General features: G+C 30.4%; 1 protein-coding gene across 1 annotated transcript; it reads left to right on the forward strand.

Moving 5' to 3' along the window:
- The first annotated feature begins 27,269 nt into the window (after positions 1 to 27,269).
- LOC135958540 (chondroadherin) lies at positions 27,270 to 37,616 on the forward strand. Its single transcript, XM_065509441.1, has 2 exons — positions 27,270 to 27,392; positions 36,456 to 37,616. Exons 1-2 carry the CDS (start codon positions 27,270 to 27,272, stop codon positions 37,614 to 37,616), a joined length of 1,284 nt encoding a protein of 427 aa, XP_065365513.1.
- The last annotated feature ends 34,473 nt before the right edge of the window (positions 37,617 to 72,089 follow it).

The following is a 72,089-nucleotide window of genomic DNA, read 5'->3' on the forward strand; positions in this document are numbered from 1 at the left end:
TGGTGTAGGGTATAAATAAATAGGCGAGATCGGAAAGAACATTTTAATTTCGAGAGTCTTTAAGCTTTGTCTGAATCACTTTCTTATATTTTTACCATATTTGGTTGCGATCGGTTTAGTGGGAAATACCCTACTTATATAAAGAAAATATTTATAATTGAATATATGTGGAATTATAATAGTCAATGAATATCTGCCGATTTATAAAATCTTTTTATTCAATTTTCTGCTTTTATCTTTTTATTGTGTTGGATCGAAATTTACGATTTATATGAACCTAACCCTGAATTGATTTGTAAGGCGAAGGTGTTAGCCTAATTTTTTATGAACTTGGTACAAACTTTCTTATTGATAAGAGGATTAACACCACCAAATCGGATTATGTAAGGTATATACGATATTGGGTTAAATTATTAATTATGGTTAAAACTTTAACCGATTTTTGGCTAAAAGTATAGTATATTAGATAGGGTGTGTCAATTTTTTTCACGAAATATCGTATAGCAGAAACGCATTTTACGAAAAATTCTAAGAAGTTTTACCCAAGAAACCATAGGTCTAAAATCAAATCCTATCTTGCGCATTTCGTCTTTTATCCAATCATATTTCAGTATTTATTTTTTTTTAATAATTTTTTTGATTTAGTTATGATAGATAGAATTTAATTTTAGAAATATGGTTTCTTGAGGAAACTTTCTTAGAATTTTCCGATTTTTTAAAAATCAACACAACTAAGTTTCATATATACGCAAATCATGTCAAAAAATTTTGTAACTTTAAAAGAAAACCATTTATAATCATCTTCTCGGTGTTGGATATTATAAGGTCGGGCTTGACCGACTATACTTTCTTAAATATTTTTTTTTGTAGATATGCTTTAACACTGAATTAAGAAACACATTTTTCCAGAATTATTCCCCGAAAATTCGTTATATGAACTTTTACCCTATTTTGTATGGAACATATTTGGGTAATTTTTCATTTATTTTTATGCCGTTAAAAACATTTATTCGCTTATAGTTGTAAAATTAACAACTGATTCTGATAGACCATAAGTAAATTTGTCCTCAATAATTTTATATGGTAATTGCTTTTAAAATCAAATGTTTGCTAAAAATATTCTACAAAAACCAAATGCCCATTTGTTTTTCTATACTTGAACATTCGTTTGACTTCAATACGCCAGGCGCTTAATCACAAACAAATAATTTGACACACACATACATAGCCAAACAAAAAGTACAATATTTGGAGTTCATACATCCATGAACATAATTCATTGCCAAAAAACCCCTACAACTTTGTTGGTCAACTTTAAAATTTAGCTAGTATGTTTGAAGTTATTGCATTTTAAATACTGTTCAGGTTTTGGGGCCAAAACATACTGCTTTCAAACATGTTGAACTATTTCTACACTCAAACATTCAAACTCGTACAAACATATGTATGTAAGTAGTATATACAAACACACATAAATATTTAAATTTCGATAACTTTACTTTTCTAATTTTACTCTTATTTAATGCATCCAACCAACCATTTGTCCATCCACACAAACCAACATTCATTCGAGAATAAGTTGGAACGAAGAAGAAACCTAAAAGACAATGTATGATAAAGTAAATAGTCTGGGACGAGTATACGAATAAGAAGTGAAGGGTTTTTGTTCGTTTTTTTTTTCTTTTGCTGGTAGTTACTAACATTTGTAGTCGTACCCCTAAAGACTAGTCTAGCATGAAATTTCAAAGAGTTATTAGCAACTAATATAAACTTTGACTTTGCCAAAACGCCCCTTAACACTGAACCACATAAAATTCCAAACATTAAAACATACACACACATGCACATCTTTTCTTTTCCGCATCCTCTGTATTTAAGTCCGTAACGATTTTCAAATGATTTATAAACATACAAAAGAAAAAAAACTAGTTTTAAAGTAAGCAAATAACAGTGTTATCATTCGAATTGAAATTATCGAATAATCGAGGATAAAATATATTTTTCGAACGAATAACATTTTTCAATTTTCAGACTATGGTAGGAAAAAACTTGAAATTTTAATTTATAAAATTTGTCATAATTTTTAGTTTGAGGCCTTGAGGCTCCGCCAAAATCCAAACTTAAACTCAGCTACACCTCCTTCTTCATAGCCGTGGGAAATTTTATTAACATCGGATTATTGATTTAGAAGATTTATTTATTTCCACTTTAGTTTACATTTCCCCACCGTGAATCGGTTGTAGAACACTTTAAATATTTATAATTATTTTTATATTTATGGAGTGATAAAATCGTTTCCTTTTTGCAGTTCCTTTGTTTTTTAAATAAAGTAAAAAGGAATCAAATTTATTCGAGTTTTTTATGTAATTCACAATAACAATATTAGAATCAGTTATTTTCACCGAAATCAATTTTTCACTGGGATGGGAGTACAGCTATGGTTTCATTACCCGATTCCCGGGATTTTTAGTTGGGAATCCCGGGAATTAAAATCTGAGGAAAATACAAAGAAAACTAAAAAACGTGAAATGTGTTTTTTACAGTTTTTTGCTTATATCTCGGCAATAATAGACCGCTTATTATAATTATTTATTTGGGGTTTTTCGTATGAAAATTTAAAAAGAGAATTCATTATTTATAGAATGTATTTCGTATTGAATCATTCTAAATTCTTCAAACTTCTTCTTCAAATCCATAACAAAATAGCTTCAAAAATGTATTAAATGATTAAATTTTTCTTCAATTCAAAGGTTTAATACAATTTGTATACCCTATACCACCATAGTGGGGAGGGTATAATGCGTTTGTGCAGATGTTTGTAACGTCCAAAAATATTAGTCTAACCCACCTCAAAGTATACCGATCGACTTAGAATCACTTTCTGAGTCGATTAAACGATGTCCGTCCGTCCATCTGGCTGGCTGGTCGGCTGGCTGGCTGTCTATGTAAACCTTGTGCGCAGAGTACAGGTCGCAATTTTGAAGATATTTCGATCAAATTTGGAACATATTATTTTTTCGGTGCAAGGACGAAGCCTATTAAAACAGGCTGAAATCGGTCCAATATTTCAACTAGCCCCCATACAAATAAGTTTTATATACACTGAGGATTTTTATAGAAAAATCTCTCAATACTTGAATGATAATAAAAGGAATTTTTATACCTATCAACTGAAAAGTAGTAAAGGGTTGACAGTTCTCATTAAGGGCATAGAGTCCAGTGTTGAGACTAATGATATCAAGGAGGCCATGCAAGAATTGGGCTACGAAGTAAGAGCCGTAGTTAATATATTTAACAAAGATAAAATTCCTCAGCCAATGTTTAGAGTCGAGTTGGAGCCAGAAAAAAATAAATTGAGGGGAAATGAAACTCACCCAATTTACTCAACACGATATCTGTTAAATCGTAGAATAACCATTGAGGAGCCTCTTAAAAGAAATCGTCCTGTCCAATGTGGCAATTGTCAAGAGTTTGGACATACTAAAAATTATTGTACCTTGCGAACAGTGTGTGTGGCATGCGGAGACCTTCATTTTTCATCACAATGTGATATCCTAAAGAATGGTCTCAGAAGAAAATGTGGTAACTGTGGTGGCGATCATTCAGCCAACTACCGCGGGTGCCCAGTTTATAAGGAGTTATTGAACAGATTGAGAGAGAGGCAAAAGCTAATAAGAGGGAAAACATCTGAAGTACCAGCCTACAAATTTGAAAACACCTATCCACCAGTCAATTCTGAGGTTCCGCTATTGAACAAGCAAGCAGCCTCAATAAAATTAAATTCACAATCCATTCAAATTGATCAGCCTAAGAATGTAGCAGGTTCTTATGCCAATGTTTTGAGAACGGGTTATCAGCAGCCTGGTGTTCCCCAAAATACGGGAGGGTTGGAAGCACTTATGCAAGCGCTTACCCAGAATATTACCTCTCTTAATCAAAATATGACAAATTTTATGTCATCCATGCAAAACACAATACAAGAGCTTTTAAGAGCGCAGAACCAAATGATACAAATCCTCTTAACAAAAAAATGAGTTATTTGAGACTATGTTTCTGGAATGCAAACGGTTTAAACCAACACAAATCAGAGATATCCCACTTCATGCAGAATAAAAACATCGACGTGCTATTGGTTTCGGAAACTCATCTTACCAATAGGTATAACTTTTATATTTCGGGTTATACATTCTACTGTACAAATCATCCTGATGGTAAGGCACATGGCGGCACTGGTATTTTAATTAGAAATCGTTTAAAACATTATCCCCTAGATGAATTCTCAAAAGACTATATGCAGGCAACATCCATTCATTTGGAAAGCTTTGCTGGAGATTTAAATATAAGCGCGATCTATTGCCCACCACGCTTTTCAATGACCAAGGAGAAGTTTGAAGAATTCTTTAGCACGCTAGGAGGTCGCTTTCTGGCATGTGGCGACTATAATGCCAAACACACTTACTGGGGCTCTCGACTAATGAATCCCAGAGGTAGACAGCTTTATAAAGCATTAGTTGATCGCAACAATGGCCTGGATATTGTGTCCCCTGGACAACCAACATACTGGCCTGCTGATCCTAAAAAAATTCCTGATCTCATAGACTTTGCCATAACAAAAAATATTAATCGAAATTCAATATCTACAGAAATGTCATATGATTTATCTTCTGATCATTCCCCAATTATAGTTTCTTATTACGGGAGGACTAACATTTCAAAATTTCATACTGAAACATATTACTTTAAAACAAATTGGCTTAAATATAAGAAATATATAAGCAGTCATATCCACACAGATCTTTGTATTCAGTGTGAGGAAGATGTAGATAAAAGTGTCAATGACTTTACGTCATTAATTGTATCGGCTCTAAATCATTCAAAGAGTCAAATATTTCCTAAAACTGATATGCACATTTCCAACTCAGATATTGAACGACTTCTTTTAGAAAAGAGAAAACTCAGAAGAGAACGGCAACAAAGTAGATCACCTGCTGCAAAGCAGAGGCTGTCTGCTGCTAGTAAAAATCTGAAAAAAGCCCTTCAATTAGAGGAGGATCGCAGAAATAGAAATTACATTCAAAGTTTAACAAATACCAAACACACAAATTTTTTTCTTTGGAAGGCAACGAAAAATATCAAGCCACCGGTAGAGGGGCAAAGCCCTTTAAGGAAAGCTGACGGCTCCTGGGCTCGCAGCACGGAGGAAAAGGCTAAAATATTTGCCGATCACTTAAGTACAGTCTTTCAACCATACTCGCCAACTACTGTTTTTGAACTTGTAGAGCCACCTGTGTCAACATTATCTAATGAAGACATTAACGAAGTAATCAAGGATAATATAATATTAAAAAAATCACCTGGAAATGATTCTGTTACACCTACTATGATTAAAAACCTACCGAGTGTGGCAATAATTGTGCTGTCTACAATATTTAATGCGATCTTTAAACATGGAGTTTTTCCGACAAATTGGAAAACTTCTCAGATAATAATGATACCAAAGCCAGGTAAGGACTTGACCGTACCATCCTCCTATAGACCAATAAGCTTGCTTCCTTGCTTATCGAAACTGTTCGAAAAAGTGTTCCAAAAGAAAATCATACCATTATTACATGAGAAAAATATAATCCCAGTTCATCAATTTGGTTTCCGGGAACGCCACGGAACAATAGAACAAGTTAATCGTATAACCGGAGAGATAAGAAAATCCTTTGAATTAAAGAAATATTGTTCAGCTATATTTTTGGATGTCGCTCAAGCCTTCGACAAAGTATGGCACAAAGGACTGGTATATAAAATAAAATGTTTGCTGCCACCATCTACTCATAAACTATTGGAATCTTATCTATCGGACCGTATATTTACAGTTAAGTACAATGATTACGTGACAAGAGAATATAGGATTGGAGCAGGAGTACCACAAGGAAGTGTTCTTGGACCTACCCTCTATTTGATTTACACCTCTGATTTGCCTACGAGCGATGAATTGACTATTTCTACATTTGCTGATGACACCGCAATTATTAGCTCGCATGAAAACCCATATATAGCATCTAGTGTACTAGATGGCTACTTAAGATGTGTTGAAACATGGTTAAACAAATGGAGAATACGTGTAAATGAGTTAAAAAGCAAACATGTTACGTTCACACTGAGGAGGGGATGCTGTCCACCTATCACACTTAACAATGTTAATATACCTCAGTCCGATTATGTTACATACCTTGGTATTCACTTAGATAGAAGACTTACATGGCGCCGTCATATAGAAACCAAGAGACTTCACATGAAGTTAAAAGCATCTAGCCTTCACTGGTTAATAAGTGACCAATCAAAGTTAAGCCTGGACTATAAAGTCACCCTGTATAAAATCCTTTTAAAACCAATTTGGACATATGGAATCCAATTGTGGGGAACGGCCAGTAATTCCAGTATTGAGCTTATACAGAGGGCCCAGTCGAAAATTCTTAGGACCATGACGGGTGCACCATGGTACATAAGAAATGAAAACATCCACAGGGACTTGGAAGTGCCACTAGTGAAGGATGAGTTTAAGAAAGTCCGCGATAAATATATACTGAAACTGCAATCACACCCAAATCCGCTTGCTCGGCTTCTCGCACAGAGCCAAACCAGATCAAGGCTTTGTAGAGGAGATCTACCACCCCGCTAAGATGTGGTCCATCCATCAAACAATGCTCTCTTTAGAGAGCAATTAGTTTTAATTTTAGTTATAAGATTTAATCACTTATTGTTAGGCCTAATGATATAGGCAGATTCAATAAATAAATAAAAAGTTAAAAAAAAAAAAAAAAAATATACACAAAATTCATGTCACCATATTTTGTTACGATCGGTCCATAATTAGTCATAGCTCCCATATAGACCCGCTTCCGAAAATCACTTTAACGTGCATAAATCGCTTAAAAATGTTGGTATACACACAAAATTCAACATAGTTAACTTTAATATAGACAAATCACACGACCTAATTTCATGGTGATCGGTCCATAATTGGTCATAGCTCCCATATAACCAACTAACCGAAAATCACTCAAAAATATAAATTATTGAAATTTTAAAACAAAAATGTTTTTGCTCTTTTACTAAGTGTAGGGTATTATATGGTCGGGCTTGGCCGATCATACTTTCTTACTTGTTTTAAGTTAATTTTGTAAATGATAAAAACAAAACTGAATCAAGAAACAAAAATGTTAACTCAATTTGAATTAACAAAAATTTAATCATTCAAAGTTTGAATAAATTCTATTATTAATTAACTTCAAAATTAATTCAGTTTAAACAAAAGCTTTTGAATGAATCTAAAAAATTAAATATTGGGAATGGATTTATGGAATGGAAAACTGACATTTTTTAACTGCGGATTAAGATTTTAGGGAATTAATCTCAAATTGTATTAATTAATTCGAAGCTGTGATATATAATAATTATAACACTAAGTTTTTATATGAAATTTTGCTATAATATTCCTAATTTACAGCATCATATTTCGGGAATCGCCGGGTACCCGGGAATGTAGAAACAAATTTCCCGATTCCCGGGAATCAAAAAAGGTGGAGAAATTAAAAACCCTAAGTACAGCTTACCTACTTGTTAACTCAACCGAATAGTACTTGGAACCGACAGAATTCGATTTTCGACAAATGCGGTTGTTAGAGTCATATTTCGGGAAAAAATTGTATTGGGGCTAGGAGAAAAAATACACATTTTTGCCATTTTCTACAAGATTTTTTATTTTATTATGTATAAGTTATATATATTATAACTTGTGCAATATTTCATGGAATTGTCAGTAATATATTAAAACACAATAGCAAAAGAATTGTGAATAATTTTAACTTTTTCATCCTCCGAAAAATTTTCAAAACGAAACTTCTAAGGGAAATTTTATTTATTTTAGTTATGTATTTTAAACGTGTATTTGTGTATTTTTACATAGACAGACGGACATAACTCAATCGACTTAGAATATCATTTGGAAAGCTTGATGAAAAATTCAATAAATTCAAAAAAAGACAAATACAGTACAAACGCAAACTACACCATTCCAAGTTTTTAGTAATAAACTGTAAAACTGTTATCTATTATGAACAAATTGTCTGTGATATTTTTATTAAAATAAAACTCGAATAATTTACAACTCTAGTAAATACACAAATTATTCGGTTATTCAATGAACAATTATTTTTTTTCAAACGAAAAAAACCTTGGAAAACGACAAAAGCGTGGGTTATAGGTCTTACTGAGTACATTACAAATTGTGTCTAAAAATTTCAGAAATAACCTCAAATTCAGAAGTTATTCTAAAAAACCCCGTTTTTAGTGACGTGCGTCAACTTATCGACATGTAACTCACCCAGTTGTTGTCCGACTTTAAATTCTTTAACAGGTTTGGAAAGAAAACTGATTACGCTTTAAAATGACGTACATTTTTTGATACATTTGTAAGTTATAAGTAGGGGGCGGATTTATATGCAAATGCATGTTTTTTCTCGAACGTCCAAATACAATGTAGACTAATTATCTATCCGAATCGCACATTTTGCTGCAAAATGGCATCGATTTGTTAGTGCATTGATAATGCATATTTTGTTATATTTTACTTCAAAATGCATATTTATATGCATATTATGCCAATTTTTAATAAAAATATATTTTTTTGTCGTTAATGGGCAATACATTGTTTCGACAAACATTTTTTTGTCGAATTTGTTATAGAAATAGCAGTAAATTTTATCGACTAACTTCGTTCGACTTCGAAAAACTACTGATAGAGAAATGAAGAACTTAATCTATATCAGTAATTGAAAATTATCATTTCAAAAAAAATTTTTTTAAAAAAAAGTTTAGTTTAACCGCTCCTGACAGTCATTTCCAAGCCGTTCTATGAGACTGTCGTAAACTAGTGAATTTGGATAACTTAGAGACAAATGCACTACACAATTAACGTTTAAAGTCCCTACACTATAGATTACATAGACACTTAGGTGACAGTTGTCTTTATGCTAGATTACATGCGATGTATAAAGTAACCAATTGACTTCTCTCTGCATTACAAATAGCTCGTCAAATGACCCAAAATATATAAATTGTAGTCAGCCAAGTGATCAGACATTATCAACAATTTCCGTCTATAAGGGATACATTTACTAATTGCTTAATTTCTGGGTTATTACAAGATAAAAATTAAGGGTGGATGCTACTTTACAGCACGATCAAAATACTGATGATTTTAAAAGGAAAGTCACAATATAGAACCTCTACGACTTTAAACAAGTATTCATACCAAGATATTACATCGTTTTTTCAGAAGAAAAGTTATGTTAAAAATAGTTTTAGAACTTTAATTGTTTAATTCCTGGTATAATTTAAAGAGTTCTAACTGCTGGCACAAAAATATAAGTGCATATTTTTTAAAATTTTAGGTTATATTTTGATTTTTTTGAAGCATATTTTAGGCGCATATTTTCCAATAATAAATGTCGTAAACTAGTGAATTTGGATAACTTAGAGACAAATGCACTACACAATTAACGTTTAAAGTCCCTACACTATAGATTACATAGACACTTAGGTGACAGTTGTCTTTATGCTAGATTACATGCGATGTATAAAGTAACCAATTGACTTCTCTCTGCATTACAAATAGCTCGTCAAATGACCCAAAATATATAAATTGTAGTCAGCCAAGTGATCAGACATTATCAACAATTTCCGTCTATAAGGGATACATTTACTAATTGCTTAATTTCTGGGTTATTACAAGATAAAAATTAAGGGTGGATGCTACTTTACAGCACGATCAAAATACTGATGATTTTAAAAGGAAAGTCACAATATAGAACCTCTACGACTTTAAACAAGTATTCATACCAAGATATTACATCGTTTTTTCAGAAGAAAAGTTATGTTAAAAATAGTTTTAGAACTTTAATTGTTTAATTCCTGGTATAATTTAAAGAGTTCTAACTGCTGGCACAAAAATATAAGTGCATATTTTTTAAAATTTTAGGTTATATTTTGATTTTTTTGAAGCATATTTTAGGCGCATATTTTCCAATAATAAATGCATTAAAATCCGCCCCCTAGTTATAAGTATTGTTTTTGTTAAAAATATCTAACAAAAAACCCAAAATTTATAATTGTTAAAAATTTTTAAATCGGTCTAAAAATGTGTGAGTTAGATGTACTAAAGTAATACGACCTACCCTAAAACAGTTTTTTTTTCTTCAAAATAACTCAAAATCATTGAAAACGGTTTTGGTATGTCCTCACCTAGGCCTACAATCCCTATTAGGTCGCTTTTCAGGTTCTGACAAAAAGTGTTATTTTGTAGCAGTGTGTTATTTTGAGTTTATAAATTATTGTAGTAAATTTGTCGATTAATTGAAAACGGTTGTAAAAATTTGATTTTATATGTACATTAGGGATATAACTTTTGACAATTTTTGCAAATATGCAAATTGGCATAGCATAGTCGAATAGAGCATTTAAAAATATGAAAAACCACGGTATTATTTTTTCGCGGTTGTTAAAAAAGTTCACGCACTAAACGCAATAAAGTTTTCATTAAATTTTTTCAATTATTTTGAAAAACAGTATATTTTATTTTAATAATAACTGCGGACATACTTCAAAATATAATTTTTAAATAAGGGAAGTATCCCTCACATTTGCAAAAAAAAAATTTTTGGTTTATTTTAGAAATTGGTGTTGGTGCGTGATGTTTTTGATTCCAAATGACCTAAAAAATTGATTTTCATTACTAATGCAACATTGGCCATCACGTGGTGGTATGCCAAAAATTTCGCCAAAATTAGTTATATACCTAATGTACATATAAGAACGATATAGAATAAAGGGTGTTCAAATAGGGACATCCGAACTTTGCCAGTTGATAGTTGCGATATTGTTGAAGGTCATATGTCGAATTTGCTGCACTTATTCAGTTTGTTTTACAAAATCACCATTATCTTCAGCTCTTTGGACCATTTCTGGATGAAGTCAATAAACAAAATTGTCGAATTTGGCACGATTAAAATCCACATGCAATCCAATAGGGTCCAATGCATCCCAAAAAAGTCACCGTTAGGTGTGGATTTTGGAGCTGCCAGCACCATTGGTCCATACTTTTTTAAAAAAAGACATTGACCAAGCCATCACCCGCGAGCGCTACAGTGCGATGATTACTAATTTCTTTCGACCTGAATTACATTATATAGACACCAATGATATGTGGTATCAACGGTACGGACATTTGCACGATTTTATATTCGATATACATATAATGACAACGATAGGACTTTCAAACGAATAAACTATTTCTATGATATCTTACACACACTTTGCTTTATTTAAATTTAAAGGTAGGAAGCGCTTAATGAAATACACTTTACAAATAAAAATTTAATTCATGACAATGAACAAAGATGTTTATTACTGAATTTTAAAATTCACTACTTTTTCAAAACATTTTGGATTAATACTTTTAACCTCCATATTCATAAACATATTTGAATTTCTCAAGCCTTTTATAAATTAAACAAATAAGACAGTACACTGATTAAAAAAAATCTATTTATCTTAAAATCTAAATAATTTTCGGAAGTGGGCCTTATATGGGAGCTATGACCAATTATGTACCGATCGTCATCAAATTAGGTCGTATAATTTATTTACATAAATACATATTAAACTTATTTTTCTGGATACCAGAATTTTTAAAAATTTCATGGTCGTTATAAGGATAAAAGAGCTTTTGTAAAGATGGTAAATTCTGGCACTTCATTCATTAGTTTTACATGGTAATGTAATTGCAGGCAAGTACGTACCACAATGCTTATAAATATGTCATTACTAAAACTAGTTACAAGTAATGACTTAAATAATTCATTGATAGTTAGGTCTCACAGAAGCCGTTAGCAGTAAAAACTGAATTTACTCTGGCAAATTTCTAGAAAATAATTATAATAATCATGATAAGACTAGTTCTAAGTAATGCAGATAAATCAAATTATGAATTTCTATTCGATTAAAGTAAAACTCGGATAATTGCCTGTCCTTTTTTATATTAAATACATGGTACATATGTATTAATTCGTATTCCTTTTATTCATATACAATCGCAGCGGCAATAAATGCTAGGTCTTCACTTTGTAGGCCTTCTAAAATAGCTGTTCAAGAGAGGATTTTCTTATTCTTCTAAAAATAGTCATGCACATTCAAAATTGCATTTGAAAGCAATGGGTAATAAACCTTTTTTAAAATTTAAACGTGATTCGTTTTGCAATTATTCCTGTTATATGTATCTTGTAACAAAAGTAGAAGGAACCAAATATTCTAAAAAAAATTTTTCTTTTATAACATTTCTTGTTGTGAAGTTCGCATGAAATAGTTTCAGGACTTTTAATAGAAATTCTTATGTAAACTTTCAATGAGGCATTACGCGATAGGTCTCCTTACAGGCCTTCGACGGAAGGCCTTCTAATATTGTTTCTTAAGTATGTATTCTATCAGCGCTCTGCAAAATAAGGCCTTTTTGGAAGGCCTCTCTTTACTGCATCATTTTCCCGCTTGGATCATATGTACATTCGTTTCTAATAGTACACACACATATATTCATTTACTTATATGTCTGAATGGCTGTGCTTCAATTGGGTTCACTTTTGCATACTGAATTTGAAAAGGAAAAAAGCATGCTTCGATTTGTTTTGGTTTTTGTGACTTTTTTCTAAACATCCATGCAGTTCCTTTAAGAATGTATTAATCCATGAGAATAACTAATCATCGAAGTAATAATTTCTTTAAAATGTATGTATGTATGTATATTAGAGTTTGTTTGTGACCAGGTCACTTCATTTGTTTTTCGGGTATATAAAAATAATGGCGTCCTTTTTTTTGAAAATTTTTACTCCTTGTGTTGGTTCAACGCAAGACGCGGATTTTGAACACATTTTTTCGTAGAGCTAAAACGGTTGAATATATTGCAAATCTGATTTCACCAATGGATTCTGTATAAAAAATTCATGTTTTTTGAATCCTTAAAAATAGTTCCACTAACAACAAGGGGCGCAAATCTCATAAAAAGCTTAGCAATATTTCCTTTCTATCACTAACCATTAAAAAGTTATGATATCGTTTAATCGACTCAGAAGTGATTCTGACCTTAAATCTTTTCATAGGTCGACTATTAAATTCAGCTAATGTTTTATATAAACTGAAATCATGGTAGCGATCACTTAATGTTAGCAATAGTTTTCATAAAATCGATACTAGCAAAAATCTTTATCACTTTAATTTGTTTTAAAAAACCAAAGTCTACTTTCATTTTCTTTAAGTAAAAAATTTTATTCTAACTAAAGAAAGATTTTTTTGTCAAGATGTTGATCTAATGAGTGGCCTGCTCAATTAATTACTTTATGAGATCCAAATGTAAAATAAATTTATGTTGACTACCATGTGTGGAATAAATTCTTTTAGATTCTATAAAAAGATACAAATATTAATACTGTTGTGTAGGTTCAATTAGTAACAACCCTGCCAACAATTTTTTTCATCGAATATGATATCGCTTTCTTATCGATATGATACATACAAGATGAGAATATTTCGATTTAATTTTTAATGTATTATTATTAGGGTGCAAATACAATGTAGACTAATGGTGTTTTCTTTTCTGGCATAAATGCTGCATTTATTCTGCCTTTTACCCTTCTTTGTGTTATTTTCTGAAAAAATGTAGTTTGGTCGTGTTCTTTTCTAATAATGTTACCCTAAAACCCTGAATATATGCTACATGTTTCACCCTCAATTTTATCAAAGGGTTAGAAATGCAGCACTTTTTTGTAAGCAATATTAATATTAATTAATTAATATTAATATTTAGTAGCTACATAAAAGAAAATTGCATAAATGGTAATGATTTTGTTCTATTGTGATCGTTAAAAATGCAACACATTATGAGGGTATGGGTAACATTTAATAAATGGTACACAATATATAGGCAACATTTTGTGTAAGAAAAGAAAACACCATAATTGTCTATCCGAATCACACATTTTGCTGTAAAATGGCATCGATTTGTTAGGGCATATTTTTGCATATTTTATTATATGATAAAACATATTTATATGCATATTATCCCAATTTTTAACAAAAATATCATTATTTGTCGTCAAAGGAAAATAAATTGTCTCAACAAAAAGATTTTTAGCGAATTTGTTGTAGAAATATCATCAAATGTTATCGACTATCATCTTTCGGCATCGAGAAACTGTCTTCTCTATCAACAATTAAAATTTACATATTGTTTTTTAAAATGTTTTTAAACATTTAAAATTCATTTTAAAATATTCATGTTTGTTTTTATTGAATAGTATGTTGCTATATCAGGCTGTAAAAAAGTTTTTTAACGCTAAATTTAACATAATTCTATTTCTGTCACACAAATCAAATTTCTTTACAAAAAAGTTCTGGAAAAATTCGGGTTAATTGGAATTCGTATTTAACTTTTTTTTAATTTCTATAACACTGTGCTATTTGAATCCAGTGGTGCTCACCGTGTTTTATATTAGCTCTTGTTTTCGGAGGTTGCACAATATATATTACCGTTACTCAAAAACATTTCAGTTTATCAAATAAGCTTAAAAAAACGAAATTAAATTACCTTTAAAAAATACTAAAACAGTTTTCATCTGCGCAGTCGCTTTAGAAATATAATATTTTTTTGGCAAAGAAAAATATTTGTGTAGCAAAATTTTGATTTTTTTTTTAAACTTTATGAAAAATTGGAAAAACAAGCCCTAAATGATTAAAATCTGTCCACAACTTTTGATTTTATTTACAAAAGATTAAACAAATATATAATATTTTAACAAAATATGTACATAACTCGCAGTAATTAGCTTCATCTTGGCAATGCAGTACACAAAAATATATTACAAAACGGCAAGATTCTATAAATTTTCTGTTTGTTGTTGATTTTGAGTCCATAAATTTGACTAGTGGAAAGTATATATTATATACATATCAATGTGTAGGATATTCTATCTTCTTTTCAAAAATATATAAATTTTTTAAGAATTGGGAAAAAATATTGAAATGGTATTAGGGAATATTTGTTTTTTCTTTTGTGTATAAAAGTTGTGAACAGACTCGGAGGAATTTTAAATATTGAAGTTCTTGCCTAGTGTGCAAAGCTTCGAGCAAAACTCTCCACCCATTTTGTGCCATTTTAAAAACAAGCGAACCTATTTGTGGTATTTTTCGATTTTTCACAAGGTGAACCGAGCTGGATGTATGATAGCAATGTGAATAGATCATATCAATTGAAAAATCATTATAAAGCTCTAAGGGCCTTTGGTGTTAAGTATCCCGTTCTAGTATTCATCCACCAGATATCTGTTCCTACCAACCGAATGTACCCCCTTAATATCAGAAAATTAAAGTTCGCTAGATGATTTTCGGGTTAGGTTATTTCAGCCAGGTTATTCCAATTGGATAGTAGTTTATACAAAATTATTCAACAGGATCGGTCAAGAACTCCCTGAGTTGAAGGGGGTAAAAATTTTACATTTTGGCCAAACAGGTGTGTTTACTCATCCATGTAACTTATTACCTATTGTTCTTAGCAAAATTTGTTCCAAATACTTTAGATAGCTATTTCTTCAATCTTTGGAAAAAAAAATTAAAATAAAAAATGTTTGATTTTTTTTTGCAAATAGAAAAAAAGTAAAAAAGTTTTTGATTTTGCAAAAAAAGTAAAATATTTTTTATTTTTAATTTATTTCGAATGATTGATGAAAAATAGCTATCTAAACTATTTGTGACAAATTTTGCTATATATAAAATTGAATAACGTTGAATAAACTCGTTTGATATTAATAAACTTAATTATAAAAAAACAGATTCGGTGTAATATTTATTACTTTTACGCCTAAATTTCTCATTTTTTGTCAGAATTTCATCACAGATACCTCTTCTGTTTCACCAATTCTTATAAATTTTCTTATAAATTTAAGAAATAACATCTTAATTGGATTTTTATCGAAGTTGGTACATTCAGAATAGACCTAACACTCCTGAAAAAATTTGCGGAACATTGTCAAGCCTAAGTTTTTGGTTTTAAGGGTCAAAAAGGCGATTATCGGGGGTAACATTAAAATAACTGTATCTTTTCAAAAAATTCAGAAATAAAAAAGTCGTAGAACAAACATTGCTTCTGATACCACAGAGATTAATTTTCAACAATAAAAAAGTTATTTTTCGCAAAAAGTCGATTTTGAGATATTGCTAATTATAAATGTATGTAATTTAAATTTATCACTTAATAATTAATAAAACTTTATAAATTATGTTTGGTTCAACACATATGTAGGTTTATTAAGTAAGACAACCGATGACTTAAAAATCCATAAATTGTCTGAGCATTTTCGTGTATTTCTTCTTTCTTTTAAAATGTAAACCGTCGATCGATGACAAGTTTTGGTATTAAAACGTCGATAGTTATGTAATTTGTTTTTGTGAACATTTTTCATATGCTGAATAACATTTTTGCACATAAAGTAGACACATTTTAGTAAACATATCGAAAATATAACTTTCAATTGCTGGCAGGGAATGCTTGTAGTATGTATGAATATATCGATGGATATGAGTATGTTTGTATGTACAGAAGAGATGTGTTCAAGTAATTTTTCAATTTACTTTCCGATGCAATTGTAAAACTTTTGTCTTTACTTGATTAGAACTTTCAATAATATCTGAATGAGGGATTTTAAAAGTTCTGCTTTTTGTAACATTGTACAATAGTAAGTACGGAAATTTCACTGGAATGAGACGTATGTAGTTAGAGATCTTGTATGTAATGAAAGTTTGTTGGTTTAGTAAATTTAAATATTGACATTCATTGTGTTTGTAAGTCATTGTATATTTAGTATGTATTCTAAAAATGAGAAAATCATTAGAAAATATAAATAAATACACAACTAACTCCCTAACATTTAGTTGTAATACATAGTTTGAAATTGTGATCAATTAAAATAGTTGGTTGGCTATAGCAAGTAGCCAAATTAAGTATTATTTTAAGGCTGAAAAAATGAGAAAATTAAAAATAGTTTTTATGAATTAACCCCATTAACCCGAAGTCTGGTTATATGTTATACACAGAAAAAAGTTTCAACATAAATATTATGATTCGAATTCATTGATTTCAATTCATTACATTTATAAATAATTTCTAAATAGTATGATTTTTTTAATATTTTATGTTTTGAAATAAAATCTAGAAGGCTTGAAAAATATTATTTCAATTTCATTTTTATTTTTATGTTGTTCAAAAATGTTTGAAATTTTTCATGGAAAATTTTTAGTTTTTTTATGATTTTCAGCTACAAAATGATATAAAAAGCGCGAAAATGATTAAATTGATTTAAGAGGATGAAATGCTTTTATATTTATGAATGTTTTATTATGTTTAATCATAATTTTTAAGTTTCAGATATTCTCCTTTTTATCTTAAAATATTGGCCAATATATGGCTATTATGCAAATATTCTTGCACTAATTCATTATATAATACAATTATAATGCAATTTATTAAAAAAATTAAGTAAGAAAAGCAAAAATTTCCGTCATGTAAAATTTTATAATATTTATGAACATGTTCTTATTTTGAATGAAATAAGTTTGGGAAAAAATTCATTCCAATTATGAATTTCTTTTTTCTGTGTATATAATAGTTTACTGACAGTTTTCATACAAAAATAATTTTAAACGACAATATAACTATCAGTTAGCACCCAACCAGACTTCGTGTTAATGGGGGTAATAGTAATATTAGTTGAAAAATTACAAATAAGCGAATCAAATGAAAATTGAATTATAATTGTTTTGTTTTAAGTATATATTTCCCTATTAAAGTTATAGCGATTAAGTACTTAGTTTATAGTTAGAAAAGTAGTTATATAATACGTATTTACATTTTTATGTGTATTAATGAAAGGTTGGAAAGAATTAATTCTTAATTCAATTTTTAAATTAAATATATCCTCCTAGCAGTTAGTACTCCATATGTTGAATGATAAGAATTTTCTGCAATTGAAATCTATTACATATAGGCTTAAGTCAATAGTTTTCAATACATTTTGTAAATGATTAAATATGAAATAAAACAAATTGAATGATGAAAATATATTTTAATTTAATTTTTATTCGGTTTGATTTTTATTCGATTTTTATTAAAAACCTTTTGAATAAAGATAAAGATTAGATTTTGAGAATGGATTTATGAAATGAATTGTTGACATTTTTTAATTCCGAATTCTTAGTGAATTAAACTCAAATTGAATTATTTAATTTGAAGCTCTAGTATCAATGATGGAATTTGTGGCACAATTGTGCCATTATTGTCGCTATTATATATTGAATGAAGCTAAGACACGATCGGTACTACTTTGGCACTTCGTAAATTAAAATAAAATAGTTTGGAAAATATCGGGAAAATTTTACAATTGTAGTTCTTTCAGATGTACTATTGAATGTAGTCAGATAGAGTTTAAACAATATAATTTGTTCATTAATCTTTATCATTGCCATATTGGAAGTTAAGAAAATCCTCGGGTTATTTTTGCAAAATAAAATTGCAGTCACTAAATATAAATGTTAAAATCCCATCACTGATGTGCATCACTAGGTTCACAGTTTTGTGTAGTCATAATTGATTACACTGTGCTCGAATTTAACAGTTTCTTTTTCTGTCAAGCGGGGCACCCGACGGATTAATTAAAATAAGATTAAACTCGAATTAGTTTAATTCGTGGTGCTAATCGATTTTTTGTTACCTCTTGTTTTCGAGATATACCGTTATTTCGAAGCAAAATATATATTCACGTAACTTAAAAACGGTTTAGCCTATTGAATAAAATTACCTTTAAGTAGAAATATAAATTTTTTTGTCAAAAAAAATTTACAAACAAAACAGCTATAAATAATTAATATCTGTCCAGAACTTTGTTAAACAAAAGATAAAACAAATACCCCCTAATAACATTTTTTAAGATATTTTTTGCAAAAAGTCGTCTATAAATTGTTTAATTCTTAAAAATTATAAAACTTTTTGAAAAGAAGACACAATTTCCTATACATTGATACATATAGATATATATATAATATGTAGTCAAATTTATGGATTCAAAATCAACAACAAACTGAACATTTATAGAATATTGCATTTTGCATCTATGTATTTTGTTAAAATATTAGGCGATATTTCTTTTATCTTTTGAGAATAAAATCAAAAGTTGTGGACAGATTTTAATCATTTAGGGCTTGTTTGTAACATTGTTTTCAACTCGCGTAGCTACATTTTTTATGCCATTTTAAAAACAAAAGTTTCGAAATTTTGCTATTTTTTATTATTTTTTGTAGCCAAAAAAATTTATATTTCTAAAGCGACTGCACAGATTAAAAAAAAGTTTTCAATATTCCTTAATAATGATTTTATTGTAAGCTAACCCGTTTTTGAGTTACGCGAATATATGTTGTGCAACCTCCTCCTTTTTCAAAAAAAAGGTATATCTCGAAAACCAGAGCTAACCTAAAAACACGGTTAGCACCACTGGATTCAGCGTACTCGAATTAGTATAATCCGCCGGATGCCCCGCTTAACAACTACACTTGTGCATATTCCTATAAACGCACTTAATTTGTTTCTGTATTTTTGTTATATCCTTGTTGTTCTCACACAAAAGCAAAATTTAACTTTTTTAACGAGAGACAAGTTAACGGTACTTTTTGAAAGTAAACAAGTTTTTTTTCTTATTCTTGTTATTTGCCTTAATTATGCGATCAAATGTTCTTGGTGCTATTTTAAGTGGAAGATTCGTATAAACACAGACGTGAAATTTGTTTTTTAAAAAAGTTACCAAAAATAAAATATTATCAATTTTAGTATTTTTTCAACCAAAGGTACGTTTCTAATAGTAACATCTCAATTTACTGCAGCTTTTTCTATTTGAATCAATAAATTTCATCACTTTTAAAGATGCCCAAGGGAACTTTTTTGTCCGATCAAGAAAAGATTCAAATTAAATTTTTTCACGACCAAGGATGTTCCAATAGAGAAATTGGACGTAAAATCGATCGTTCGGAAAGTGTGGTGCGAAATTTCTTGAAGAAAGGTCAAAATTATGGAGTTCGCAAACCTACAAAGGCAAATACAAAACTAACAAGAAGACAACTTAATCTAATAAAACAAGTAGAAACCCGCAACAAATTGAATTCCACACAAATAAAGAATCTTCCAGTGAATTCCAAAAACGTTGCACACATTTTACGAAACGATGAAAACATAAAATGGAAAAAGCTGAAATGTAAACCAATGCTAAAAAAGCACCATAAAGAAAATCGTCTAAAATTCGCAAGAAAATATATGAAATGGACAGATGAGTGGAAAAAAGTAATTTTCTCTGACAAAAAAAAATTTAATTTAGACGGTCCTGACTCATACTCATGCTATTGGCACGATTTGAGATCAAACGATGTTCGGATGTCAAAACGTAATTTCGGTGGTGGCAGTGTTATGGTTTGGTCAGCGTTTTCTGCAGTCGGCAAGTCAAAAATATATTTTGTTCCGACAAAAATAAATAGTGCGATTTATAACGAACTGTTGGAAGATGCTCTTCTCTAATTTATGGATGAAAATCTTGGTTTAATGAACATAGCATTCCTCTGTTGGACTGGCCGGCTTTTAGTCCGGACTTAAACCCAATGGAGAACTTGTGGGGATACATGGCCCGTAAAGTTTATGCAAATAATGCCCAGAATGAATGCATAATGACTGTGACAGAGCTGAAACTAAGAATTAAACAAGTCTGGAATCAAGTGGAATCAATGCCAGACCGTATTTTTGAGGCAATCCATAACAAAGGATCATCCACACATTATTAATAATGCTACAGTGGCCCATAAATTAAAGTGCGTTTATAGGAAAATACCCTTAAAAATCTCGAAAATTAAGTAAAAAAAAATAAATAAAGTACAAATGAATTTTTTTGTAAACAATATTTTAATTGAAGTCTTAACTAATTTAATAAACAAATTTGTAGCCCCCTAAAAATGTTCATGTTTAATTTTTACAATCTTTTTTAAAAAAAGTAGTGTGCGTTTATAGGAATATGCACCAGTGTATATAGCAGTGTTATTATTGCGATTGGTATTGATTAGTTTAATATAATTTCTAAATTTATAGTAAATGTGAAGGGATATTTATTTCAGTGATGTAAGGCACACTTGTACATGTAATTAGGTCATGTGTGATTTTAATTCAACAATTTAGAATTTAAGTACCCAAAATTTCTTATTTCACAAACCCTTTATATTATTTTTGTCTTTCCAACTACTGTGTGGTGTGTTGTTTTTATCATTGTTACAATTAATTTAACTTTTTTGAATCCTGTACGGAATATGGTAATGCCGGTTTCCTTTAAACTTGTTTTTGCTGCTAAAAAAGTTGTAGCCACAAACATTTATAAGTGGTACATTACCAACGCCAACAGTGTCTGCCAATTATGTATTAACTATTTTAATGTCAAATCGGAATACAATAAAATATTTGTTGGAAACAAGTTTTAATTGTATACATGATAAAGCTGTACTTTAATTGTGATATCTGGGAAATGTCAAATTTACAATATAGATTAACATATAGAATTATCAACATTTTGTGTAGGTTTTCATTCAGTATGATATTCGGAATATTGTATGGAAATACACGTATAATATTTATTATAATACAATGTATTAAGTACCCTTTGTATGTATATTGTAGGAACTTCGGAAAAATATATACCAATAGTTATATGTGCACTTGTGTTGACACTGTATGTATTTTATGTTGCTTAATGTTCACTTATTTATGCTCATTCAATCACATTTTTTGTCTTATTTTGTAATTTGAATCATTTATGACTTTTTGTTTAAAACTTCTCACATCATTTCCGGTGTCCGTTTATATGTCAGTTTCATATTTTTAAGCATATAACTGTGTGCACTTTATGGCGACATCTACACGCGTAAAATATTATTTCTCTTTTATACCTACTGCTTTTTAAAATTTTTAGATGTATGGCCAAGTTAAAATAAAAGATTCAATAAATCAATATTCTACAATGAAATGAAATCATCTCCATGAAATCATATCAAATTCATATAATTTGATAACTTATAAAACAATTTTGTCTAGCAAATCCTAAAAGTGATGTTAGTGTGGGTCTATGATTGTTCCAGGGAAGGTAAAAATTATATTGTACATTGAATTTTTTTTATATTTTCTTAACCATATTTGCTCATTTAAATGCAATGAAAATAATTCGATGCAAAATTGTATAAAAATTAAGAAAAATACATTTAAATAAATGGATTTAAAAAAAGTCGAAAACTAAGATAAAATTCGCATGAACCGCAATATTGATCAATTACACCGTCGACACTCAATATTAGACACGAACCGGATGATATACATGTACGTCTGAAACAATAAATTAAATGGAGAAAAACTGCGTTTTCAGTTTCGTGATCCTGTTTCCTTTTAAATTAAAATAATGTATTAAAATACTTCTGATCCTTCTACTATGTCAAATTTGGTGTCAAATGATCAAGAAGAGTTGTAAAATATTTCGTATTATTTTTATTTTATCCTGTAAGGATCAAAAGATGTCAAAAATTTCCTTTAAAAATTTATCCTTGAATATCCTTTTAGATTTCCAATAATTGTTTTTTTAAAAATAGTGAGTTAAAGATCCAAACATTGAATACCACATGCCAAAATTTCATCCTTCTATCTTAACTACTTGAGTGTTAAAAACTATTTTAAATTTTAATTATTTGATTTTTTATATTTTATTTTAATATTTCATTCGAAAAAAATATAACAAAATCCGTTGTGAAAAGCAACGAAGAACACTTTTTAATAAGCAAGTAAAATGGTACAGTCGGGCAAGCCCGAACTTATGATACCCTAGACCGGGTATATGATTATAAAGAGTTTTCTTTTGATATGAAACTTATTTGTGTTGAATCTTATTTGAGGCCCACTACACATTTTCGGTAGTGGGCCTTATATGGGAGCTATGACTAATTATGGACCAATCGTCACAAAATTTGGTAAATTGCGAATATATGAAACATATTTGTGTTGAATTTTGTTTGGATACTAACATATTTCAGAGATTTATATATTTGGTCGTGAGAGTTCAGCTTACATTAAACTTAATTGTGCTGAATTTGGTTTGAATATGTTTATAATTAAGATATTTATGAGAGCTTAACTATTTTCAAATAGACCAATTGTATGGGGGCTAGGATAAATAATGGGCTGATTCTAACCAAATTCAATAGCCTTTGTCCTTGGGGAAATAGAAAGGTTTGTGCCAAATTTTGTCGAATTATCTTTAAACCTGCGACCTGTAGTCTGATTACAAAGTTTATATGGATGGACGGACGGACAGACAGACGGACGGACGGACGGACATCGCCTAGTCGACTCAGAAAGTGATCCTGAGCAGGTTGGTATACTTTAAGGTGTATGTTGGGACCTAACCCATTATACCTCCCCCACCATGGTGGTGTAGTTTATAAACATGCACTTTTCTTAATAAAACTTTTTTGTATACTAATAATTTTTTTTCTTATATTTTAATTTGACCTTTATATATATAAGGTTGCGCAAAATTAATCCTCCTATCAGAAAATGCTAGAAATTTTGCGATTGGCCCCTAATGTCAGTTCTGTTGACATTTGTTTAGTAAACACATGCGAAATACACGTTAATAAACAATGTTACGCTACACTGCTCCAGAACTCGGAATATTGCTGACTATTTATTTGACCAATAATCGGTCGGTGACTTTGGCACAACGTGAATTTCGTCGCAGATTTCCTGGCACTCCAACGCCTACTGGTGAAACACTGCGACGTTTAGCCGCTCGCCTCGAAGAGACTGGCACAACACGAGATGCTGCCAGGCGTGGCAGACCCCGGAGTAGCCGTTCTGCAGAGAATATGGCCATCGACATCGACCAGACGATGTGCCACGCAAATGGGTATCAGTCGACGGTCTTTATAGCGAATTTTGGTACAAGATTTGAAGATGTTTCCGTACAAAGCCCAGACGGTGCATCAGCTGTTAGATACTGACCGCCAATTGCGTCTAACATATGCTCAAGCCATCCTTAATCACCACCAAGAGGAAGATGATTTTTAATCAAAAATAATCATGAGTGATGAGTACCCGCTAAGATGGAAATGAGGCCCATTTTCATCTTAGCGGGTACGTAAATAAGCAAAATTTACGCTTCTGGGGCACTGAAAATCCGCGTGTAACCCACGAAGAGCCATTACACCCGCTCAAAGTCACTATATGGCATGCTGTTTTCGCTGGAGGAGTCATCGGACCTTTTTTCTTCGAAGACGTCGCGGGCCAAACGGTTACTGTGAATGGTGAGCGCTACAGAGCAATGATCAACGAGTTCTTTTCGCCGCAACTTGATGAATTGGTATTGGAAAACATGTGGTTCCAACAGGACGGTGCAACGGCACACACTGCACGTGCCACAACCGATATGCTGAAGGATGCATTTCCCGGGCGCCTAATCTCCCGTTTTGGCGATTTGCACTGGCCATCAAAATCGCCTGATTTGACCGCTCCAGACTTCTTTTTGTGGGGCTTTTTGAAGTCGCGGGTTTATGTCAGCAAGCCTCAGACTCTTGCAGCTCTTAAAGACAATAGCCGTCAAGAATGTGAGGACCTATCGCCGGAAGTTTTGGCCAAAGTGATGGAAAATGCCATAAAAAGGGCTCAAATGACAATCAACTGTGGCGGCGGCCATTTACACGACTTGATTTAAAAAAAACTAAAAGACCAAATAAAAATAATCCGCATGAAGAATCAAAGTTTTTAATTTTTTTTTTAATTACAGCCAAAAAACATAAATGATGAAATTTTGACATTTAGTATAGAATATTTGGGTCTGTAACGCACTATTTTTTTAAAAGGAATTTATTGGCAATCTTAAAGGATATTAAAGGATAAACATTTTAAAGGACATTTTTGACATCTTTTGATCCTTACAGGATAAAATAAAGATAATACAAAATATTTTACAACTCTTCTTGTTCTTTTTACATACAATTTGTCATTGCTGGAATAGCTGGAGTATCTTTAAATATTTTTTTAAAAATGTAATTCTTTGAAACTTTGAAGTCCTTAAAAAAGGACACATGATCACGAAATGAAAACACAGTTCTTCTCCATTAATATTATTTGCACGTTACAAACATCAGCCCTAACCCAATATACCCTCCCCATTATGGTGGTGTAGGGTACAAAAACTTCGACTTTTTCTGGGTTAACGTTATTGCTTGTATTTAAAGATAAAAACTCGATTTATTGGGTTTATGATGTAAAAATGAGGGATTTATTTTAAATTTTTAGCTTTTATTTTGAAACATAAATGCAACATGAATTTATTCAAAGTATTGACCATTGTTAGCTATTAACTTTTCCATCTTTCTGGTAACATATGGATTCTGCGCTAAAAAAAACTGTTCATCTTTTGAGGTCATGAACGAATCAAGCCAATTTCGGATACTCTATTTTGAAGTAAAGAGTATACCAGAAAGAACGTTCTGAATCAATCGAAACAAATAGTAGCTGGATGGGGTAAGGTCTGGAGTATAAGACGGGTGAGGCAAAACATCCCAAACACTGTTTTCTAAATAGTTTTTAACAGGTATTGGCCTGGCGTTGTTATGATAGAATATTGCGGGTAGTGGCCGAATGCTCGCTTCGATCAGTCGCAGTCGGTACTGGCCGGTGATCCCCTGTCTATACTTGACAAATATGTATCATAACAATTAATGACATTTGGTGTCCAGACAAAGTTGTCTGAGCAAATGCACTAACAATTTTGTCATAACAAAGTAATAATACTTATAAATGCGGACTATACCTGATAATTTTTTATCTTGACAACCATTTTGACATTTATCACGATAAAAATTTGATTTCACTGAGCTAATAAACACAACTCTACAAAGTAGATAGGACCCTTTAGCTCCCACCGAATACAGGCCTGGCTTCACATACGATCTCTTACGCTTCGTAATAGATCCATTTTTCATCGCAAGCATAATTTCGGACATCCAAAATCGTCTTTCACATAATCCTCAATTCAAACGGTACCCAATATCTCTGCTTTTGGATGAATGCTGCTACTCCCAAACGTATTGATATTGCTGATTAAATTGCTCCCAATGATTGTGCATGCTTTTGTTGAGTGCCTCCAATTCTTGGTCTTCAAACTTTTTTGGCAAAATCACTACTTCTGACTACCGCACAAACTTGGTTCCAAATATCAAACAAATTTGTTATTTAAAAAATCTGCCTAATAGTTTATATTACATTGTTACGTTTTTACCTTTTAGAAACAGTGGTTTATTTCCTTTAAATAAAGTGGGTTCTATTAAATTGCAAATAAAAGTGTAATAGTGGTTTGAAAATTGTAACAAGTCTTTATTTATTCAAATTTACACGACAACAATTTTATATAGTCGGTCTCTTTTAATACAAGCATTTAGATTACAAACGTTAAAAACACACTGGTAATACAGTTTAATATTAATTCCAGCTGACTCCTCAACAACTCGCTGTTACTATTTATATGCACCACGCCATCTTGTAGCAAATCCTAGTATTATCGATTTCTATGATGATCATCCAGAGCTTTTAAAGCTGATACACAGTCACCATTTTAATATCAGCGTGTTATCAACATAAGTAGAAGTTTCTACTGATAAAAATTTTGATAATCATGATAAATGCTGCAAGCAGCCGTATGTTATATTTATCTAACATCAGTCAGTTTAATTGATGTTTAGCGTTATGGGAAATGCTCATTTAAAAAACACTTGTATGATAAGTAGTCATTGTTGTAGTTTAATGAACTAAGCTAAATTAAAATGCTCTCCTTTGATATGTGCAAAAATGTATAGCCAAGTGCAAGCAGAGTCTACAACTAACTCAACGTTAACAAAACAAAAATGTTGAATCCTTAAACTTTTAACATTTCAAAGAAGAAGAAGAAGACAAATGATGTATTGCAAGTTACAAATTTCTTTTTAATTTTCTTTCTTTCAGTGTATTCATCCATTCATTGTATTGCAATTGAAAACTTTTCTGTGTTAAGCAACGTGAAATGTACAATACTTGGCTACTCATCATAGCAATTACAACTGTTGGATGCTTATGGAATTCGCAACTAACTGAAACATCATCGAAATCATGCCCAACTGAATGCATCTGTTTATCACAGACACAAGTAAGTACATTCGTATCCATCTACAACAAATATATTTACATACATATTTATTATATCTTTGTCAGCATGTACATCCATACATATGTACATACATATGTATGTAGTATCTATGAATGTTTGGGAACGATGAGTGAGTGCGAGAGTGTATGCACCATGACAATAGCAAGTTCAAATAGAACATTTTTCGTTTTTGGTTTATTCTAAATATTTTTCAGCTCTTGTTTAGTAGTGTTTTTTATTTATTTATTTTTTATTTTATTTTTATTATATTATATTTTTATTTTTATTTTGCAACTGCAGTCTGGCAAAAGTTTTTGTAAAATGGCACAAAACACAGCAACGGCAACAAAACATAACAAAACAACAGCATAAGCAAATATTTGTTCTACAAGAAGAGAAAGTAACTGGCTTAGAAGTCAAGTGACGGAAACAGACAATGAAATATAAGAAAAGTTTTCATTTAATGAAAACAACTCTCTACACTTACACAGCACAGCAAACAAACAAACAAAAAAAACTTAAAAATATAAAATAAAAAATAAAACAAAATGTACGAATCTGAGTGTTGTTGTGTGTACCATTGTACAAGTATTCAATAACATTTGCAGTCGTATTGTATTGGGGTAAACAACTACAGCAGCAGAAGCTCTAACACTACCAACAATATGTAAAACAGCTTAAATTCTATTAAATTTTCTTAGAAGAAACCAACAACATTTTCGTTATAAGTACATTAGGGTGGCCTTTATTTGAAAACAATTCCAATTAAAAATAGTTTTCATATTTCATTTACCAATTGATGTTAAAAGATGAAAAATTTGTCACAGCGTTTACCCATTATCTAACTTCCACCACTTGATACCTATAAAATTCATGCATCTCAAATCCTTAATTTGACATTTTAAAAAATGTTTTTGTTAACGCTAAATACACAGAAAAAATTATATTTCAATTCAAACATTTATCCCATATTGAACTTGTTTCAATTATTTCATAATTAAATCAAGTATTCATTTGCTCAAAAACAAAATTTCTTGATATTTTCTATTGAATTTTGAGTTTTGAATTTGATTATTTTGACAATTGAATATACAATTTTCGTTATTGGTTGAATTTCAAATACAAAAAGTATTGAATAGATAATTTTCGTAATTGAAACACAAAAAATAACAAAAATGTGTTTTCAATTACAAATTTATGCACGTTAAAGTGATTTTCGGAAGCGGGTCTATACAGTGAATCCAAAAAGTTTAGGCACACTATAATTTTCAAGAATGATCTGCCAATAACTTTTTTTCTTCTTCATTTTAAGAAATAATTTTGATGTCGAATAATATCTGGATTATTTTACTGACCATTCAGTACAACAACACTTTAAAATTTTATTATTTCTAAGATACAATGCATTAAAAACTAAAAGAACAACGTTAACCCACATACAAAAAGTTTAAGCACATACGTTTTATTTTACTAATTTAACGCTAATTTTTCCACCTTGTTTTGGATTTCTAAAAATGTGAATTGCATATTAGCCAAGTTTCAAATGTCAACATTTATTTATCGATATTAAATTCTGCCGAAAACAGCAAAATGAGCAACCGTTCTGAAATTTCCTTAGACGTGCGTAAAATTATTATTCATCTTCACGCGGAAGGAAAATCCTATCGCCAAATTGGTGCCATTGTACAGAGGCCTTATACCAGCGTAAGAAATATTATAAAGCACTATCAAAAAACTAAACATTTAGAGCGCGAAAGCAGATGTGGTCGCCCAAAAAAATTTACATCACGTCAGGAACGGCTTATTGTGGCAGAAGTGGCTAAAAACCCAAAGATTTCGGCTGTGAAATTGTGCGAACAGATGAAACAAAGTTTTAAGGAAAACTTCAGTCCACAAACAGTTCGAAATACGTTGTACAAAGCTGGTTATCACGGTAGAGTTCCTCGTCGTAAGCCATTTCTTTCTGACAAAAACAAAAAAAAGAGGCTAGAATTCGCAAAACTCCATATCCAAAAGTCGGAAGAATTCTGGAATAGTGTGATATTTAGCGATGAATCAAAGTTTAATATATTTGGATCGGATGGCGCACAAAAAATTTGGCGAAAAGCAAATAAAGAGCTTCAGGAGAATAATGTTGTAAAAACAGTAAAACATGGGGGCGGAAATGTTATGGTGTGGGGGTGTATGGCGGCATCTGGGGTGGGGAGTCTCGTTTTTATAGACGAAAAAATGGACAAGCATTCATATTTAAATAGTTTGAAACAAAACTTAGCTCCAAGTGTTGCAAAACTAGGGCTAGAAGGAAAGTTCTTGTTCCAACAAGATAATGACCCTAAACATTCTTCATATCTTGTGCAGGAGTGGCTTATCTACCATTGCAAACAACTAAAAACCCCACCCCAATCGCCAGACACTAATCCTATAGAGCACGTTTGGTACTTATTGGAGAAAAAAATACGCAAACATCATATCACATCCAAAGAATCTCTTAAAACTGCTCTTCGTATAGAATGGGAAAACATTACACCGGGTGAGACATCTAGCCTAGTAAGAAGTATGCCTCGCCGCTTAGAAGCAATAATCCAGGCCAATGGAGGCCCAACCAAATATTAAATGTACAAAAATCCAAACTTATCTCCTTTGTGCCTAAACTTTTTTTACATGGATTTATGATATTTTTTAGTTTTTTTTTTAGCGTATTTTGTTGCAAATAATAAAATATAAAATATGTTTGTGTTGAATGATCAATAAAGCGACCAACTCATGAAACTTCATCATAATTATTTTATTAAATTGAAAAGAAACAGAGTTATTCACAGATTTATCTTGAACATCATGGTGTGCCAAAACTTTTTGGATTCACTGTATATACCGATCGTAACAAAATTTGGTGACATGAATTTTGTATATATAAAACCTATTTGGAGCGCAATTTTTGGAGATACATTTATAAATTAAACATTTATGATCGATAAAGTCCAATTTCGGAAGGACATTTGTATTGGGGCTAGGTGAAATAATGGACCGATTTTAGCCAGTTTCACCAAATTTGATCGAAATATCTTCAAAATTTCGACCTGCACTCTGCGCACAAGGTTTACATGGACAGCCAGCCAGCCAACCAGACGGACGGACATCGTGTAATCGATGTCGATCGGTATACTTTAAGGTGGGTGTTAGACTAATATTTTTGGGCGTTACAAACATCTGCACAAACGCATAATACCCTCCCCACTATGGTGGTGTAGGGTATAAATATTTATGACTGATCAAACTGTAGTATTTGTATGGTGGCTATGTGAAATCAAGGTGCGATATTACCCATTTGTAATACCGTCATACCTTATCAATATAGAGTATTTGCGGAAAATTTCAACCAGCTACCTCCCTGAGTTTGGGCTCTTAAGGTCTCATTTGTTTTATTGGACACATTTGACACCAGATATATGTAGGTATAAGGGCATTTCCTACAATTAGTCAACCAGGATCGAAAAATAAAATGTTGATAATCATCGTGTATTATTAAAGATATTTCGATATAATTTAGTACATATTATTTTTTCGGCCCAAGGACAAATCTATTGAAACTGGCTGAAATCGGTCCATTATTTCACCTAGCCCCCATACAACTGTCCTCCCGAAATTGGACTTTATCGGTCATAAATGTTTAATTTATTTATTTGCGCTCCAAATTGAAGCGTATTGCAGAGAGATCGTTCTGCTTCAATCGAAACAAATAGAAGTCGGACGGGGCAACTATAAAGCGGATGAAGCAAAACTTCCCAACCATTTTAAGTGGTTTTTAACAGGTACTGTAGCATTTCAGACATAAAAAATTGTCTTTCAACGTGTTTCAGCTTCAATTCGTATTTCCCTGCTTTTGGATGAATCCTGCTTCCTGCAAACGTTTTGAAATTGCTGACTGAATAGCTCCCAATGATTTCACCAGCTCTTGTTGATTTGACAACTATATTCATTGAGTAACGCCTCCAATTCTTGTGTATTTCAGTCACGGACAACCAGCCAGAAGATGGACATAATGATTTTTAATTATTCTCAGTCGATTGATCATTAAGAAATAACTGGTTAAGTATACGAACTCTTTTCTCTTTTGCTCACGGGAAATACATACATATCAGTTCCACTTTATTGTTTGATTTTTTTTTATACATTTTCCACATAATTATGTTATTTAAAACTAGATATAAAACTAGTTATTAGATTTGGAAAATCCAAAAAAGCGAAAATTACGAACCCCGAGCGGGACGCGGGATTTAATGGCTAAAAGCGGGACAATCCCGTGAAAATCGGGACATTTGGCAACCCTAGTTTACACATAAAATTCAACAAAAATAACTTTCATATAGATATAAACGGTAAATAATTGGTCATAGCTTCCACTTCAAAAATCACTCACGAATATAAATTAATGAATTTTTAAAAGAAAAATGTTAGTTAGTGTAGGTTATTATATAGTTGGCTATGCCCTAGATGCGTTTTCAAAGGATTATATGCAAGCAACATCTATTCGCCTGGAGACTTAACTCTGAGCTCTATATATTGCCCACCACGTTTTTCGATGACCAAGGAGAAATTTGAAGAATTCTTTATAACACTAGGAGATCGGTTTCTGGCATGTGGAGACTACAATGCCAAACATATATATTGGGGTTCGCGATTGGTAAATCCCAGAGGTACACAGCTGTATAAAGCTCTAGTTGATCGCAAAAATTGCTTAGATTTTGTGTCTCCTGGACACCCAACTTATAGGCCAACTGATCCTAGAAAAATTCCTGATCTAATAGACTTCGCCATATGCAGAAATATTATTCGGAATGCAATATCCACAGAAATATCCTATGATCTATCTTCTGACCACTCTCCTGTAACTATTAATTATTGTGAGAGACCCAACATCCCAAGATTTCCTAAGGACTCTTTGTATTTTAAGACAAATTGGCTAAAATATAGGAAATATATCAGCAGTCATATCCACACAAATCCAAATTTACAGTGTGAGGAAGACATAGATAGGACCGTCAATGACTTCACGTCATTGATTGTTTCGGCTCTGGAACACTCTAGGTGCCAGATCCCTCCAAAAACTAATACGCCTATTTCAAGTTCGGATATTGAAAGACTTCTTCTCGAAAACAGAAGACTCAGAAGAGAATGGCAACATAATAGATCACCTGCTGCAAAGCAGAGGCTGTCCGCAGCAGTACGAAAACTGAAAAGAGCCCTTCATTTAGAAGAGGAGCGCATAAACGAAAATTATATTAAAAGTTTGACGAGTACAAAATACACAAATTTCTCTCTTTGGAAGGCAACGAGGAACATTAAGCCACCGGTAGAGGCACAAAGCGCTTTAAGAGAAGCTGACGGAACCTGGACACGAAGTGCTATAGAAAAAGCCTCAGTATTTGCTGAACATTTAAGTGAAGTATTTCAACCCAACTCCACGGCAAATGAGTTTGAACTAGAAGAACTGCCAGCTTCAACAATGGCTAATGCAGCCCAATTTGATATTAGTCCTGAGGATGTTAATAGAGTAATTAAAAATAAATTAGACTTGAAAAAATCACCGGGATATGATTTAATAACGCCATCAATGATTAAGAACCTACCAAATGTGGCAATAATTGTGCTATCTATATTGTTTAATGCGATCTTGAAACTAGGAATTTATCCAAAAAATTGGAAAATTTCTCAAATAATAATGATACCTAAACCGGGTAAAGATTTAACCCTGCCATCTTCTTATAGACCTATTAGCTATTCGAGAAAATATTCCAGGAAAAGATAATACCTTTTTTGAATGATGGAAACATTATCCCAGTACACCAATTTGGTTTCCGTGAGCATCATGGCACCATTGAACAGGTCAATCGTTTAACTGGAGAGATAAGAAAATCTTTTGAATTAAAGAAATATTGTTCTGCCGTCTTTTTAGACGTTGCTCAGGCTTTTGACAAGGTATGGCATAAGGGTCTAGTATATAAAATCAAATGTTTACTACCACTATGTACTCATAAATTGCTGGAGTCTTATTTATCGAATATACTTTTCAGAGTTAAGTACAATGATTATATGACGAGAGAATACAAGATTGGAGCTGGCGTTCTACAGGGAAGTGTACTAGGACCTACGCTATATTTGATTTACACCTCCGACCTCCCTACGTGCGACAAACTAACAATTTCAACATTTGCTGATGATACCGCCATTATTAGCTCAGACGAAAACCCACTCATGGCATCTAGTCAACTACAGAATTACCTCGTACGTGTGGAGTCATGGTTGAAAAACTGGCGAATAAAGGTAAATGAGCTGAGAAGTAAACATGTTACGTTCGCTCTAAGGAGAGGAAATTGCCCACCTGTCACACTCAACAACGTTAATATACCGCAGTCTGATTATGTCACCTACCTTGGTATTCATCTAGATAGACGGCTTAATTGGCGCCGACACATAGAAACCAAGAGACTTCACATGAAGTTAAAAGCCTCTAGCTTTCATTGGTTAATCAGTGACCAATCAAAATTAAGCCTTGAATATAAAGTCATCCTGTATAAGACCGTTTTAAAACCAATTTGGACATATGGAATTCAATTATGGGGAATGGCTAGCAACACCAGTATTGATCTTATACAGAGGGCGCAATCTAAAATTCTTAGGACCATGACGGGAGCACCATGGTACATAAGAAATGAAAACATCCACAGAGAACTAGAAGTGACATTGGTAAAGGAAGAGTACAAGAAAGTCCGTGAGAAATATATTGTGAAGCTGCGAAACCATCCCAATACGCTTGCAAGACAACTTGTGCAGACCCAAACCCGATCCAGGCTCCGTAGAGCAGATCTACCACCCCGCTAAGATGAGTGACAGTTTACCATTATGGCTCTCCTGCTGAAGAGCAAATAGTTTTAATTTTAGTTATAAGATTTAAATACTTATTGTAAGGTCAAAACCAGTGTTACCAGGAGCTGGCGAAAAAAGAAGCTATATTGGCTTCAAAAAAAGGCCAGAAAAAGCTAAACCGCTTTAGAAAAAAAGCTAAAATATTATAAATTAAGAATTTTGGTTTATATTTATTTGTAAATAAAAAATTAGAAAATATGTTCATAAAATTCATCTGCTTTACTTAAAGGAAGTACTAAAAAGTTAAATACTAGATTAACCATGTCAGAAAATGGACATTGTTGGTTCTATATTTGTACATTTGTAGTTTAATATATTCTGCTATTTTGAAATTAAGAAAAGGCTAGAAAAAAGCCACGAAGCTAAAACCAAAATTTCGAGGCTAAAGAGTAAATAAAAAGGCAAAATTTAGCCTCAAAAAGGCTAAACTGGCAACACTGGTCAAAACAGACAGATTCAATAAATCAATAAAGCGTTAAAAAAAAAGGAAATTTTAAGAGACTTATGGGAAAATGCATGGTGATAATAATAAAAAATATATGGAAAAATTGTACTTTGCGACCGGTACTTAAGCCAATTGCTAGGAAAAGTTATGTTTTCTATATTCTTTGGACATCAAAAGCGTACGAACGTACGTTCGTTACCCCAGGAAATGCCCACATACATATAATCATAAATTAGCAATCCAAAGAAATAATAAAAAATTAAATATAAGAAAGTACTTTTTATGAAATAATTTTAAGAAATTTATGACTAATCGGTTCCCACGTTATAGTAAGTATTTACCATAGTATGTATTATAGTAAGTATTTACAACCAATCAACTTTGCATCTTCAATCCCCATTTAGTAGTTTTTAGAGATTTTTTCATCTTTTTAAAAATATACTTTTTGCTATCACGTTTTAATGTGATAATGGATTAATTCGCTTGCTACTTCAAATAAACATAGAATAAATACATAGAACGGAATTATTATCTTTCCATCATTTCACAGATATAGGTGGATACAATAACAAAATATATGGCATTACATTCTCTTGAATTAGGTTTTTGACAACTGTCATCTATGGATCTAAAATTTAACCGATTTTGCTCAAAATTTGAGCATTTGTTTAGGTTTGGAACAATCTTGGCAGCATCGAAAATCCAAAAAGTGCAACATAAAGGCCACCCTATTACACATAAATACATATATTCTTACGATTATAATACAGATACTAAGACTCAGATACAAATACAACTTGTTGTTTTAATTGTGTGTCTGTGTGGGAGTGTTTTCCTTCATCATTATTTTGGGGTTATAACATTTGCATTTTTAAATGGAAATGTAATATTTGAAGCAAAATGAAAATCTCAGTCATGTTTTGGCATGTTTAATGGTGCCGTTGATTTCAAATCTCTTAACAATAAAACCGTTAGTTGTAGGAAAAAAAAAGTGCAGACTAGTATCCACCAACTAATAAATTGGTGAATAGAGAGGAATGCGAAGAGTGGTCAAAGACAACAAAATAATACAAAAAATAAATAAATAAAAAAAACCAAAACACAAGAACAGTAATATGTGATGCTGATGATGCCAAAGACTAAGAGCAGTAAGTAAAAGCATTAACGAAATATATCCTCCAGTCGAATGGAAACTGGATGTACAAGCACCAGAGGCCATGCACGTACACACACACACAAACAAACAACCAAAGGCGCAATCCACCAAACAAAAAGGTACAATTGTCTACCGGAGAGTGCACGAAGAAATCATTGCGAACAGTGGCTGAAAACTAAAAAAAAAAAAAAACAATGTAGAAAAAATATTTTCGATTTAATTTAATTTCCAGCAATAACCACGTAGATTCAATTTACCCGCGGTTATAAAAACACAATAACAAAAACAGTAAGAACAAGTAGAAGTAGGAGAAAGAACATGATGGCCAGCAGTGCCATGGACTTGTGTAACGTACGACCTTCATTGTGTGTTAAAATCATTAGAATAATTTAGATGAAATCCAATACCCCTCCTGTTTATTTTATTTTGCTTTGTTTTCTTATTATTTTTCCTGTAATTGTAAAAACAGAATTGTGTCTTATTTCACTTTGTCGTGTGTTTTTTTCTTATACATTTCTCTTTTCTCAATTCATTTTAGGTGCTTTGTAATACTGGCGGACTAGAGCAAATTCCATTACGTCAATTACCTTCGACTGTGGAGAATCTTGCATTGACCAAAAACAATTTTCCAGTCATAAAACCAGATTCATTTGCCGGTTTACGAGCTCTTAAAAAACTTTCTTTGGACGGCAATAACATAACAAAAGTTAAACAGTTTGCGTTTCGTGGCCTACCCAGGCTCAAAGAGCTCTCAATACAATATACACCCTTGCAGTCAGTCACCTCGTTTGCATTTGCCGGTCTTCAGAATCTGTCGACTATACTGTTGAGTCACAACCAAATAACTCGCATAGAAACGAATGCATTTGCCGGCACTTCCAATGTTAAGCTGATACTCTTGTCCAATAATCCTTTGATCAAAATCGACACCTCAGCATTTTCCAGCCTCACAAATGTAGGTCATTTGATATTGCCATCTGGTATACGTACAATTGAGCCGGATGCCTTTTTTGGCATGGACACGGTGGGTTTACTTAAGCTGGCCTACATGGATCTCAAGGAAATACAGCCTTTCACCTTCAGAGGACTATCCAATATACTGCTCCTCACACTACAGGAATCCGACTTGGGTGTAGTATGCACCGATGCTTTCACCGGCCTTTCTCAAGTCGAAACTTTTCAAATACTCAATAATAAAATAGACGCCATTGAAGAACTAAATTTCACCTACACAGCCAATATAAAACACCTCAAACTGCATGGAAATCATATATTGGAAACTCCCGATCCCAATGCCATTATTATCGATGGCGTCGAACATCTACAACTTATCAACAATCACTTTCCTTGCGGATGCCATATTCACACTCTGCTAGACGGCCCCCTCATAGAGGGCGCTCACAATCTCAGCGAATTCCTGCAAAAGAACTATTGCATTTCGCCGTTGGAGGTGAATGGACGGGCAATGATTGATCTTGACATTGACTCTATTGGTCGATGTCAGGACCAACTCACCAAAGGTAATCTAGGTTCCTCAGCATCATCATCCATGGCTCTTAGCATGTACATGATTTTACTAATATCGATAACAACGATTGATTTAATGCCATCTACAGTTGTATTCAAGCATATTCTCAAACACTTCCTACTCCTAGTGGTCACTGGGCCCAGTATTCTGTCGTATAAAAAATACAGATGAATTCAATAGTCGACACCAACGTGTTGAACGAATACCAACCAACCACATCAAAACACACAAACGTTTAGTCTGAATTTTTTAAAAAGTAAATTATTTATAATACATAGAATACAAAAGTGTTAAATAAATAAATAAATCCAACAATTCTTTTACACATTTCGTTTTGCTTAGGTATTTAAATTGTTAAGAAATTAAAACTATACACAAACATAAACATTTATCTACTTAAATACTATAAATAGTATAAAGATTTATCATAAGATTAACTCAAAATATTACATGTATTTATGTATAACTTATCCAATAAGTATTTTTAAGAATAAATATGCAAATGTACATAAACAAACAATGTATTTACATTTATCTATCTAACAAACTATCTGTCTCTTTATCTGTCAAAAATTGCTTCAATTCCTCGTCATCTAAATACTTAAATAATTTAAGCAAAATCTTAGGAACATAGAAAAAATAACTATTTTAATTTGGTTTAAATATATTATTTTATTGATGCGCTTGCACCCAAATCAAAAAGAATACAACCAAATGTATGTTAAATAAGGATGTGCCAAAAATTGTATATATAAATAAGGGTTTTTTATTTGATTTTATTGTAACAAAACACTGCAAATTATATTCTAACTTTATTTACCGGGATTGTGAAACAAGCAGATTAGCTAGAATAAATAGAACTTTCTACTCCCAGAATAACTTTCAAATTTCAAATAATATTTAAAAGCATTTTATTCGGTAGTTCCCGGGAAAAAATTCCTATGATTTTGTTTACAGAAAATAATATAAATGTTGATTATTTTAATAACTGTTTAGAACAAAATTATTAGAAAATATTTTTAAATTTAGCCTAACATTTATTTAATTTTTATCTTTGGTAATGAAATCGCTTCAACATAATTAAGTGGCCACTTTGTAAAATATTTAATTAATCATTCCTGGTTTATATCTTAAACAAAAAGAAATATTTTTATATATAAAAGATTAAGAAACATTTAAGGGATGTAGTTTATAAGTGAGAAATCAGTATTATAACAAGCCTGCAACATTTTAATTTTCAGTTCGGTTGCTTTGTTCTTCCAATCTGAGATTTAACTGGAGATAATTAAGGAAATTTGCGTCTACAGAAATACAATTTTGCCAACAGCTAACACCTTGCTCTAATAAGATGTAAAATAGATTTAAAATTAATTTTAAGTACATTAAATGTTTGCTCACATTTTTATTTCAAAATATGTTGCTATTTCAAATTAAAATATTTTGTTAGTCTTTTAAAGCATTAAAAAAAATATCTTCGTGAATACATATTTCATAGATATGTGCAAAATGTATGTAAAGTAACTTCGGGTATTGTGGACTATGCGTCTAATGTGAACCTGTGTATTTTTTCAGAAACTATTGAAGGTAACACTGATAACACTGCTTTGTGGTACATTTTACAATTTGTATGAAACCACAATTGCACTAATTTTAGCGAAATTTTTGGCATACCACCACGTGATGGCCAATGTTGTATAAGTAATGAAAATCGTTTTTTTAGGTCATTTGGAATCAAAAACATCACGCAACAACATCAATTTCTAAAATAAATCAAATTTATTTTTCTCCGAAAAATTATATAAATAATTTCATATTTTTTTTGCAAGTGCGAGGGATACTTCCCTTACTTAAAAATTATCTTTTGCAGTATATCCGCAGTTATTATTAAAATAAAATATATTGTATTTTAAAATAATTGAAAATATTTCATGAAAAAGTTTATGGCGTTTGGTGCGTGAACTTTTTTAACAACCGCGAAAAAATAATACCGTTGTCTTTCATATTTTTTAATGCTATGTGAGATTTTTTAGGATTTTAGGGAGATCTTCTGAAATAATCTTTTAAAAAAAGAATATAATTTAAATGATTTCTTTTTAAACGATTTTTTTTTTATTTTAATAAAACTTGAATTGAAAAAACTACCACTGATTTTAGATGATGGCGAAATCGATAGTAAGGCATGATAAAGAATATCCAATTTCTCAGTTCATTTTTTAGTTTTTTCTAAGCATCATACCATGTGAGTCCTTTTTGCATTTTTTTTAGATTTTGAATACTTTAATAGTTTTTTAAGCAGTTTCGCCTATTACCATATCTTTCTCCGACTCATTAGGACAAATTTCATCATAGAACATTCTAGAAAAAAGGGTGAAATTCCTTAGTGTCAGTTTTCGTACTATGCTTCAAAAAACTATTGCGTGTGTTTAAAACTATATTTCTATATAAAGTTAAAAAAAAGCTAATTTCGGGAAATCGGTTAATCGACACAAAATAATCGGTTTACTTGTTATTTGAAAATCGTCAATTTTGAATTATTCGAACAGTTAACCGACCGGAATTAATCGGTTAACCGATTAACGGTTAATGGATTGAATACCCTAGTGAATATGTATGAATTGACACATTTGAATAAAACACAATTGTGTTTCACGAGAGAAAAATTAATTGAGAATCACATGGAATTTGTGCAAACAATTTGTGTCTTAATTAGCTGGCTACCACTGTATCTATTTGGTAAGTATTTAAGCACATTTAGGTTATTAGGTAACAATAATTATTTACCACTGTAACCCAAGTTCGAACAGGAACTAACACAAAACTTATCACGTGCCTTATTCCAAAGTGATATGGACCGGTTCTAGTTCAAACGCTTTATATGAAGGGGACCTGTCACTTTAACATGGCGATATATTAGGAGGGGGTAAATTGACACCTTTAAAGCATTCTGTGATAGGTCACGGAACTAATCAAAAGTATTTGTTATGTTTTTGATATTTTAATACTAGTCATACAACTTTATTAAAATATTTTAATATAACATTGCATTGATAAAATAGTTTACAATTTATAAATTGTACAAGTCAAGTGATATGTCCTCTTTTCACATATCACGAGACTAGTTCGTTTAAAACAATTGATACAAATTTCCCGCAGGGTTTATTCTATGGTATTCGAATTATTCGATTTTTCTCTTGTTCGAATAAAACGAATAATTCGAATAAGAGATTTTAACTTGTTCGAATAATTCGATCACACGTTTAAAATTAATCGAATTATTCCAATAATTTAATTTTTTTAAAAAGTAAAGAATGAAGTTTTGATTTCGGTTTTTAAATATTTTATTGTTAAAGGAAAACAAAAAATAACGTTAAAGTTAAAAATTCAAGTACTGTTAATGTTAAAAACATTCAAAAACAATGTCCATTATTAAATTTTCCCTCCCGAAAAATCTAGAAAACAATTGACTAGCAAACATTTTAGTTTCCGCTTTGTAGATATGCTTTAAAAAATTTAAGCCAGTTGGACATGATCCTGAATTCAAATACAATATAAACGTATTAAGAACTTTTTTATGTCGTTCATTAATTTGGGTTTTAAATTGTGTAACTAATTCTTTAGTAAATTAATCATTCACTATTTCTAAATTATTTGTAACAAATTATATTATACATAGAGATGCTAATCGGGACTGGTTTTTGAAAATCCCGGGGTTCGGGATTTGGTAAAGAAATTCCGACCCGGGGTTTCGGGTTTTTCGAAAAATCGAAAAAATCTTTACAAGTGAAAGTAAATTTTTTATTTAGCAATTAATTTTTATTAGGCACTAAAAAGCATAAAATACTTGCATAAGTACATTATATAATAATAAATAATAATAAAGGATGTACATTAGAGTTAATTTCAAAAATTTTATTTGCGGGTATCATAATTTTTCTTAAGGGTTTTTGCGTAAATAAAAATAATGGCGTTCTTTTTTTTGGAAAATTTTCACTCCTTGTGTTGGCTCAACATTTTTCTGTAAAGCAAAAACAGTTGAATATATTGCAAACATGATTTCACCAGTCGATTCTGCATCAAAAATTAATACAATTGATGTTTTTCGAATCCTTAAAAATAGTTCCAAAACCCACACATCTTATAAAAAAAATTTTTGTTTTTTGAAAAATTTCAAAAAAAAATGGACGCTTTATTTTTATTTACACAAAAACCTTCAATCGAAATATTTTCATTTTGTTCGAGATCCTCATCTGAGATAAAAATCAGTTTCATTTGAAGAGGATTTAAATTGAGTTTTATTAAACAACTTACAAGAAAAGGAGAAGAATTGATTTTCTAGAGCCCCACTCAAGGAAAACCAAAAATACCATTAACTATATTGTAGAAGAAGTTGAGCTTAACAACTTTGCTGAACATCACTTTGCAATATTCGGGCTTGTAAAATGTCAAAATGCATGAAAAAGGCACACTCCTTTATATTTATGAAAAACGGGATTTGGAAAATCCCGAAAACCCCGGGATTTAAAACTAAAAAATCATGGGCTTCGGGATTTAGGAAATCCCAAAAACCCCAGGATTTTCAGGAACGGGATTTCCCGTCTAGCATCTCTATTTATACATCAAGCTCTATCAACGTTGCCGAATCTTTGCTTAATAAAGTGGGCTTGGGGAATTACATAATAAAGGGAATCTGTCCTAAGTTTGATATCATTGTCAGTGAACGTGGCAAATTTGAAGTCAGGCAGTGCATGATTGACGCATTTACAAATACGCAAAAAGTTTATTACCATGCTAGACAAAGATGTTCAACGATGGTCAAAATCATGTATAAGACGATCTCCATGCTTTTCTTGCAACAAAACGTTAGTTTGCAATATTTGTGTTTATCATTCGATTTATGAAATATTTGGCAACACTTACGTACGCCGTTAATAACATCACTTATATACATTTATTTTAAGATCATGGCCTTCATCTATTTCAATGTAATCAATATAAATGTCATCCTCAATATCACTTTCGACGGCCGTTTCAAAATCACATTCTCCATCACATTCAACTCCACTTTAATCTAAGTTAAAATTCGAGAAAACAAAGGAAATGCAACTAAATATTTATCGCCCACTTTTGAATACCTATTTTACTCTGTCCGATTTTGTGTTTGACTCAAGGAATTGAGTTATTTTAGTTTTTATGCAAAAGTTTACAGTTTTAATTATGGAAATTTTAGTTTTTGTTATTTTTTAGAGATATAGGTATATGGAGTGTAAATAGAAGTGAAGAAAACAATTTTTTTGGTACATCCTTTTAGGTTTAGAGCACATTTATATTAGACAAACTCTTGTCCGATTTTGCGTTTGAGTCACTGTATGTATATTTTTTTTCATTAAAAGTTCTAAAATTGTAAAATTTTAGAAATTTATAAAAAAAATTTTAAATGCTCAATTTTTTTTTCCTATAAAAAATGTATATGCACAGAGAAAACAGATAACTCACAAAATAGTTGTAAGTACTGAACATTTTCCGTTGATGTAACTGATTTGAAAAGAAAATAATTCGGTTATAATGTCCGAATTTTTCTTCTACGGCAACCAAAGAAGATGAGGTTGTATAGATGAAGTCGTATAGGCATTTTCTTCTATTCTTTCAAGACCAGCGATAGAGTTTTCAACAACTGGCATATTCTTACGTTATGTCTAAGGATCCCATTAAATTTAAACCAATTGGTCCTTCTGGGGATCCTAAATTGTATTTTCTCTGTCAAGTTCTGAAGTATAATTTCGAAAATGATCGAATTGTGGCCAAAGAACGACCTTTTATTGAATACCCTCCACCTATCTATCTAGAAAAATGTTAATTGATTTTTTGGCAATAATACATTATCTTGGTCTACCATTGTTTTTTGCATAGGGAATGTTATATGCTGAGGCCAGAAACACCTTCACATCCGATTCTGAAGCCCTGGGTTCTTGCATCAAGCCAATGTCCAATGTCCGGCTAAAAGTACCCGAAGGTTATCTGTAGCACATTTCGAGTGCTGCAGACTTATCTGCATTATTTTAAGCGCCATTGTCATTATATGTGTGAGCAGGCAGTTTGCCGCTTCAACCTCATCCGCTTTACCGCTCTCCATACCTGTGGAACAAAACACCTTCACCTCAGCGTCACTCACCGCGAAAAACAGCTTAAACCCCGACTTCCCAAGCTCGAGTGAACATCAACGCTCCCGTCAGAGAGCAGTTTTAATTTTAGTTATAAGATTTTATTACTTATTGTCAGGCCTAAGTAAGGCAGATTAGATAAATAAATAAAAAAAATCTACCACAGCTTGGTATTTTACGCGATCTTCCTCATCACGTTCATGGGGGGTACCGCTGGCAGCATTCTTATCAATCTTGCTAAGAATGAATATCGCATTGGCGTATCTGGACTTGAGGATGTCTTTCTGACTCTTCCTCCTTGTTATTATTTCTTCAACTGGTTGCCAACCTTGGTATCGATCCGATTGGAGAGATTCATTAGGCAGTACTCATGCTGCCTGACATTAAGACCAAAGTCTCTTCACTAGAGGCATCATCTTCAAAAGATAATACCATTGTCGTTCTTACCATTGCAATGCAATGCATTGTCGTTATTTTTCATTACATAGACTGATTAATAAATCACGTTCACTGAGAACGACATTGTTCAAAAATCATGTGATAACTTATCTCTTTAAAAAAAAAAAAACAAACACAAACTTCGAAGCGTTTTGGTTGTCTGCATCTACACCCAGAGTCTCTGGCGGAAATCAAACCGAAACCCTCAGATTAATAGTTCAGCACTCTATCGACTAGTCTATCAGGGCACCCCATCTCTATCAGACACCACACTTTTGGTAGTGGAGGTTGCAAAAATCTAAACTAACAACATATATTTATTTTCATTATATGCATATGTTGGGCCAATTTTGTCAAAACTTCGCATACATATTCATATTTTGTCCTACTACATATCTGAGTTCGTACTATGAGAACAACACATTGTGGGTCGTGTTCTGGTTAAGGGAGTCGTATTGGCTAAATCATCTTAAGTGGGTTTAAGTTTTTTTGAAATATTGAAATTGGTATTATTTAGTAATAACAAATAATACCGTTATATGATGTTAAGTAGATAAAGCCGTTCACTCATTAATTAATTTTTGTTCAAATTAAAAATTATTCATTTTTGATGCCATTTACGCTGAGTCATGGTTGTAAATATAAACACAACATCTAGAATACATAGAACATATGCTCAAAGCACTTTGAAGACTTCCACCAAAAATATTGATTCATCATTTTAATGAATTCATCATCAAACCACAAATCCTTTGTAACATCGTTGAAATTTTCGTTTCTAATTCTAAGAATTTCTTGAGAGTTTATTCTTTAACGGATGGATGGATGCATGGAAACATTTTATGAACTCATTTCTATTGATATTGAAATTAGTATATTTAAAAGCATTCAATTCAATATCTAATGTTTTGCATAAAAACAATCTATGGCTGATTTTTTATGTGTGTATATGTATGTATGTTCGCGTGTGCGTGTGAATTTCAGTATGTGGCGTTGTGTTCATCAAATAAGTAAAATACCCTTCTTCAAAAAAGTCAAAGAAGATTAGTATGTCAAGTGTAAAGGAGAATAACAAAAGGGAGCAAAACAAACTGAATACTGCAAAAAGAAAAAAGGAAGAAGATGTTATTTATACACATACACTTGCACTCGTTCACATAACACACACATATCAAATGCTCAAGTTTGCATACTAACATATTTTCTCCCATATACATAAATATGGGCAATTCCATGAATATGACAACCACAACTAAAAAATAAAAACCCTTGGAACTTTTTTCGTAATGAGTAGAATTACAACTTTGTAAAAAGAGCAAAAATAATTGACTATCTTTATTTCTATACCCCTTAGGGTATGGTATATTGTGTTTGTGCAGATGTTTGTAACGTACAAAAATATAAGTTCTAAAATATACCAATCGACTAAGAATCTTTCTAAGTCGATTAAACGATATCCGTCTGGCTGGTTGGCTGGCTGGCTGGCTGTCCATGAAGATATTTCGATTAAATTTGGTACATATAATTTTTTCGGCCCAAGGACCAAGCCTATTGAAACTGACTGAAATCAGTCCACTATTTCACCCAGCCCCATACATATGTCCTCCCGAAATTGGGCTTTATCGGTCATAAATGTTTAATTTATATAGGTATCTACACAAGTTTTACTACAAATAAGATCTATATATACAAAATTCATGCCACCAAATTTTATTATGATCGGTCCGAAAATCAATTTAACGTGCATAAATCTCCTAAAAATTTTAGTATACACAAAAAATTCAACATAAATAACTTTCATATAGACATAAATCACCATGAAGAACGGTCCATAATTGGTCATAGCTCCCACATAAGGCCATTTCATTCCGTTAGCTTTGTGTACACATATTACAGGAGAGACAAAAATGTTGTAAAATCCTTGATTTTAAATATTTTTGAAATCTGTTAATGCTATTAAGGGCGGGTAACTTATCAAAATTTTAAACATAGTTAAGGCATAATCAATGTTTAAATATTTTATATTCATACAAAAAAAATATATTTGAACATTGATTAGCCTTAACTATATTTAATATTTTGATAAGTTACCAGGCCTAAGTTAAATAAAACTTAAACCGTTCAATATAAGAATTCTCAAAAGTTACATAAATTTATTCAAATATTTTTTATTACCTTCATGTGTTCTTTAATTCTTTTTTTACAAGAAACCAATAAAGAACGAAGTTCTGAACAGTTGGGTGCATTTGCATCTTATGGTACAAAAGTACATAACTTTGTATGCTCCAACGAGTGCTTAAGAAGGAGACTAAGGAACAATAGAATATTTTTCCATAGTGGCATAATTCCAAATCGGCCCAGAAATATGAAGGCACTATGTGCTGTTTTAAGAAAGATAAAACCCGTTTATGTAGACGCTACGTAATACAGGTAGGCCTCCATTTACGCGGTTTGTTGGGCCCAAAAAAATAGCGTGTAAATCAAATTCGCATAAAACGAGGTTCTAATTTAGAACGAAATGCTTTTGTGGGGCCATAACAAAAAAGAAATTGGGACCTAAAAATCGCGTTAAATAGAAAACATACCCTAGTCACCTTAAATGAAAGCGGACGTAACTAGACAAAAATTCAATATCGACTTTTTGATTGATTGAACAATTGCCAAGAATACTTTATTATTATTATTGATTTTATAACTTATCGTAAAAACAATAAAAATGTAGTTACGTCCATTTGCATTTAAGGCAACGATATATACTTTAAGTAAACTTATTTTATTTGTACTTTTAAAAACTTACTTAAAACAAAAGTGAAGTAAAAAAACCATGGTACAATCAGTTACCAGGTACAATTATTAGAGAGAGTTTCCAATGTTCACCCCTAAAACGTCAAACTATGTATTTAATCACTTAACTTTTTTTAATTTGTTACCGCGATATTTTTTAAATTTGTTACGTTTTAACTGAAATTATACACACTTATTAAAAAATATAGTTTTTCTTCAATTGTTAGTAAATTTTTGTAATAAAAATTTAAATTCAATTATTTTTTTTTTGGCATTTCCTTTTTATATTTTTTATTTTCTTTTGTTTGACGTTATAGGGAATGTATAATTGAGAACATACTTTCTAATAATTGTACCTTGCTAATTCTACAATGTAAAAAACTAAACTAAAAAAATTATTTCTTATCAAAAATTAAGGAAAAAATGTCAATTAAAAAAACAAAATATTCTAATACATAAAAGAGATCAAAACATAAAAAAAAATTCATAAAATTAACGAAGTTTTCAAAAGAGAAATCTGTTATTCGCTTGTGTCAATTAACAAAACAAAATATTCTAATACATAAAAGAGATCAAAACATAAAAAAAAAATTCATAAAATTAACGAAGTTTTCAAAAGAGGAATCTGTTATTCGCTTGTGTTTTTTTTGTTTTTTGTTTCTTGTTGTTTGTTGCCGCGTTATATAAAAATCGTGTAAAAAAGTCGCGTATTTCAAAAAATGGTTGCTAATTTGAGTTCGCGTTATATCGCGTAAATAAAGTACCGCGTAAATGGAGGCTTACCGGTATATATTTCTATGCTTATCATGCTTATGATTTTTTTCTTTTGCCACACATGAAAATGGCTTGACACACAAGAAACTTCTTGGGTCATTTTGTTTGTTTTTTTTATCCTGTATTGTTGTTGAACATTTCTTCGTCTATCAGCCACATAAAAATCTTGACCTGGAAGTTGTGAAAAAGTTTGCTATGTAGTACATAAGTTTCGTCATCTATCACACACCAGGTGAATATTTTTTATAAAACTTTACTTTATTTTTTTCTCTCGTTCTTTTGCTTCTAAGTGCTTTAACGCATTGCGATCTGGAACTTTCTGAACATTATATGACATGAACCCAGCATTAGCCTTGGCTCAGCTCACAAAAGCATCAGAGCATTGAACTCTGCGAGCTGCTCTTCTGATAGAAGTGTGCTCTTCGAAAGAGTTGTTCGACTTATTTTGCCTTACGAATACCTGATAGACCTATTTTTCTTTCAATGTTTAAGTCTTTTTTATACTATTTAATGGCTTTTGAAACAGTGTCTTTTGCTGTCCATTTTGACCGAAGTAACAGTTGGAAATCAATAGATATTTTTAAAGCTAACTTGATTAAAAAAACAAGTAAGAGAGCTATATTCGGCTGTGCCGAATCTTATATACCCTTCACCAAATTATACTTAAAAATTTTAAATATTTTAGGTAAACAAAAATTAGTTTTATTCCAAAGTTGTTTTTTTAATTTTTTGGAAATTTTTTTTTACGATTTTGACCCATTGTAGGTCAAACTTACTATGGTCTTATACACGTCGTTGCAAAGGTCTCTGAAATGTCTATCATTAGATATCCATATTGTCTATATTAATGAATTAGAAATCCAGATATAGGTTAAAAATCGAGGTTGTCCTGGTTTTTTCCTCATATCTCAGCCATTTGTTGACCGATTTTTCTGATTTTAAATAGGAAACTTCTCGAAAGCATGACTTACAGAATTATTGAAGATTTGGTTCCCCAAGATATCTGGGGTCTTCAGAAAATTGATTTCAACATACAGACGGACATGGCTTAATCGACTCCGCTATATATAAGGATCCAGGATATTTTGTACGGTCGGAAAATTATGTTGTGGAAATTACAAACGGAATTACAAACTTATAAATACCCTTCTCACGAAGGTGAAGGGTATAATAATATTTTGTTGAACCAATGATAAGTTTAGGATCGAATAGTGTATTAAGTTTTTTCTGACACACTCTTTACCCTCTTCTAAATGGACCATAAAGACCAAATTCTTTTTCAGTCACTCTTAATCTATTCCACTCTTTATAGTTACGATGACATGGAAATGCCCATATTTAACTATTTTTACAAGCAAATCCATACCAACATAAACACAAACACGTTTTAGAAATGTTTGACATTGCAGCAGCACTATAAATGTTTAAATACACTCAAATTCTTCCACATGGTAGTAGGCATGATTGTGTGTGTATGTGTAGTATACATATATTAGTAGAAAGGATTATAACCCTTTAATAGTTAAACAAAATACACTTGTATTCATGTACATTAAGTTGGCCCCGATTGTATTGGCATTATGTGCGAGCTATGGTCAATTAATGGCAGATACTACAAAATTTTGTGGGTGTGATTTCTAATTATGTAAAACTTATATTAAATTTTTTTATTTATATACATATGTACGTCTCTCATAAAACAATTTTGTTAAGGAAATACGAAAATATTCCTATTAGGAATAGCAATAATTTTAATTTGGAAATAATTTTTATTTGTTAAATCGTTAAAATAATATCCGCCTTTGTCAACCAGATTATAAACTAAACGAGCACGTGTTTTAAGCTATTTTTAAGTAATTTTGTTTTTGTTAATTGCATGTCAATATTTAATTGGGTTTTTCACTATTTTGATATTTCTATTAAAATTTGGAACTGTTTACCTCAAAGACCTTGTTTGCTTTGATTGACGAGTGACGAGTGACATTTGACATGCTTCTTTTGTTTTCTTATTTTTTACATTTACTTATTTTGCTTTTATTTATTTCGTATGTGTGCTTTTTAGATTTTTTGCAATATTTTTGGTTGATATCTGCATTGTTTACATACAAATTCAACCTTGGCCTGATACGACTTAATTCCGTTTTGGAGAATTCCAAAAATTTCAAAAGACTGTCAAATTTTCATTCATATTTTCTCTCAATGTAAAATGGGTTCATTACAAATTTCGTGTAGATGATCCCATTTGTACTCTTCTACACAAAAATTTAACAGATCATATTACTTGTGGGACATTGTAAAGGGATTTAGAAAATGGTTAAGTTACGGTAGTTTAAACTCAGGATGCTCTCCAACTATAGGAAAATACTGTTAGCTGTGTTTATAAAACAAGTAGGAGTGTTAATCTAATATACCCAACACTAATTCTATAGACATTTATGTAAATATCATAAATTCATATTACGGAAAGATATTTGTATGGGTGCTAGGAGAATTCACGGCCCAATGCTTACTATTTACTACACAAATAGTTCGTTTACAATAGAAATAACATGTACAAAATATCAATGTGTTATCTGCAATATATTTATTCTTTTCAGTACGGATGGTCCACTAAGTTTTAAATGTTCCCAAAAGTTAAAATTTTTACTTTGTTAACAGTTACATTTTTCCAGCGATTATTATTGTAGTTATACGTCATCATTTTAGGAATTTATTGACAGAGGCGGACTCTAGTTTAAGGTTTTTTTCATATTTTTCCATATTTTGAATTTTGTAACAAATATATTCTTATTATAAATTTCAAATAGAACAGTTCTGTCTATTTTAGTTTCAAAGCTGGTAAGAATAGTTCACATTTTATTTTCACTCATAGAAATGTTCTAGGTGTTAACCATGTGTACAAGTCGTAAATACAAATCGTTCGCAAGCTAATGCAAAAATTATGACTGAAAAAGGCGAATGATATAAGTGTCGTCCCGAATCCCCCACTATATATTCACCATATTTCCTTAACAGACACATTTTGTGGGAGACAAAATTTACGACACAGCATTGTAATACGAAAGCCGTACCGAAAATGTTGAAAAAAATTTTGAAAAAAATTAATTTTTTTGGATGTTGTCTCACATTAGTTCTATAACTTGGTTCTACATGACAATATACCCCCCATTCCACATTGGTTTCTCTTATATGGACAAGCGGTCAAAAATCAATATCTCCAAAACTATAATAATAGTAAAAAAGCTAGGGTCTTCAAAATTTGTCACCTCATAGCATGCCCGACGAACTTTAAGTTTGCAAATTTTTAAGAAAAAATATTAAAAACTGTAGCCTCAGTAGCCCTTTGATCTTTGAAGGGTTAATTGGCTTTTAGATTTGCTTTATGGATTTTTGAAATAAAGTATTTCAGTATGAAAATTCGTTTGTTTTAAACAATTTTAGTAAATGTTTATTCCATTTTAATTCATTTGAATTATACACTGAAACAAAAACTAAATTAAATATTACCAAGTAATATAACATAGTAAGGTAAATTAAGACATTAATATATATCAAATATTAATTAAATTTAAAACTCCTTGACTTAAACTACTTGTTTCTTTTGTTGGTAAGTTTGGCCTCCAGAAATAAATGGATCTGAACTTAAAACAGCCTATTTAGAAGTTCTGTATTTGTAGCATTGCGCGATATTTTTCGGGTATGTTGCAATCTAAACTGTTTTATATGCTTATTTTTTGCTTCAGCTGCTTCCTCCGATAGCTCACCTATTGACACTACTACATGCTTGCTTACCTCAGCTCCATGAAGCAAAAATAAGACGGCGAGTTAGTATATTACAGATTACACGCCCATCCGCAAATTTCCGCATCTAACTTCTTCAGCACTTTTATTATCTTAAGAATCAGAGTAATACAATGAAAAAGAAACCTATGGGGGAATTTTGGGGTTACACAACTAAAACTTTAAGTAAACATAATGAAGTTTTATAAAAAAGTAACAAACAAATAGGATAACTAAAACATTAATTTTACAAGAATTACAACACAAGTTAGTTTTTAATATTTCCTAAAGATAAAATAAATTCCTTTAACTTCAAAATCCATTGAAAATAATTTAATTTTGTAGACTACAGCAATTGCAAGACCGTTTTGAAGTGCACTTTTGCATTGAATTATTCTTCCAGCGTTCAGCTGCGCTTTGCAATTGAATATTTGCTCGTGCTTTTTTTTGCATTTTGTCTAAATATTTTGTGATCGTTTTATTTATTATTCGGATCACCCTAATGTAAATACATATGTATGTACGTACATACATACATGTATTTATACAAATAAATATATTTATACATGCTCAAATGAATGAGGAAGAGATGGGCTGAAAAGAGAAAGAAAAGAACGCAGTGGAATAGAATAGAATAAAATAAATATCACATGAGTTGAAATAATAAAACGAGAAAAGGATTCAAGTTGTTAGAAAGACTTATCCAAGCGTAGAGTTTAAAGTAGCGTTATTCAAAGATTAAAAAAGTGTGACCCTAAAGTTTATTTTATGCAAAATACAACATTTGTTGTCGACTAAATATTCATTTAAATTAAAATTGTGTTCGCCTTTATTCCATTTTATTTGTTATTTTTTCTAAATAAATTGTCAATTAGTAAAGTCCTTTACAAAAAACACAAAATTTAATCTATGATATTAAATGAAACAAGATATGTAAAACAATTAGTATATTATCACTGCCAATAGGAATATAATATACCGAACATTTTAACATTATGGAATTCAATTTGGCTTTGATTTATATTTTTAGTTAGTGGAAGCTTGGTTGCCTCATTGACTTGATAATTAAAGTATTAGTAACTTAGGGGATTAAAAATTTAATTGTTGTTCCGTTTCAAACTTAAATTTGTAATATTATCTAAGTTCTGTGGTCCAAATCTCAAAAATGTTTAGATAGCTAAACTATTATATAGCCAAATATAAAGCAAATTTATATACAAAAAACTGATATACACAAAACTTTCAATAGAAAATACTGAAAATACACACAAAACAAAAATAATTTTACTCAAAATTTTCGATAGAACTTTAGAGAAAATAACTGTCATAAATAAAATTTTGTATTTCTCTTCTTTTCAATATTGTGAATTAAACGAAATCGAAGAAAAGGATCAATGTTGGCATCAGAAATTGGCTAGATTGCGAAGTTAAACAAATATAATTTTTGTAAAAATTTATAAATAGCCAAATTATTCTGATTATTATTGTATTTGAAATTGGGTATTATGTGACTACCTCCATATTGATTTTTAAATATCTCTAGTTCCATGATACTTTGCATTTGAAAACAGATTAACACCATTAAAGTACTTGCACAGAATATAGAAACTGGTAGTAAATAAATAACTCAGGTCAACAGCAAAAAAAGGATTAACTAACCACTATATAGATTTGATGCATCATGGTTACCTAAGTACAAAAACGGTAAAAGTTTTGAATTCTATTGATAGATTTTTTTTTAAATTTTTTTCTAAAGTTGTGAATTTTTTTAGACGTTTCTCCACATAATTTATGATAACTCAAAAAGGGTTAGTCCGATGTTATTGAAATCGAAGACTTAGAAAAGTTCAGATTTACATAACCTTTAATCCGTTTATCCATTGCATTTTAATCGGCTCAGTAGTTTCGGAGTTATAATAACAAATTAAAGCAAAAAATATATTTTTTATGTGAAAATAGCTAATTTTTGTTTTTTAAAAAACTCATGTAAAATCGAAAACGGCAGAAATTGTTCGGGTTTATTACTTTGTCGCAAAGCCATATATAATAAAAATCGATGGATTCTTTTCGATTTTATTCAGAATTAAGTGAATTCGCTCATTTTCAGAAAATTGTATGGGCTTTGCGATAAAATAATGAAACTTTTTAAAAAAAAAATTGCTATTTTCACGTAAAAAATATATTTTTTGCTTCAATTTGTTATTATAAGTCCAAAACTACTGAGCTGCAATATACTAATGGATTAGAGGTTATGCAAATTCAAACTTTTCTACGTTTATTTTAAAAATATCGGACTTACCATTTTTGAGTTATCATAAATTATGTGGAGAAACGTCTAAAAAAAATCACAATTTAAAAAAAAAAAGTTAAAAAAACTTTTCCATAGAATTTAAAATTTATACCATATTTGTACTACTGGATCCACAATACATCAAAATTATGTAGTGGTTTAAAAAGCCTCTAAAATTTTTTCGATTTTGTTGCCCTGTGTAATTATTCATATTGCTGTTATATACATAATAGGAAGTACTTATTTTCTTATGGTCTCTAAAGTTATTTTTGGAAATAATCGTCATATAAGAACTGTGGTCAATTGTATATCTATTTACACTTAACTTGAATATTAAAAATGTCAACTGCAGTTAAACACTTTTGTTTAATTATATGAAGTAAACTTTTTCGGACTCAAGTTAATTTATTTCTAATAACTCAAAGAATACATTGAACAGCTAATTTAGACTTTAAGGTTAACAACAGCAATCATCATTGATGTCCAAGAGCTATTGTCAACAAAACCTATTAAGCTCACCATTGTTAAGAAATACAATTCACAGCCACCAAAACGTATTTCCTTACTGGCTCTGAACTAATCGTGGGGTGAGTTAATTAAATGATATTTAAATAAGTCGACAAGCCCGACCATGTGATACCCTTCACCAATCTAATTATATAGCAATAGCAAAAAAATTAGGTGCCATGGCTTCTGTATATATGAAACCTATTTGTGTTGAATACCAACATTTTTGAGAAATCTATACTAATTAAAATGATTTTCGGAAGTGGGCATTATATGGAAGCTATGACTAATTATGGACCAATCGTTATAAAATTTAGTGACATGAATTTAAGACAAAAATTGTTTGCTAAGTTCCATGTAATTGTCAATTATTTTTACAAATATTTTCACAAATATGTATGCATGAGGACTGTTTTAACACACAAGTGTGTTTTATTCGACTGCGTCAATTCATACATATTCACCATGAACACATAAAATGTTTCTACAACTTGACCAAACATTTTTTTTTTTTTTTAAATAATCATATTTTCTCACATTTACATCATTATAATTTTATTGTTATAAAATATTCGGACCAAATTTCGTATTTTTAGTACCATTACTTTCGGTCATATCATGTTATTAACAGCGGATGTTCGCTGAGGTGGGTCAACGTATTTCCACATATCTTTGTCCATATATGTTTTACCGATTTTTCCAAACATTTTTCAGAAACTAGAAACATTAATAATAAATTTCATACCCTTAGAGGTCCTTTTATTTTGGCTCTATCGCACTTAAAATTCAGTTGATGAAAAAAATTCAAGTATTTGTGGCAACCACTGTATGTAACTTATTTGTATTGAATTTTAATGGAATACCCAAATTTTTAAAAGATATATGCTGGTTAAAGTGATTTTCGGAAGAGGGCCTTATATGGGAGCTATATCTAATTAAAGACCGATCGTCACAAAATTTGGTGGTGGGATTTCGGCTTATATAAAACTTATTTGTGCTGAATTTGTGCTATTTTCAGATAGGTCAATCATATGGGGCTAGGATAAATAATGGACCGATTCTAACCAAATTCAGTATTTCAAATTGCGACCTGTAGTTTGATTACAAGGTTTACATGGACGGACGGACAGACGTATTTTCAGAACATACTTAAATGTCCTTTTAAGAAAATTGTTTGAATGAAAGTGAAATGTAATACGATTTTGTTTTTAAGTCGAAAGTGGATTTTAACTCTTTGTGGTTTAGTTGTCACTTTGCTAACCACCTTTTCTACAGTCTTTAAAATATAGTATATTGCTATCTATTGGCTTTTTTTATGTTTTTTTTGCAAAACTTTGCCGTCAGGGTGCTCTGGTTAGATAAATATATTGATATTGCAAAAATCGGTTTTTTAAGAGACTTTCACGCATTCAATAAAACAAAACACAGAGGCCCATAATCATAGTCAGAAATAAAGTATATTTTAATAGAAATAAAGTCGTCTTTACTTAAGAGTGGACTTTAGGTCTACCATAGACAAGTTAAAGTATATTTTTGACGTTAAAGTCAACTGTAAATATAAAACAAGCTGAAGCTGTTATTAACTCATTTAACAACAGCATCAGCTGTTCTTCGCCATGTAAAACACTTCTGCAAAAAGTAAAAAAATTAAGTTACAAAAATTTGGCAGAGATTTTGCAATTATTGAACAGTTATCAATAAAATTAGTACCAAAATATTCTAAATATGATATTAATCTTATCTTTTCCATTTTTCCACCACAAAAAACTTTTTTTCTTTAGTTGTCCCGGTTACTTTTATTGTTTACCTTTTTTGGTTTTTGTTTTAATTTTCTATGTCAGCTGTTCAGCGGTGCCACTTGTCTGTATTTTGATGTATATTGTATGAAAACATTTTCTACATTTGAGGTGGCACCCAGTTAAAGTCGGTTCAATTTAAAACATACTTTAATTTTGACTATAGTTGGGAAATAATATAAAGCGGGTTTTTAATTTAAAGTTGTTTTTAAAAAGAACCGACTTTAGTGTTTGACTATGATTATGGGCCAGAGTGTTTATTGTTCATCGAATTCAGTGTTACTTTGCTATTTCGGTTGTTTGGTCAGAAAATTTAGTCAAAAATATTCGATTTCAAATAAAATTATACGAAACAAACCTTTTCACTCCACAAAAAAACCTTGGAATGGGGTGGTTTTTTTATGTTTTAATTTATTTTTTCATACTTTTTATAATAAACTAACCTTGATTAAAGTAAAAATGCAATGTTTTGATTTTAAACTTATACACAAAAAAGCGTGGCTGAAAGCATAAACTAAAAATCTGATCAAAAACAGATATAAAAATTACGTTTTATTAAAAATAGCAGTAAAAGTGAAATTTATTTATGAATGTTTTAAATACTTGTTTTAATTAATCTATATTACTAATACGCTGAAGTAGTTCATTCTGACAAATATTCCAATTGTTTTGAAAATCTTAAAAAAATCCCGAATATAACTATAGTAATTATTTTATAATGTAGTATAGATTCTAACAACCATTTCCATTTTATAAATTATAAAAATTTTTAAAAACATGGCCAAAAATTTATTGTTTTTTTTAATATTATACATTTCTATTTAATTATTTTATAATTTAAAATAATTGGAAGTTGGTTAATTGTTAATCAATCATGTTACCGGTATTTCAATGCGATTCTAAATAATTGTAATTTGATTCTTATTCATGTGAGTGCTAATAAATGAAACAAGTCAATATTTCAATGGTATTGTTTCGCATTAATGTTTGTAATTAAAATATTAATTATTGATATTGTCATTAACTCGGTTGTTGTATTTGTTTCCAATTTTATTTTTTTAATATCCGCATTGTATGAATTTTGTTTTGTCTGTTTAAACAGTGCCTATTGTGATAAATTAATAGTAGTATTTATATGTAAATGTATATAACGATAGAAACCAAAACTTTTATAAATAATTGGCCAATATTACATTGTACTTGTTTATTAATTATATGTATATTAGAAATAAATTATTATACATACACATAAATATATATACAATATTATTATTATTACCAACTACATATTCCTTTGTACATATCATTATTTATATGTATTATTATTATTAAGTAAATAAAAATAAAATAGTTTAATAGTGATACGACTATAATACTCGTATTAGTAATATTCAAATTAAAATTATCATATAATAACCAAATAATTTTTTTTTTTAAAGTACAACTCTAAACAAATGCATTCAATGCTGGAAGGAAAAAACACAAACCTTGGTACAGACGTACACACATTAGGGTGGGTCAAATTGTAGGGTGCCGACAAAATGTACAAAGGCGCATCTCGATTCTGGTTCTATGGGTCGTTCCTAGAAACTTTGCCGTAAAACCATAGTTCAAACATGAATTTCGAGCCCCGGATTTCATTATGAGAAAGTAAAATATTTACCAGTATTCACAACAATTTCATAAATTTACCCCAAAAAATGGCGATAAAATTCAAAAAAATATACAAAAAGCCCTCTGGCGGTACTCAAAAATAAAACCCCACATACACAATTGGCTAGAGGAAATAAAATTTTCTTTTGCCTCGATTCCTGAATATTTTGAAAAAATACCTCAAATAACAGTTCCATGAAATTCATTTTTGAGCTATGGTTTCTTCAGCAAAGTTTCCGGAATGACCCATAGAACAGGAATCGTGATGCGCATTTTTCCCCAAAAATTTGACCCACCCTAACAGACAGTCATACATATATTCATATACAAATAATCGAATATATACATATTTACGAGTATATATAGTATGTATTTATGAACCCTGCCAACATTTGGAAGTAAAATGGTTCATTAATCAAAAATGTCGCTATATTGGCAATACTTGAAATTACGTTAGTATCGAATTTTGATGATAAAAAAATAAAAAATTAGTACGATTGTTTACATATCAAAATAAAGAAGAATTATCATGATCAGAAAATTTATGATTTTAATTGATTACAGCCTCAAAAGTGAATAATCACCAGCGAATTTTTTGATTTTTTTAAGATCATGAAAATCATTATAGTTCGACTTGAATTTTTTTTCAGAACTGAATCAATTATTCAACACATTCTCCAACAAACCGAAACTTTTAAATTTTAATCGACAGATAAATTTTAGGATTTTCATTATCTTAAAAAAATCATATAATTTTTGGTGCATACTCACTTTTGAGGCTCACTGTAAATAAAAAATTAAATTTTGAAATACATCGAAAATTACACTGTGTATGGTCGATATTCAGCTGTGCGTAATCTTAAATACTCTTCACCTAAAATATTAATTCGGCAAATTAAATTAAACAAGAATAAATTAATTTTTTAGTAAGATTTAGTTTTTGTGCTAAATTCCCAATTGGGAAAAGCTAGCCAGATCATCAGGAATCCATTTCAAAAAAGGCTTAAGAAAAGCAAAGATATTATACAAATAAAACTATAGAGTGAATGAGAATTACAGACACTCAAGCTTTATGTGTAAAAATATTAAAGACTAGTTGACCGCCCCGGCTTCGCCCGGTAGCATTTACTAATGTTAGTTCGTCAAGTTTCTTAAACCCTGCTGTCTGTTCTTATTTATTTGCAAATAAAATATCTAAATTTGTACTGCATACTTTAGGGGCGTTTTTATTACAAAAAGCCGGTTTTATCCGCCATTTTTTAATTTTTTTCTTTACAAACCATCACCTGAAAAATTCGAATCGAATAAAAAAAAATCAACCAAATCGCTCCAGCCGTTCTCACGTGATGACATTACATACATGGACCATTTCATTTTTATATATATAGATTAAACAAAACACCAACAATAAACAGTGATTTTGCCTTTTCTTACATCCCCTACTACAATAAGTTGGTTTTTTGCCGACTCAACCTGTAGTTTGTTTTCATTGCTGCTTATTTTAAATTATGTATAAGAATTTGTTTGAAAAACCCGAAAAAGTCGAAAGATATGTTATCTCCATTTCCTAATGGATTTCTCCTCTGAGGTGTATCAAAAACCGACTCAAAAAAAATATGTCTCCTACTGCAGATATGTTTTAAAATTCTTCAGAAAACCTTAACTCCAGGCAATGCAATAAATATTTACTAAACGAAGCCGGTTTTTGATATACTCCAGAAGTGAAAACTTTTGAGCCCGGCTAAAGCCCGTCAATGCAAAAAATATTTAATAAGCTAAGACGCTTTGGGCTAGCAATCCACAAACAATTTGTGGATTAATTAGATTTTTATGAATTGGGTAGCTATTTTAATTGCGCTACGAAATAAGTCTCCAAACCAAAAATGAATTGAAGCCCCATAATGTTTTACAAAGAACAAATACAACGATATTTGGGGACTTAGTTACTTTTTGGTGATTTTTTTTAATTTCCAGAATTATGGACTTAGTTCATAATTAAATTATTCTCCTCTCGGATGTAAAAAAAGTTTTTTATACACCCCAGAGAATAAAACCTTTACCGTTTTTGTAAGCATTAATAAATACATTGTTTCCGAATTGAGAATTATTTCACTTTTGATGGGAGTTATGTATTTCTCGGTAACGTTGCTATCCATTAATCAAATTTGGGAATTCTTTATCAATTTTGGCGGTAATAAAAGCTGTGCTATTTCATTCCAATATTTGATTTTTTGGAGTTCTAATACTTCAAAATGATCTTGCAAAAATATTTGTCAGCAATGCAAATGGTCTTAGCCGCCATAATAATAAAAAACAGATATGTATACAAGTAAATTGATGATCTACTTGTATCTGAAAAATATTTTACTCAATAGAATTGTTTCAAAATTAATGGCTATTACACTTACGATACAAATCATCCCAGTGCAAAATAGGTAATTTCACCCATTTTTGTGGCCAAAACTATAAGGAATCACTGAACAAGGATGAAAATCGGTATACGGGGGTATTCAAGGTTTTTGATTTCGAATCTGAGTTACAATTTTTAAGATTCAAAATGGCGGATCCAATATGGCGGCGTTAATTTTAAAATGTCTTCTGATTTATATGAAAATCGGTATACAGGGTATTTAAGATAGCTGAATTCGAATATGAGTTAAACTTTTTCAGATTCAAAATGGCGGCAAATCTTCCATCTAACTGAGATATTTTTACAAAAAATTTTTCCTTTACATAAGTTGATTCCTCATTCAAAACATTGCCGCATTTAACTTTACCAACAATAAAATTCTAAACAGCAGCATTCTTCTCCTCTTTCTTTTGCTCATCCAACCAAACTTCTGCAAGTTTGCTATTTTGCAAGCGGACAAATTATATTTCTCAAAAAGTGCAACATGAAATTGAAAATTAAACTCAAAATTCTTCATTTAACATGTTTATTAATTTTTCAGAAAAAAATATAAAATGAACTATTTTTTTACAAAGCATTTTCCTTAAACTGTAAAGCACTTACTACCTTACCTTTTTTTTAATATTTAATTTAAATTTATGGTTGTTTTTTGACTATTTAAATAAACTTAAAAAGTCGACAAAATTGTATTGTATATTTTGCTTTCAACACTTTGCTCAAAAAAAATTACTTTGACCACTTGCTAAGACCCTTTTCACACTAAGACCCCTTTCACACTAGGCAATTTAGTTGCGCAAGTCTCTTGCCCAACAACAAAACAGCATGCAAAATTTTTCTTCTCCTCAACCCGACATTACCTCTAGTATCAACAAACACCAGAGACTTGCGCAACTAAATTGCCTAGTGTGAAAGGGGTCTAAGCAATTTAGTTGCGCAAGTCTGTAGCTGTTAATTTTTTACAAAAACAAAACTTGCCGTTATTTGCAAAAAAAACAACAAAAAATGCATTCTTGAAAGTGCAAAACATGACTTTTTGCCTCAAAAATGGGTGAAATTAGCTGTTGTGAAGTGTTGGGACATGCTTTGCGACAGCAATTTAAGTTAGGAAAATATAAAACATTCCCTTGTAGCCTTTATAAATATAACTGATAGAAGAGTCACAATATCATCAATATATTGTCCTCCAAGTCATAATATAAGACGGCTATAAAATGGGGAACAGCCATTTCATGTAACATCCATATGGATCTCAATGTTCCTACAACGCTCTATACTCTACTTCGAACTACAAGAAAAAATTACTAGATCGTCCAAATCACCTAGCAAGGGAATTACTATCTTTTGAGTTTCACAGACACATTAGAAGAATGGAAACATTGGACCTAACCAAATAATTCTATTGATAAAAACTTTATAAAGTTTCAGTTTGGGACTTAGTTCGTAGTGCCTTATATGAGAGCTCAGTTGTGGATTTAATTGAAGCGATTAATATTTTGATATCATCATAGAGAAAGATTTCTTATTAGCATGCTTTTTGTTCGAATAAAAATTTCATTAAAGAAAATATTAGTTTTGAGTTTCTTACCCACCACTTCAGATCAAATATTTGGGCCTTGGTGTCTATCGGTTTCAGATTTTTTTTTATAAAATTTAAATCTTTTTCGCCAAATAAAGATAATTTAATTTTAAAATCTGGAAAAATACTTGATTATATTATTTAACTTTATTTTATATTAGAAAACAATTTATTTATACTTTTAATTTTGATTTTTCCAATGTGTTTTTTCTGTCCTTTTGAGATTTTTTAATTGCTAATTTTTAATTTTGTTGTACATATCTCAATAAAATTATTTATAAGATATTAATGTGTTTTAAACCAATTTCGGAAGTGTGACTTATAAGGAAGCTATGACCAATTAATAACCAACACGGAAACAAATTTTGTGATTTCTGTTAACATACATATCGTTATTCAAAAGGTAACATCTGACATTAAAGAACAAATATTCTTTACAAGTCACGTTTGGGAGATAGAAAAAACTATATACTTTACCAAATGATGGCAGGCTATATATAAATAACATGTACAGATTAAGAAAATAGCATCCAAAATACTATTACTTATCCAAGCAAATATATTAATTATTTAGATGTTCTGTGTAACAGCTCCAGAAAACAGAAATTTTAAAAATAAAAACAAATTTTGTAAAACTAAAATACAATTTACATACAGTTAAATATTTAAGAAATGTAATAAAATATAATTAACTATCAGTTAAATTAAATTATTTAAAACGAAACAAATGTCAATATATACTTAAAAATACTTATAGTACTCAAAATACTTGCAAACACTCAAACATAGTTATTTATATTTATTGAAATCAGTTAGTTTATAATAATTTGTTCATCATAAATAAAAAAAAAATGTTATATTGTAATTAAATCGGCCAAGAGATGATAAATTAGTTTACCAACATTTGTTTAACGTAAAAGCACGTTTGAGCTAAGAATGCCAGGATTATTTATTTTAAAATGTTACTATTTCATATATGTCTATACCTGATAAATTTTTGTCATGATAAACTTCAAAATTATTAGGTATAATCTCAATTTATTAGTGTTATTGCACCGTTATGACATTATTGTTAGTGCTTCAGCTCAAACAACTTTGTCTTGACAACAAATGCCATTAATTGCTATGATAAATATTTGTCAAGTATAGACACGGGGTTAAGCAATTATTGTTATTCTTTGCTAAACTCAATTTTATATAATTTCTATTTTGATATTGTACTTATTTTATTATCCCAGAGTTTTCTAGTCTTAATATTTGTATTTTTTGTTGCATATACTATATGTTATAAATTTTCTACCATTTATATATTTGTAATTCAAATTAACAAATTTATAAAAATTAAAAAAAAAATGTACTATAATGAATTATAGAAAATATGTAAATGATAATATAACGAATAAATAAATTAAAAATTTATCATAACACAAATTATTTAAAACAAAATTATTAAAGTTATCGTATATGGTGAGTATTTTAATGCTTTTTAATGGGGCTTAAAATTATAATCACAGTGATAATACTACAACTTTTTGCAATTGCCAGCAAAAAAAAAAAGTAAATAGTTTCAGTAATTAGTTTACGAGGTTTTAGTCAATTTGCTTTTATTTCCTTTACCGATTAGTTTCAAACAAAAAACAATAACTAAAGGCAACAAAGTTTCATTGCATACGATACCTTTAAAGAAGTGGTAATTCTGCAAAAATAGTTGTAAGGTGTAAGGTTAAACAATTTCAATTTCATACATATCGAACCCTAAACGCAAAAATAACGTAAGCGACATTTTTTCGAAATTGTCATGTTAATGAAAATCGATAGAAAAAAAAATCGATCGCATCAACACCCGAAATAATGAAAATTAAGTGTTTATATAGACTAGGGTGATCGGCCCGTATTTAATAACCGGTTATAACCGGTTTTTTTGTTCAGTTGGTTTCGGTTTTTTTGAAATGCTCACATTTCTAAGAAACCGGGTTTTTCTCCTCGAAATCAGGATTTTTTTAAAAGTGTGTTTTTATGAGTTTTAGTGTATTAACTACTTTAAAAAATATTCAAAATCCCAAGAACTTTTTTAAAACAAATACTCCAACTATTTTAGAAGATTTTTTATATTTAGACAAACGTCACAGGCGATCTGGAAAGCTTGAAAACTTACTCAATGCTTTGTTAACTATATGTCCTGCAAGTACACTGAGTTAAAGTTCATTTTCAATCTAGCTTTATAAAAACAAAAGATAAAATCAATATACGCCAAAGCATTTAAAATGTGTTTTATGCATAAGAGATTATTTTAACCTTCATAAGGTCTTCAAATTTGCTAATATTTATGCCAATTTTTTTAAAAAAAAAACTAACGTAGTTGTTGACATTTGAAATTAAATAATAGTCATAAAATATCAAAAATATCAACCACTCATTTTAGAAAAAATTCAATTTAAATTTCAAAATGGCTCAAATTTGTCCCGAAGACCTTGTAAAGGTTAAATGAAGTAATCAAAAAAAAAGGCTTATTTTTTGTTATTGCATATTCTTTATCATAATTATATGATCTCATTTTTGTTTTGTTATGTTTTTCCATGATTTTGTTTTAATAACTATTATTTAAAAAAAAAACTTTTTTGCTTCTTATTTCGTTTTAATATTTTGTCAAAAAAAACCGGTTAACCGGTTATTATTAAAAAACCGAAACCGTTTTATATTAAATTGCAATTTATCGAAGAAACCGAAAACTGGTATCTTAAAAATGTATAAGAATCGATCGGCTTAATATATACAGAGATTACGCAAATAAATTAAAGTAAGAGTAGCTGAAGAAGAACTAGTATCAAAAGAAATTGAAATACAATTTATGGGAAAATTTGCTAAAGTTTTTTGTTTTTGTTCACTCTCACCAATTTTATAATCTGTTTGATCTTGTTTTGTTTTCTTGTTCATGAAATATGCATTTTGATTGCGTCTACCGTGAGGAGTTTAGTTTAGTAATTTGCTTAGTGTATGTAATGTATGCAATATATGTAATGTATGTGTTCACTTCCAGGAACCTTTGTATGGAAGTGAAATATTAAAAATAAGATTCAATTATTTTTAGATAGGGATAGATCTTCAAGGGTAATATTTTCCCCTACAAAATCTACAAGTAGCTTAAACTAAGAATTAAATATACATTAGAGTGGGTCAATTTTTCTCGACAAAGCGGTTATCAAAATCGTAATCTACGATGAATTCTAAGAAGTTTTGCCGAAGAAACCATGGGTCTAAAATCAAAATGCAGCTTCCCATTTTTAACGCGAAAATTGTCCTTTCGTATTTTATATTTTTGTTTAAATATGCTAACATTTTATTGAGCATTTTAAGAAACTTGACTATGTTTGGGCTTATTTAAAAGGAAAGAAAGGCAAAAAAGATGAATCTTTGCAAATGCGGAAGATTAGCAATAAACTTCACCCGAGGATGGTTACAAAATCTCATATTGTGGTTGTGCCAGAACCTAAAACCGATATTTTGGGTCACAGTGGAAAATAAAAAAGGTGCAAATAAATTTGTAAGTTCCAAATCGATAATTCGATTTTAATAAAATTTCTCACGACTATAGAGGAGTTGTTACTGTTTTTTTAAAGTTTTAAATTCCTCAAGAGCCTCAAGACCCCAATTGTGTACATGTGTACATATGTAGAATCCAAAAAAGAGAGCTACAAAACATATTACTATAACTATATTTCATCTTTTATAGTTTACGAGATATTCACCATTGAATTTTAAAATTTTATGTTTTTTACCTACCTTGGTCTGTATTTTTGCAAATATCGGATTCAAATCTCTCCCGATTTTTTCAAATATATATCTTTTAATTAACAACTAATTTATTAGTATTATAAGAAAAATTATTTCAAAATCGATACCAAGTCAAAAGTTATGTGCACTTAAATTCAAACAATTTGAAAAAGTTTTTTTTTTCCAAATTTTTTTTCGAAAAAAAGTACATATATTAATCTTTAGTTATACAGAAAATAAATAATGCGATTACATTTTTCTCAACGGTAAGATTTTGGGAAGTACTATAGAATAAAAATAATTTCAATATTTGTATAAGTGATTGGTCAAGAGCCTTCCGAAGTAGACCTATTTTTTATTTAAATTTTAAATTTATGCCAAATTTTCTATAATCGCATAGCTGCTGCTTTCAAAAAATTAAAACCAATTTTATATGCCTCAATATGTTCTTAAATATTTTGCAAAGGGAATTTATAGCCCGGATCTCGATACCGCCAACTGAGTCATCATATAAAAAATGTAATTTTTCCTTTTTTCGAAAAAAAAATCGCTAAAAAACAACTTTTTAATTTTTTTTTATTTAAGTGCAAAAAAACGTCAAAAATTGTATGTCTTGAGTTACAAAATATTTATTTTGATAGATATCCCATTCGCAACCCACTAAGCGACCTAAAATATCTGAAAGGAATGGATCTAAGCTTTCTTTTGACTAAAAAACAATTTTTAAAAAAGGGCCCATTTTTAAAAAAAAAATCGAATTTGGAAAAAAAAAGTCAAAAATTGTAAGTCTTGAGTTAAAAAATATTTATTTTGATAGATATCCCACGCGCATCCCACTAAGCGACCAAATAGGTGTTCAAGGAAAATATCTAAGCTATATTTTAAGAAAAAAGGGCCCATTTAAAAAAAAAGTCAAAAAAGTTTTTGATTTTGGAAAAAAATATTATTTTTTTTTTTTTTTTTTTTAAATATTTTTTTTTCGAAAAATTGAAGCAAGAGCTATCTAAACTATTTGGGACACATTTTGCTAAGAACAATAGGTAATAAGTTACATGGATAAGAAAAAATACCTGCTTGATCAAAATGTCAAACTTTGACCCCCTCTAACTCGAGGGTTCTCGACCGATCTTGTTGAAAAATTGTGTCTGAGTTACTATCCAATAGAACTAACCTTGGTGCAAATTTCATCCTGATCGGAAGACATCGATTTCAACTTGATATTCACCCCATATATACAGTGGAGTCGGGTTAGAGTGAACACTTGATAGTATGAACTACTGGATAGTATGAATACACAAATTTAAACATTGGAGAATCTAAAGAGTGAACATCGCCTTCCTCTATAGAGTGAACTTTTGTTTTTTTTTTTGCAAAAAAATTAAAAATCAAAAGTTTTTATTTGTTATTTTTTGTCTACAGGCACACACATCTTTTATACAACACCGTTATTTCTGTTTTGGTTTTTCTGAGATTTTTTACTTTTTTAGACCCTACTATTTTTATTGCTATATAAACCCAAAAAAATCTTTCTATAAAAGTTTAGCAAGAAATAATTAAAGATATGGACAATGGAGTGGGAGTTACAGTTCTAGCAAATAAATTTGTTGTAGCAAAGTCCACAATATGTGGCATTAAAAAAATACAAAGTGGAATTCTATGCCACAATAAAAGTGCTATAAATAAAAAAAACATTGGAAAAAGCGGAATGTCGCCCCAGCGTCGAATTGACTTTTAAAGCAGCGTTGTACAAATTTGCCTGTGAGTGGAAAAATGCTTAAGGCAAAATCAAAAAAAAAAATACACGAGCAGTTACACGATCAGGAGGTTTCAATGCAAGCGCAGGCTGACTTCAAGGGTATAAAGCAGCAACTCGACCTGTTCAAATTTTTGAAAAAGCCATTGATTATTAGGCTGAGAACAATACTAAAGATTATGAAAATGTCTTAGTTTTACAAATTTCGTGATTTAGCAGTACAAAAAGACAAAAGTACAAAACAAGCAACCATTAATGATTTATTTATTCCTTTATAAAAATATAATAAAATGTACAATTTCGACATCAAATTTTATGATTTTTTATTATTTTTTCAGTCTCGATAAAGTGAATGTATTGGATAAAGTGAACAGGCCTTGCATTAATTAGTTCACTCTATCCCGACTCCACTGTATATAATCCAGAATCGGAACAAAGACACCAGTACAGTAAAAAAATAATAGAACATATCAACCATATGAATGCAAAATCAAACAAAAAAACACAGAATTATTGTAGTTTCATTCAAGATATAATAAAATGAGAAAAAAAAATTGTTTTGCATGCAATTGGCCATCGCACAGTGGGGAATCTGAAAAAAAAGTGGAAATAAATCTGTAACTTCTAACCGAATAGCCCGATTTTAATCCAATTCTTCATGATTTTCTTGAAATATAATTTTTTGAATTAACAAGACATGTAGTAAATATAGTAGGAAAGAATTGTTTAAAAACCACTACTGAGTCAAAAGTTATGTGCAATCAAATTTAAATTTTTTTTCGAAAAAAGTACTTACATTAATTTTAAATTATACAGAAAATAAGAAAAACATGAAATAAAAAAACGATTCTTTCCAAAAAAAATCAGTTATAATTTTTTATTCGCATATTTTTGAAAAAAGTCTTCTATAATTTTTTTAATTCTTGAAAATTTTGTACATTTTTCAAAAGAGGACATAATTTCCTACACGTTGATATATAATATGTATATCTCTTCTTTTCCGCTAGTCTTATTAATGGCTTCAAAATACATAACTCACAGTAATTAGCTTCATCTTGTAGTGTTCACCGGTATTTGGTTATGCAGCAGTCGGCAAGGCAATGCAAAAAAATGTATTACAAAACGGCAAGATTTTATAATTTTCAGTTTGTTGTTGATTTTTTTCTTATTTTCTGTATAATTTAAAATAAAACGCACATAACTTTTGACTCAGTATAGGTTTTTAAACAATTCTTTCCTACTATTATTACTACATGTCTTGTTAATTCAAAAAATTATATTTCAAGAAAATCGGGAAGAATTGGATCCGTTATTAGCAAAAAACAATAACTAAAATTTGACTTTTCAAATGCGAATAACTCGTAAACTATAAGAGATAAAATATGGCTAAAGCAATGTTTTTTGTAGATCTCGTCTAGTAGATTCCATATATATAAAATTTTTCAAATCGGATCGCAAACAAAAATTTGGCATCATTTTTAATTTTTGATATACCCGAGGTGCCCCAATTTGGGGCTTGGCCCCCCCTTGGTGTTATAAGCCAAAATTCAAAACTTAATCTTATCGACACCTCCTTTATCGCCTTGGGAAATTTTATTAAAATCGGGCTATTCGTTTAGAAGTTACAGATTTATTTCCACTTTTTTTCAGATCCCCCACTGTGCATCGTTGCGTTTTCGCAATAGTGATTTTGGGAAGACTATACTGAATAAATCGGATTATAGCTTTATGATAAACATTTTTCAATACTTTCTCAAGCTAAATTAAAGAGCAGAATTTTTTTTTTATTATTTAAATGTGCATAATGTTGTTTTTTAAAAAAGCTTATTTTTGGACTGTTTTTAAAGCTTGTTTTCCTTAATGACACAAAGGAGGAATATCATTTTTAAAATCAGATCGGAATAGTAGAGATCGAAGTTTTAAAACTCGTAGGTTTAAAACCAGTTTTATTTGCATTTAAAGATGGTTTTGCGAAAACGCAACGGCGGTACAAAATGGGTTAAAGACAACATGCACATTGTACAGTGTACATATATAGCACTGGGGAAGATTAGTTTAAATTACATGGATTGTTCGAAAATTAGCGAGTTTACTCGGATACCTCGTGGATCATTGTGATAGAAATATTCACGTATGATTTGAACTATACAAAGAAAAAAGGAATATCAAGGAATTCCAATTCCAATTCAATAAATTTACATCCTTTTAACAAATACTGTAAACAAATGTACATTTATAAATTTACATCTCATTGTACAATTTGTAGGTACATTTGTGAAGAATGAAACATTCGGACAATGTTAATTTAAGCATAAAACATAACTTATTTAAAACTAATCGGTTTTAAATGGTTCATTTGCCATTAACTTTGATTACATTGTCATCCAAACAATGTGTCTTCTTAACTGCTTTACAAAATAAAATTAAATATACAAAAATATATACATATTTACTACAAATATACTCAGGCAATTGTTGTTAAGATTCAAAATAGTAAGATAATGAAAGGATTATTGTTAAATGTGAAATTTATTTCTTTTGATTAATACTTTAGAATGTGATTGTACAGCATAGATTGTCAATAATTTTCATTATACCAAGTATTCAATTTTTCTTTTTGTTCCTTAACAATTGAGTGAATGAATGTTTTGTCCTTTTTTGAACCCTGCCCCACCTCTGGTTGATGTGTTTCAATGTTTGATGACTGTTTGGAAAAGTTATCCAACCCTTTAAATTAGTTTCACAATAAAAATAACTTTTACACTTTTCAATTTGTTTTTAAATTGAGACGAATAATAAGTGTATGAATGTCTGTATTTAGTTTTAATAGGGACTCATTTCTATTTTATTTTCGTGTCTCTTTTTTAAATCACCAAAGTTTTAACAACAACCGACATCATCATCTACTAGCTCAACTCTTTGTGGAATTTTATACTTAGACCTGTGTTTTAGTATTTGTTTGTATTTGAAGTCCATTTGAAAATCAAATTATATAATAAATATTACTTAAATAAGGCTTATCTAGTTTGTGTATTTAAGGTAAGATTCACTATTAAAGATTTGAATGATTTTGTTGATTTAAAATAATTATATACTTAAATACTAAGAAAATATTTAGTGTTAGTATGTATTTATAATGCTAACATTATAGCTCTGGAAAACGACCATATGAAACCATTTGGAGATTTCACTCATACCTAAAATTGTTCTGCAAAATTGTCCAAGTTTTGATAGGGCTGGGGGTCTATGTACATTAGAGTGCTCCAAGATTGTATGGGCAAACAAAAATTTCTAGGTACAGGCCTCCCCCCCTCTAGAATTGTTCTATGTATAGTAGAAACACGTTGTGTAAAATATTAGGATGATAGGATAACGTTAACTGGTGGCGCAACTACGCTGAAGTTTTGAGGTGTATTTACAAGGGAAAAAATGCAATTTTTCAGTTTTTGTAAAAATTTTGATATTAAATAATGACTTTTACAATTTAATTTAAAAGAATCGAAATGTGTACGTAATTGTCGTTATAATCTATATATATAAAAGTGAATGTGTGTCTGTATGTATGTATGTTTATTATTATTAGTTTGGGATCTATAGACGGCTAAACGGCTGAACCGATTTGCTTGTATGTCTGGAAGGAGCTATAGGCTACTTTTTGTTTTGAAATTTTAAGTGGGCGTGGTACCTCCCATACAAAGTTAATTTTTAAAATCAAATATTTAGGAAACTATAATAGCTATAGTCCTCAAATTTTGCATGAGCAATTCCACTGTTTGTTTAAATATTTGCGGCAAAATGGGAGTAGTAGCCACAGAGGGCGTGGCACCTCCCATATGATGATTATTTAAAAAATCTTATATATGGGATACAATAAGAGATAGAATCCATACATTTTGTACGGATATTCTACCATCAATTTTAATATTTAGGACAAGAATGGGCGAACTGAAATAGTGGGCGTGGCACTTCCCAAACAATCTAAATACTAAAATTCATATCTATCTGTATAATTGTAGTATGTAAAGCGTTCAAATTTTGTATGAACTACTTATTTAGGCCAAAAATGGGCAAAATAGCAATAGTGGGCGTGGCACCTCCCATAGATGTGATGAAAAATTATATATAGGGACAGCTATAGCAGCTATCAATATTAATATTTAGTACAGAAATGCGCGGACTACCAAAAATATTAAGTAAATGTTAAAATTTGTATGTATACATTTGAAACCCTTATATATATATAAAAGTAAATGTGTGTTTGTTTGTTTGTATGATTGTTTGCGTATTTGTAATGACACTCGACTTACAGTAAGGCAATTAATGAACAATCTAATCGGAGCGACCTTTATAACTGGGAATTATAACTTCGGAAATGCCATTTGATTTTATTCGATTGCAGTTTCCTATTTGCTTAGTATTTGCAATGATAATTGATAAAGCTCAACGTCAGTGTTTGCAAGTTTGCGGACTAAATCTAGAAAATCCATGTTTTTCACATGAACAGAAACTAATTTTAGATAGACTAAATATATTGTAAATCTTTACGGTACGAGTAGCGAAGCACACCGGGTTTTAGCTAGTAAGATATAAAAGACAAAAATTGGTTAAAAATGTTAAAGTTATTAAAAAATCGCCAGGCCATTAACGTGTCTCAGGTCTCTAGAACAAGACATTTATGAACAAAATTAACATATTTTGAGAAATATTAAAATAAAAGCTTATTTTTACTTAAAATATATCCATATTTACTTGTATATGACATTTTGTCTTAGTAGGAAATCGTTAACCTATTCGCAGGTATGACCAAAAAAAATTAATTTTTTTAAAGGCAGTTTCAAATCTCCATTTTCAAATTTTTAAAAATTTTGTTAAACAAATTTTAGAATTTTTTGATCATCACATGGGGGTTTATTGACAACATAATAGGGAATAAAAATATGAAAAAAGTATGTCA

The sequence above is a fragment of the Calliphora vicina genome, chromosome 4 (genome assembly GCF_958450345.1).
Source record: "Calliphora vicina chromosome 4, idCalVici1.1, whole genome shotgun sequence".
Lineage (NCBI taxonomy): Eukaryota > Metazoa > Arthropoda > Insecta > Diptera > Calliphoridae > Calliphora > Calliphora vicina.

Excerpts from the sequence above, each read along its gene's own strand:
- LOC135958540 (XM_065509441.1), top strand. The coding sequence starts at position 27,270 with ATGTACAATACTTGGCTACTCATCATAGCAATTACAACTGTTGGATGC. Across the intron at positions 27,393-36,455 it reads TCTGTTTATCACAGACACAA|GTGCTTTGTAATACTGGCGG; the intron begins GTAAGTACATTC and ends AATTCATTTTAG.